At 40.1% G+C, this 60073-nt stretch overlaps 1 protein-coding gene across 2 annotated transcripts; it reads right to left on the bottom strand.

The window, feature by feature from the left end:
- Nucleotides 1-10526: 10526 nt before the first annotated feature.
- On the bottom strand, nt 10527-32919 carry MSANTD1 (Myb/SANT DNA binding domain containing 1). 2 transcript variants are annotated; one of them, XM_026846916.1, is made up of 4 exons: nt 32869-32919; nt 31316-31580; nt 22472-22756; nt 10527-11587 (listed from the first exon to the last, which is right to left on the bottom strand). In XM_026846916.1, the coding sequence occupies exons 2-4, from the start codon at nt 31567-31569 to the stop codon at nt 11347-11349; spliced, it is 780 nt and encodes a 259-aa protein (XP_026702717.1). In that variant the 5' UTR covers nt 31570-31580; nt 32869-32919; the 3' UTR covers nt 10527-11346. The 2 variants fall into 2 exon arrangements, with proteins under 2 accessions (XP_026702717.1, XP_026702719.1); XM_026846918.1 differs by lacking the exon at nt 32869-32919 and adding an exon at nt 32001-32033.
- Nucleotides 32920-60073: the final 27154 nt, after the last annotated feature.

The raw sequence follows: 60073 nt of genomic DNA, 5'->3' as shown, positions 1-60073 counted from the left end.
TGGCAGTGCGCAGGCGCGGGCTGCCGGCGCCCTTTCGAACGGGGTGCGCCTGCACCCCCTGAGGGGGGTGTGGCCCCGCCGCCGAAACCGGTGCGAGGGGGGGCACTGAACGGTCAGTGTCGCGCAGCAGCCACAGCTCTGCCCGCTCTGGTCGGGGCGGTCCCCGTACGAACAGCTCAGCGACCTTCGCCGCTGCCCCGTCGCAACTCCCCGCGGCTCTGATGCGGCGCGGAGGAGAAAGGGCCGGTTGGTCAGGGGGGACAGGCCCGGAGGCGATCAGAGGTGCGACAGACAGGTGTGCTGTGCCTCTGAAACCCAGGGAGACAGACCTTACAAGGTAGAGGTACAGGTGGCACTAGGTTCAACCATTAAGCCATCCTGTGAGAGTGGGGAGGTAGGTGAGGCACTTCAGAGCCATTAAGCATCCAAAGGGCAAGAGCGTGTGTAAAGGGAAAGTTTGCCACCCAGATGGAGCAGGGCACAGGCAACAAGTTCCCAAAATACATTGGGGACAGCTCTGTATTTCAAAATGCAATACTAGAAAACATTTTAAATAGGAGAAACAGAAAGAGGGGAAGATAGGACACGTAAAAGTGAACATCAGTGAAGAGATTCCTGAGGAATATAAGGTCCAGAAAAAGAGAAGAATTAACCAAATCCATCTGACTTACCTACTGAATGTGAAAAGATTTTGTGATCTTCGCAGAAGATTGTGACCTTTAACTGTTAACAAGGACTTGCAGAAATTCTTTGTATGTGAGGAAATTCTTCATTTCAGTGTCTGTGCACTGGAAACCTGAACTTAACAGTCTCGAGGTGAAGGAGAATGTTTACCTTTTCTTTCTGGGTTTTGTGGGAGTTTTTTTTCAGTTTCCAGAGCAGGATGTCCATCCCACAACTCACTGCTGCCGTTATGTCTGTAAGAGAACTTTGAAATTTTAAAACTGTGGCTTAATGGTTCAACTTCAGTACTTGGTCTATTTTATTTTTTTTTTACCCAATTTAGGAAATTATTTCTTAATATTGCCTTCCCTTTCTGAAATGCTTATGGTATACTGCAGTCTTCAGGAAAACAAAAACACAAGTTGAAAGAAAAAGCTCTTTGGAAAAATAGAGAATCCTGCTCCTCTACCCTGACCTCCACCTTCTCATTCTGCTGTTTTTTCCTTTGTCAGTTTATCCCATGGAGATTCTACCAACACGTAGATCCCAGTTTTGTTACCTCTCTCACCAGGTTTTATGGGAAAAGCTTCCGAAGGGGAAAATAACTGAATAAAATAAGCATGATTTCTTTCCCTCATCCTCATGGAAGACATCTTGGCAGATCAGTGTAAAATTACAAGATGATGGACCTCCAAACTTCTCCAGACATAGTGTCCCATAAAATTAATTATTGATCCTTCAGGGAGGCTAAAAATTCAGAATGTAAAGAAAATTGACTGATTTTAAACCTCACATGAGTGATTCTTTCAGGTGGTACAGTAATTTTTAAAAATACTCTGGAGATCTAAATTTGCCCAAAGAAATGATAACTCTATCCCTTTGACAGGTGAGATGTCACAGGGACAAGAATTGCATTCTGCAAACAAAAGGTGTTGGTTTGGGTGGCCATCCCTTAATAGCCCTATTATTTCCAGCTTCCCTACGAGGTTGTCAAGAATATATGTCTTTTGTCACTATTTCTGTTGCCTGTGCTACCTCAACAGACAGTGTTAGCGTGCATTGATTTGTACAACCTCCCTGCCTATAGAAGGGATGATCGATCAGCCATGTATTTCAAAAAGTCTGACCTTGTAAACAGCTGTAACAGAAGAAAATCTCTTTGAAAGTAGTAAAGAAGGAATTGTAATTAATTGTAATTCTCTACCTGAGTAGTCGTCACGTGGAACTGTAACTGTTCCACGGAGGTACCTGCAGGTCTTCTATTGAGTATGGATTTAATACAAAGTGATTATGCTTTGCTAACAAGTGGCATCAGCATCTTAACTCTAAAATAATTACTCCATGGCAGTGTCAGATTACCTCTTCCACAGATACTGAACCTGTTAGATTTGTGATAGCCAACAGAATTGATTGGACTTTTGTAATAGCACAGGAGTATGTAATTAGTCTGACTTCACAGAGACTTTTCTGTAGAAGAGCAGAATTTTCAGCATGAGTTCTTCAGCAAGGAAGAAGCGAAGACTGACATGGGAACAGGTGTGCTCACACAGCCTACTTGCAGTCAGAAATATCTAACTCCTCGTGCATGAATTTAGTGCTTCAATGTTTTTGGAAATGGTGATTAAGACTATATGTTAGAATCTGGAACAAGGTGATAAATGGTGCCTCAATAATCCACATAAAGTCTCAGCTGTAACTTTTCTTACCGTTTTCACCACTGTTGGAGACAATAAGGGAAGAAAGGATGTGAAACAAAGTGATAAGGATTTGTGGCTTTGGGGCTGTAAAAGCTTTGGCTTGTAAGCCTAAGTAGCTTAACTGGGTCTACAGACATCTCAATCACACCGAGGGTGGTTGCCACAAAACAGCCTGTCAGATTTGATCTGGAGGGGTTTACAATACATCCTGTAATGAAGTGCGACTCTTGCTGTCACAAACACCAGATGAGACGTCAGAAAATAAACTTAGTTCAGCATCTGATGCAAAGTCTATGGTTTTAATTATCATTGTTTAATTACCTTGGTTAAAGGAATCGAAGTGTTGGTTGCTCCAAAACTTTGGTTTTATTTTAGACATACAGAAATATCCTCACATAAATGTCAGTTTTCTCATGTAATGTTTTCAACATGTTCAGAACAATAAAATTGTATATAATTGTAAACATTAAATGCTTCTTCAGTGTACAAATGTCATTCCAATTTTCCTAGCGTAATTTTGTTCTGAACATCAGGGAAGATTATATATCGTAGTTAGCTTTGTGCTGGCTAGTTAATAAGAAGTTGGAAGTAAAATCCTCATTAAAGAACTTAATTATTAATTTCCAAAAGCTTGTCCTCCTTCAGTTAACCATCAGAGTCCAATCCAAAGGATCGGTGAAGATCACATTTTCCACACCGAGGACTGCAAGATGAACACATAGCCATCAATATCTACCCCATTTTACTAGTTAATCTCATATTTAGAAGTACCTTTTCCTTTTTTTTAAACATAGTCTTCTCCTTAGTGGGAGACATTCTTGAGAGTGGGAAAAGGAAGAAAACATTTTTATATAAATGCATTGTCATTTGGATGATGGTGTTTCCCACCCCAGCATACCAAGAAAAAGATTTTTACAAGGAGCTGTGAAGTAGCGGAACTAAACAGGGATACTGATCTTGTTAAATCTTGACTGTCCAGTAGAGGATGTATTCCCTCAAATCCTATTTAGACATAAAAGCATCGATCTACATAACTTGCACAGCTACTTGGCTCTGTAATTGTGTCCTGACCTACTACGTTATTTAATTAAACATTAAAATATAGTTAAATAGTGTTTGTGTTGAAAGATCCTTGTGTGCACTTAAATATGTGAGTGGTACCATTTGTAAAATTGAAGGTTTACAAGGTAAACAGTCTGGAACATCTTTCTCTGTGTGAAAACAGGCACAACTAGGCCATGTCCTGACTGCTCCTTTGGATAGCACTGCAATATAAGTAAAATTATTGAATATCTTAAGAATATTTATTTCCCTACAATAGAACGCGCTATACTTATTTTCCCAAATTCATGAACATAAATCAAATTAAGCATTTTGTTGTACACAAAATTTGAAAACACAAATTATTGCTTGTTGATCTCCATTTTTCTTCCCCTAGCTATGACTACATGTGGTTAAAGTTGGTGCCACGTTAAACCTCCCATGCTGATGAGCAATGCTAATATCTATAACCAAAACATCTACTTCAAGTACACAAGCATAGCTAATATACTTCTGCCAAGAACTGGAGACCCAGGAATGGGGTTTGGCCTTTACTAGTGTCAGTGGAAACAGAAACCTGCATCCCACCCTTTCTTGTGGGCAAATAGCATATAGCCTAAATTCTTAAGTTCCTGAGGAATATCTTGCTAAGACGGAATGATTTTAAACTTTTAAGTTCATTTTGTGAAATGTACACTTTCTAATATTGTTAAAACATATATAATAAAAAAGAATTTTCTAGTGTGTTTTTTTTTGCCCCTGAAGGGATGGGGGGGGGGGGTCTGTAAGCTTTGGAGCTTTAATCTTATAATTCAAAATTGCCTGACTAATTAGCCTGCTATGACCTTGCTGCTCCATTTAAGCTGTGTCTTCTGTCCCACTGGGCTTAAAAATGTGTATCGTCTAGCAGCCAAATTTAGATGTTCTGAAGAAGCACTGTATATTTTTGGTGTTGTAAGGAAAGGGGATATCTCAGGGAGGTATTCGTTGTGGCTCTAAGTACCATGGCAAAAAAAAAGTCATTATCATCGTATTCAGCAACAGCTTCTCACAGAGTGAGCAAGCTCTATCCTTGCATCTAAACAGCAAGCTGAATCACGGTCACCCATGACATCTCCCAGTGCTATACTCCTGTCTCCCTTTTTTTCCTCTTTGAAGCTATTTTCAGTGTGGCTCTCAGGTTCACACACCACACAAGGGCAACATATCAGGACTCTGCTGGCTAAGTTTATTGCTAAGCACATTTCCTCAGTGAGGAGGCACAAATGTCAGCCTAAAAGTGTCACTCGTATCCCTAAACCTCAGGGAAAACATACTTCTTCAAGTTCACAAGTTCACATCTGATTCCATGAAAAGAAACTGCATGGAAATGAGAGCCTGAGGCACTGAAGGGGTGACATCAGTAATAGACAGAGAATGTGACTTTGCATATTCCCCTTTAACTTAATTCCCCTGATAAAAGACCCTGGCTTCAGGACAAACTATGCAGCACTTAAGTGAGGAGGAGGGATCCTCTAATTCCCATAGTTAACCCTGGAATCAGAGAACACAGTCAAGTCCAAGCATTTTCCCATTTCCTTGTCCCATCTCCAAAGTTTGGAGAAAACAGAAGGTCCTTTTGGATTAAACTCAGCCTGTCTTTAGGATCCCTGCCAGAGGCACTGCTCTGCTTGTGGTGATCTGTCCTGAAGTTCAGCTGAAAAGGCATGACATGACCACACTGAATCTTGGGTCCACCTTGGCAAGAGGTGGTTTTGAGCTAATGGTTTCCATGCCTAATAACACAGAACAGGATTCTGCCCTGGCTCTCAAACCTGACTTAACTCAGGCTGACTTCATCTTCCTCAACCTCACAACTAGATTCTGAATGGCTTTTAAGATCAGAAGATACCTGATCATTCTGGGTAAAAATCATCATGATTATTAGTTTAAAAACTCATTAAGATATACCCACCTGAAGTAGAATAATTTCTTTGTGCTCCACCAAAACTTTGGTTTCATTTAAGGCTAGGAATTCCAAGATGTATAAACGTGCAGACAGAAATTTTCTACATAAATTAAGACATGAAGGGAGCTTCATGTTTTACAGGTATTACTGAGACAAAGAATTACCTGATCTCTAGAACATATATAGCATGACTGTATGTACAGACAGCACATCTTTACAGATTCCAGCAATTTTCCAGCTATATCATTTTAAATGAATGCATCTAAATAAAGGTCATGGTTTATTCACATGACAATGCATAAACCAAATCACAAGAAGTTGCTGCCAGCAAGTAGACATGAAGCAAGTACACAGTTTCTGGTGCAACCTGAATGATGTGATTTCAACTGTGGTGAAATTCATAGCTTTTACTGAATGTTAACCAATGTGAACCAACTCTAAAGAGGCTGAAATCCTTGAATACAGATGAGATGTAGATTTAAACCTTATGTGGACAGGTTTGTTTATGTGAAAGATTTAACACTGGTGTATTTCATCTTCATCTAGTGAAGTTCCAAGTTAAGCTAACTGAAAAAGAAGCGTATAAAATCTATTCATATATATGAATTCTAAATTCATACAAGTTTAAAGAAAGTAAAACATTAAAGTTAACACCACACAAGTTTATGTGGGCAAGATTTTATGCATCCACAAATGAGACTGCATTTGATCTAATTATATTGAATTAAAGATAAATTACAGTTAAACCTGTGGGAGGAAGAATGAGCATCATGGAGAGTTTTAAAGTAGTTTTAATTAATTTTCTAAATGTGTTTACTTTGCAGTTCACAGAAAATTGATATTCCTATAGCTTCCCTCAGTGAAACAAGCCTTCCTCAAGCTGTGATAAGTACTTCTCAACATTTAAGTATGGAGCAAGTTTTATACCTTTAATAGTATGCACCAATTCATTTTTTTTCTTGCAATGCACAGCAACCCAGAACTTACCCCTAAGAGAGCAACATACAGTCAGGAAGTCAGGCTTTCATTGAAAACGTTACAAACACATTTTAAAATTCGAATTCATATATACATATTTTTAACATCTTAACATTTTAAGAATTATTTGCCAAATTCTTGGGACCTGATGGGAGACGCCCCGTTCAAGAAAACAGAATTATAAAAGGATTCATTTTCAGAGGACTGAAGGCAGCTACTTTGAAATATATTTTTATAAGAGCTACTTTCTTTAGAAAAATATTTTAGTACTAAACGAGAGATTTAGAATACAAGCAACACCCTTCACTACACTGCAAATATTTTTACAAAGACATAACTTTCAACTAGGATCAAACTGAGACCTTATCTGTAGTAATTAGTCAGCTCTAGATAACTGGATGTTGCTCACTGCAGATGACTGCTCTGTTTTCCAAAGAACACACCTGAAATTGTTCATCTTTAGTAGAAATGTGTTTCAATAAAACACCTTAAAAATAAGCTGTAGCGGAATGAAAAATTTCCAGCCAGAAAAATTATGCGTAAAGTTTCACCCCAAAAAGGCAAAGTAATTTAAATGTTTCTGCTAAAACACTAAAAAAGATCAATCCAAAAGTTTAATGATGTAGTCTCCAGCTTGCACACATAGGAAGTATGCTACCCATAAAATCAGGGGAAATAGATTAGCAATCTAGAGACCAGATGGTTAGTATTTACTTGCTGACATAACACCACCAAATGTTCCTAAATTTGTTTTTCAAATTTGCTTTTCACATTACATTATCAGCACAGGAACCGATCCTGCAAACATATACATACACAGTTCAATAAATTTACTCATCATTTGAGTAGTCCCACTGACTTTAGTACAAGAGACTATTCACAGAACCAGGCTATCAATTTAGGATAAATCTACAGAGTTGTAAACTCTTTTTGCCTACACTGAATTAGGCAGACTAAGTCTGGAAAAATAATTCTAACATTCTGTATGTGTGTTTTTCTGCTGGTTTTATACTTTGCAGAAGAGATAGCTGTTTACAGAGAAAATTACAAAAGACATTCCATGTCCATAAATATATTGCCGAGTTTTGTGGATAACTGTTAAATTTGGCAAGGCCTGAAATAAACTGAAATCTTAAAATTCTTTTCCAAGTTGAAGTCAAGGAGAAAAAGAAATAATTGCAAACTATTTTAACCAACAAATTGTTACTACCAACATGAAAAAATGTTGTTTAATTATAATGGAATCTTCTTACAAATTACTTAACCTCTGGGGGCTGTGAAAAATATTTTTGCTTACAAGCAAGTATTTGCCCAGAGACTTATTTTTCTGTGGTGGGAAAAAACCTCACTGTACGCTGTACAGTATTTATAACATGTCTGTTATCTGTAGGACCTGTCTACTCAAAATGCACAGAAATACACTAGTGTTAGCTCTTCATACCATAACTTTTCCCTTTAACATTATGTTTTTTCTTCCATTTTCACTTTCTTGTCTTCCAAAATGTTGTGTTCCTTCTCATCCCTGTCATTACTAGCTTTGTTCAGAGGCATTTACTTCGCCCCATTGCCCAATATATTTTTTTCCCATTTTTTTCCTTTCATCACAATCCACTTCTCCTCAATTGCCTGCATGTTTCTCAATGTCTCGTTTTCTCATCTGCCTCCTCAGGTTTCTTTTTCATTCTATTTTTACATCACTTACAAAGTCACCTGCCTCCAGGCAGTGTATTTCCTCCCCTATTTATTTTTTCCATTTGCACCATCTGTGTGTGTATATGTAATACAGGCACTTCATTTAGTGAAAGTGATAATCATACTGTGTTGACCCCGTTACTGCCCTGAAAATAAGAAATTTGTTTTCCTGTGCTACAGTTTATTTGTTGATCACACTTCCAGAAGCCATGAGGGAGTTCCTTTAATGTCATAGTTTCAATGATAAACTTGAGTAACCCCTCAAAGTAAATGTTCAGTCTTTACTAAAACAAACAAAACAGGAAAAAAAAAAAAAAAAGGTGGGTAAGGAATTTTCAACCTTTTGTCAAAAGGAGCATTAGAAAAATTCTGTCATACATGAAACTACTTACATTTGTCTACAGCAGTGCTGTGTTCTCTTTGAACAAAACCAGGGCTAGAACACAAATAATCTGGAAGAATAGGAATAAAGCCTTTTGTTATAGAAATGGGGTTTAAAAATTGAACTTTAAATTTAACTACTAAACAAATGATGGTTTATATAGAAATAAAATCTCACAACCTCCAGAAAACACCACTTCTTTTAATGCAGCTATGTAAGACAACGTTCAGAGTTTCATCTAGAATGCTGTATATCATTCTGGTCATTCAACTTTAAAAAGGATGAACTCAAAGAGCAAAATTAGCAAAACGGTCATCAGAATAATCCCTACCTTATAAAAGAGTGTTATTCTTCTGAAGAAGGGCTGCATGGGACACGACCTCTGGCTCTCAAGAGTAAACACTACAGAAAGCAGCAAAATCACAGTGTTGATACAAGAAGAAATTGGTATAAATTGACCAGGAAAAATCCTAGAAGCAATCTTCTAAATTGCAGCTGACCCATCTGTACCCAATTGCAGCTCTTCATATAATTCTGGTGACAAAACACCTCGTTCATTTTAAGATACAGGTCCAAACATTTACAAAAGGGATTATGTGACATAGTTGCCTGTGGCAGCAGGCAAGGAATCAGTGGATTTCTTTCATTCCTGTGTTCCTACAGCTCTGGAGTTATAATTCACAGAGCATGCAAGGAGAGGGGCTATCTACTGTATGGTACAAGGTTCAAATATGCTGCCACTGTTATTGCTCATTAACTGGATTTAATTGCTATAAGGTTCAAGTAGATAAATCAGTAAATATTATTAATACCCATGGAGTCAGGGGACAGTTTCTTTATATCGTAAACAAGTTAAAGAGCCAGGAAGCACTACAACATGGATACATCAGCCTACCTGAATCTGTGACAGAGCTACATGTGGAATGTGCAAAACCATGACAAAGCACACAACATACATTCCGTCTCTCTTGCATGCCTGTAGGACAGTGCTATTGCAAGCATTCTGATCACCTGTATGACATTAGGAACGGTCCTGCTTTTAAAGGTAGTTCTGCAAGCAGACATACAATAATAATGTTTCACGATTCTCTTTCAGATATGACTAAATCAATTTATGTACACAAAAGTATTTGGAATTTCACTTTTGCTAAATGTCAGCTATCACCCTACCTTTGAAAAATCAGACCGGACATTTGCTCTTTTTCCAGTCACAGTAGTAAAGGTGGAGAGGAGGGAAGGAAAGTTATTTCATTTATACTTCAGCAGCCACCATTTTCTGCGGGTTTGGCCTTCTACTACATTTGCATTATCCTGTTATCATGAATTAAACTCTGTAGGAATGGGTCACATTTACATACTTAAGCATTCTTAATCTTCATACCTGCATGATCTTCTAAGAAATACTTCCATATATTCTGTGGTGAGTGTAACCTTTACCCGGCTCACCAAGCATAATTACAGATTAATTGGTTGGGTCTGGGTTTTAAAACAGTTTAGGTAACACTAGCTTAGGCAACAATACATTAAATTATATAGGAAAATGAAAACACCTTCAAAAACAAAGTTTCAGGAGAGGACGTTATTTAACAGTGAGAAGGGAAAATGGCCTGCGTTCCTAGTAATAACATTAATTCTATACTTTCTATACTTCTATATCTGAATCTAACCTTCAGTCTTGCAAATACAATAAAACCAGCAGAAATATGTTTTTCAAGAAGAAATAAAAAATAAATGGTATATAGGAAATTCAGCTGATGGAATTCTGAGTTTATGTTAAAGGTTATTTCAATGTCATATTTCACTGAAGAACCAAGCACTTGCTGGTATTTCATCTTAACGACTTCAGTCCAGTCCTTTATGCCTCCAGCTCCCTCTTGTGGTGTATCAGCGTTGATCTGCCTTACAGACCACACCTTAAAACATCCAATTGCACACCGAAGCTGTGTGCCAACAAATACTACTGTACAGGTGTTGAATGTTCTTCATGACTTCCATCTCTATATTTTAGGCATCAGTATAGGAGATCTTTACACTGCAATTAAGAATTTAAATCCTTTGACCGTGGTTATCTCTCCCAGTATTTTCACTGTCCCAAAGCATACTATCTGCCCAGAATAATAAATAAGTTTCTTCTTTTTCTTTATTTCACTTGATAGATATTTTTTATATATATATATATATGTATATACACACAGTACAATATTTTTCTTTTGTGATAGAGAATAAATGAGACTTTTCATTGCTGGTTGTTCATTAAAGTCAACAGATTCCAGTTAATAATGAAAAAAATTAAACATTTAATATCAAAAGCAACTTCAAGTATCTTCTATACATTTTAGTATTCGGTATATAGTAAGGTGGTTTGAGGGGTTTCTTTTTATATCAAAAGTGTATTTGAATAGGTTTATTTTTAGCCTAATACTTTAGAGTACTATTCATATCAGGCATGGAGTTTAAAATTATGTATCTCATGGTCCCAACTAGCTCTTCACAAGAACCATAGGTCACTTGTACAATCACGGTGTATGTTTCAAAACAGGGTTCGATCATTAGCAAAGTCAAGATGCAATTACCACGTTTAGAAATGCACTATTTTGTTCTCCTACAACAGGTCAAGCTATAGTCCTTGATGTGAAGTAATATACACCACCACTGTTTGTAAAACAATACCTGACATAGGCATAAATAGTACTGAAGTTCCCAAAGCTATTCATCCCTTTACCTTTCCGTACAAAAATAATTCAACTTAGGCATATATTGCACTAATGTTATCATACTGGATAGCTCTCATCCTGCATTATCTGTTCTCTTTGCTTAACTAAAATTACACTAAAGTTTTAATTTCCATGGAAAACCTGGGAATAGGGCAACAGACACACATATGGTGTGCAATAAAGGGATATCTATCATATCAATAGTAATCTCAGAGGCATTCATAAAGGAAACTACACATTAGATTTGGAGATCATTTTCTCCAGTAGATTCATCATTCTCTCCTGTAACTGTAAGCTTTGAACTTGAATGATGTTTTGCTGATCCAGAATCCTGCGCACTTCTCTACAGGTTTCTTCCATAGCTCTACTCAACTTCTTTTGTTCTTCTAACATGGCCTCCATTAATTTTAGCTTCTTCTTTTGGAAGCTGCAGCTTTGCATTTTTCTTTTCTTAACTGGTCTTTCTTCAGCTCTGAAATGTGAATATTTGTTAACAATTAAAATCACAGTTGTAAAAAAAAACTGCATTAGAAACTAAAATTCTATACTACATTCTTGGCCAAGCTACAACCTAATCTATTTTTTAACCCATCTTCTCCAATAAATTCCCACTCAATTGCATGCCAAAACATAAGTATTTACTGTATTATTGCATAGTGTTACAGACTGTAAAAAAAAAAAAAAAAAAAAAAAAAAAAGTTTTAAAATCTCATTGTTTTTAATAACCGTTTTCCCTACAGAATACCAGGCGTTTGTTTTGGTTTTGTTTTGTTTTTTTTTAACACATTGAATTTATAAACTGTATTGGGAGAGACATTGTGCTCATCTGGCCACTAAAACTCCAATTTTAAAGCTGCAATAACCATCCCATCCAGAAAAATCTCTGCATTGTTATGTGTGGTGTTAAATTACATCTTGTTTTTTAAAGCATCACATCAGTAAGGCTACTGCCACTACAGAATACTAGTCTGACAATTTCCCTTGCACTGAGATACAGCAGTTGCTCATTTATATATTCCATCACAAAACATTATAAACAACATAAAAGTTTAGCAGGATACAGGTTAGAAGATTCCCTTTTTTCTTAGTGGATGAGGGAAAGGCTGTAGATGTTGTTTACCGTGACACTAGTAAGGCCTTTGACACCGTTTCCCACAGCATTCTCCTGGCAAAACTGGCTGCTCACGGCTTGGATGGGCACACGCTTTGCTGGGTAAAAAACTGTCTGGATGGCCGGGCCCAAAGAGTTGTGGTGAACGGAGTTAAATCCAGTTGGTGGCTGGTCACAAGTGGGATTCCCCAGGGATCAGTATTGGGGCCACTCCTGTTTAACATCTTTATCAATGATCTGGACAAGGGGATTGAGTTCACCATCAGTAAATTTGAAGATGACACCAAGATGGGTAGAGTGTTGATCTCCTTGAGAGCAGAAAGGCTCTACAGAAGGATCTGGACAGGCTGAGTTGATGGGCTGAGGCCAACTGTATGAGATTCAACAAGGCCAAGTGCCAGGTCCTGCACTTGGGTCACAACAACCCCCATGCAACACTACAGGCCTGGGGAGGAGTGGCTGGAGAGCCGCTGGTGGAAAAGGACCTGGGAGTGCTGGTCAACAGCTGAATATGAGCCAGCAGTGTGCCCAGGTGGCCAAGGCCAATGGCATCCTGGCCTGTGTCAGCAATAGCGTGGCCAGCAGGGACAGGGAAGGGATCTGACCCCTGTGCTCGGCCCTGGTGAGGCCGCACCTCGATTCCTGTGTTCAGTTTTGGGCCCCTCACTACAAGACAGACACTGAGGCACTGGAGCGTGTCCAGAGAAGAGCAACAGAACTGGTGAAGGGTCCAGAGCACAAGTCCTGTGAGAAGCAGCTGAGGGAACTGAGGGTGTTTAGTCTGGAGAAGAGGAGGCTGAGGGGAGACCTCATCGCCCTCTACAGCTGCCTGGAAGGAGGTTGTAGCAAGGTGGGTGTTGGTCTCTTCTCCCAAGTAACAAGTGACAGGACAGGAGGAAATGGCCGCAAGTTGTGCCAGGGGAAGTTTAAATTAGATATCAGGAAAAATTGCTTCACCAAAAGGGTTATCAAGCCCTGGAACAGGCTGCCCAGGGAAGCGGTTGAGTCACCATCCCTGGAGGCATGTGTAGATGTGGCGCTTAAAGAGGTGGTTCTGTGGTGAACCTGGCAGTATTAGGTTTATGGTTGGGCTCTTTTTCCAACCTAAATGATTCTATAATTCTGTGATTGACCACATTTCATATCTGCTTTTAGAGGCATTTGCCAACTGCACTTTTTTTTAAAAAAATTAAATGTATTTCTCAGAAACACGGGATACTATGGCTACCTTCTCATATTTAGTTTAACATCAAGTTTTATCAAGTAGGATAGCTAATAAAAAACAAACCATTATTCCCTCTAAACTCCTAACATTTTAACAGACATTTCAAGCCCACTACAACCCCCCGCCTATAGTTTTGTTTTCACCATAATATAAAGGCAAGACTCTGTATTCAATATAGTAATCAATTGGTATTTGGATTAAAAAACAAGTTCTTCTGACATTCAAAAAGAGTATTTGTAGCCCTTGGAGAACACCAGATTGCTCAATCTAAGTCTGTCTATGTATCCAGTCATGTTGATGTTTCTCTAGCAGAATGTCTCTAAGCTCTGGCAGGGTATAAAAGTTAGACAAGCATGTATCAAATTGTACATCCTCATCTGAATCTGTAGAACTGCCATGTGCAATTTGGGTAATATTTTAAGAATTTCCTCTGTGCTACATCATGCTGAATTTCTGTTTTGGAAGAAAGAGATAAATCTAGCTATAAAGAGAGTGCTCTCGAGGTATATAGTTCTCATGGTTGTCCTAACTTGGGGTGACAGTGCAACACATTAATTCAAAACCAGCCTGCACAGCATGTAAGCCAGAACACACACACATTGATCTGTTGCTCTTAACCTGTGATCTAAGAAAGAAGCATGCTGAATTGTGAAGGCGGAAAAAAGGCAAATGTTTAAGTGTACTACACATCTTAAAAACCTCCAGTTACAGCTGGATAACTTCTTTTCTAACTTAAAGTGATAGTCCACATGTTCATTCACACTTCTTGTAACTTCAGACTGGAGTTACAGCATCAAAGTTATCTGATGATGGGTCTTGCAATCCCTTCACACAAACAGCAATCTCAGTCGTGTTCTGCCAAACGCAGTACCCTTTCTAGGTGAAATGCAGTAATGAGATAGCACAGTCGTGAGTAGTATGCTGTGTCAACACCTTGCAGATTTCAAGACATCCTTGAATAAGGATGACTTGAACTCTTGACGAATGTGTTTTTATTAACATGAAGAAGGGGAGTGGAGAGGGAGGTCACCCAGCTGTGGCAGATTTGTATCATAATTTCATTCATGTTCTTATCCTACTTGACAGGCTTTGTGCAACAGTGACTGTGATACTCAGATCTCTCAGCAAGAGAAAGAAACAGTCCTAAGCACCTGAAAGACTTCAAGCAAATATAACAAAAAGACACAAGCCCCTTGACATTTAAGAGCGCAATGACCCAAAAATGGTGAGGTCTATGAAAACAAGCAAGTGTATTAAATTAAATGCTATTAAATTCTCGGGAAAAAAAGAAATTTAGCATTGGTCTTGAGAGAAACTGTTTGAGTACTGTTTAGTCATTTCAATGTGCTGTCCCCCTGCATACAGGTAAAAAAGAACAATCTTCCTTTATAAATATACACTAAGATGGCAAACAAAGACCACTAGCTTTCAGATTATCCAATAATTTAAAGTTACTTGGACAATTCAAAAGGCTTTATCACCATTACACCACTATGATGATGCTAAGGGAAAGAAGTAGTCGTCATCTTTACATTAAACAAAACTTTGGAAGGTATACAAAATAAACTCATCTTTGCAGATTCTGTATATAATTTTTTATTTTGGGCATCAATTAAATGTGCATAAAATAAATACATGCTGCTCTGCTCAAACTGTGGGTCAAGCTTGCAGCTGATCACAGAGGTTATCACAGCCAGACACTGCTGCAAGAATGGGTCTTGACTGACAGTAAATTTGATTTGCCCCCATTAACTCTAAGGGCCAGAATGATTTGAAATGTGGTTCTCAAAGAGGTCAAGCAAGTAGAAGAGGTCTATAGCAGTCTAAGGACAACACTGAACCTGTTATTCAAAGGTTCACATCACTGCACTCACATTCACAAAGAATACATGCTTTCTGGTAGGCAGAGCAAGAAACTTTCTGAAATTATGGTATTATTTTAGTCAAAGACACCTTTTGAATTTAAACTTGTTTTCACAGAGAATTTGAATATTGGAAACTCGATGGATCTCTATCTTCTTCCCTGTACAATAATAGAAAGTACCTAAAGTAAGACCTCTCATCTGAAACAAGAACAGGCTCCTAGAGCCACAAGAGGGCTTGTGTCTTGTCAAAGTAAGTGCTAGTGAGAATAGTCCTTAGTAAGGAATGAGAGAGAAAATCTGAGGCATGTCAATGGTATTGAGCTGTACTGAGTACTGCATGACTTCCTTGGTAATTGTGGTTGCCATTTGGTTTTTAATTTCAATTGAGACAAAAAATAAAAAGGAGATGGAGTGATTCGGATTGAAAGATCTAAAATAAGCTTTAATTTTGAGAGAAGAAAAAAAATCTTTGAAGAGTTTTCATAGAGTTTGTATAGCATTTTACCTGTTTTTCAGTTAAACAATTGTGGTCCATCAAAAGCCTGTAAGATGTATAACCATATGTCTGAGACAGTAACTGTCTTGTGCAGCTTCTGAGAGGAAAAGGAGGCAAAATGTCTGCTGGTGATGGCAGCTACTAAGGGAACTGTATCAGCAGTATCTGCAGTCTGCTAATAACTGAGAAAGTATTCACTGGCGAGTACTTGCTCAAAATCAGGTTTCAGCACAGAGAAGTCTCCCCAAAAGCCAGGGCACAAGGATTCTTCAAGGTCTCCAAAGTACTCTCTGTGTTTGCTTACAATTAACAAACACAACTTGGTAATTAGACAGTCTTCATTGAAAATAAATATTTATTTCAGCCACCCCTAGCTTTGGTGGTGCTCCCAACTTCCTTTTGTCTCCAGCCATAGTGACTATCAATGAGAGGGCTTTATGATCACTCACAAGTCCATGGTAAGCACTTGGAATTCACAATAATCTCTTCTCGTAGAATAGCTCTTGTGAAGGAGAGCTCTTGAGAAGGGGTCTACAAAAGAAGGATCTAAAGAATCTAATTTATGAGTAAATAACCCTCATTAACATGAAACAATGTAAAATGTCCAGTAATGCCTGAAGGAGTTATTTGAATACTGAAGTGTTTCTTCAGATCCTAAGCCATCTTTCTCAAGAAGTTCTAGGTCTCCTAGGTAGCCAGAGAGACCTCTCCAGTGTCACTAACTTTTTACAACAGAAAGACAAGAGGGAAGCAGGGATAGAAATACGGGTTCAGCACTGAGTAACCCACCAGCATCAGTATCATCAAATAGTTTCAACTAGGAGTATGTCTAGTTTGGCAATCTATAGGCACAAGCATAAGAAATAATCAATGTTTGCTGTAGCAAATACCAATCAGTTCCCATTGCTGATTCTCCATGTTGCGTTCCTGGGCAGCCAACATCTCTGTGACAATAGGGGTGCAACAGATTCTGACAGCATCCACAGCCTCTGCCAGAGCAGCTTCTCCACTCTTTGCCAAGCCTAGTCTTGAAAGTAGATTTTGAGTCTAGAGGGAAGAGGTGTCAAGGAAATCCAGGACCTCAGATACAATCTGCTGATACTCTTGGGTCTCCAGTGTCTATAGCAGGCAGCCTCCAAGAGAACTGGCACTGGTATCCCCCTGACCACCCAAATGAAATGTGGAAGAGCTCTGGCATTGCGACCATGTTCCAAGCAGAACCTTGCACACTGTAAAACAGACAGGTAGGGTTCAAAGGAAGCAAACCAAGGGAAAGAAAATGTTCCCTCTCATCTAGGAGCCTGAGCAGAAATGACAGTGTGTATTGCTGACCAGGAGGAACAAAGCAAAACTTCCAGATAAAATTAGGCAAGATATTAGGCAAGTCTCAAATGCATTTTCTGTCTACCTATCTAAGATCAATGTAATTCACAGTACAATTAAAAGTTTCTTGACTGATTGCCTACACTCACCCAATAAGGTTCATATCAGGGATGTGTGTGGATAATTAATGAAGCAGCAGTTGAATACAAAGAGTAATCTGTCTACTAAAATGCATTGCCTTCACAAAACCTTAAAAACAAGTCTTCTCTTCCAACTACTTCATGTAAAATGGGTCTCCAGTATCATCAGTTTCTGGAATTTATGGCTTTCTGACTTGTTTGTGCTTTTTTAGATATGTACAGATCTGAGCAGAACTCTATAACCCATATCTTTATGGAAAACAATTAACAATTATCTCTAAATAAGTAATATTAGCAATGGCACAAAGATCTTCAGAGTCTGAGTACTGAGGATCAGGCAACCGGATCTTCTGGTAAACTAGGCTCATTCAAATACAGCCAGACGCATTCAGGAATTAATGAGGCTCATCACTGAAGTGAAGTGTAGAAAAGAACCACAAAAATGGCTTAGAGCCTGGGCACAGCATCTTGCTCTGATAACAAATCTGCATAATGAGTTAAAATGCACTACATAATGTGCATAGCCTAAAGCTCAAACTTCTTTGTAGATGCTGCCCATTCAGATTTTAAATAGCCATGGCATAATTTTAGAAAGTTTAAAGGCTTTGCCAAAACTGTTACTTCCTGAATTAGCATCCTAACCAAGTTTTAATGCACTTGTATTAAACAATTCATATCTTGGTTAATTCATGCTACCAATTCCTACTCTTTCTCCATGTGTAAACCTTCCGTACCAGATTATTTAATCTACATTTTAAAATTAAAGGATACCAAAGATCACGGTACACAACTACGTTGAGGCAAAAAAGTGAAAAATACTGAAAGGGTCTCCAATACAGTGAAAAGAAAGATAAATATAAGTAATATCTAAAAGTTTAAGTCACTGTATTCACATTAGAAACAGATCCCTGTAGGAAGGAGTGAATTCTCCATCTTCTGAATATATCAGATATAGACTGGATATCTAGTAAAAAATTTCCAAAAGTCGAACGAATCATAGAAACAAAGAAGTGGAGGACAAGAGAGACATGGGGCTCCTGACTGCAGTAGTCCTCTGCTGAAGGGAAGCGTGTCACAGAACCCTCTCCATAACGTTTCCGGACTCCACACTAGAATAACTGAATTCAAATACAAGAAGTATATTTAGTAACAAGAAGTCAGGCTAGATGATATGGTGGTATTATTATGGCCTATTAATCTACGAATGTAACTCACCCCCATTTTCAGTACAATAGAAAAGGCAGAGCAGATGAAGTCTGAACCACATTCGCAGTCTGTATAATTATGTTCTGTCATTATTTTAACAATGAAAATAAAGACTATAAATTACCCACAGGGTGAAAAAACACTGTTTTCAATTAGATAAAAAGTCATTTATAGTGGTGTCAGGAATTTTGGTTTTAAAAGTTTAAGCTGCAGTATAAGACTCCACCACATTGCATTATATTATCTGACCATAATAGAATATGGTCAGATGTTTTATGGACATTGCAGTATAATGTAAGATTTGTGGAAGCCCAAGAGAAGTGTTAGAACAATACCAAACCAATACTAGGCATCCTATTAACGGGAAACGGGCATTCCAAATGTTTTCCTCATTGGCAAATTGCAACAAAAATTAAAATTAATTTTATCCCACATTAATTCTATTATCACTAACTAGCAAAATTTAGTTTATGTAAGAAGGTCCTAAAATCAAAGAATTTCAAATAAAATGCAAAGGAACCCAGTATCAACTATTTTTAAGTGGAGAATATGTAGGTATTGACTGAAGTATAAATCTCAACATTTTTCTCTATCATGAAAGCTAAGTATTAAATTCAATAATTTGTTTTAAATTGTAATTTATATAACCAAGTAGCCTCCTGCTATGTTCAAGGATACTGCAGAAAATGCAAAGCTGACACTCAAAAGCTGTGTTTGAGCATGTGAGGGAATAACAGTAAATTTTTCAGAAGTTTAAAAGTTGACTTAAAAAAAAAAGTACTGTTTGAGGGTTTTTTCACTATCCATTGTTGCCGTAACATTACGCTTTTTATTACTGAAGAATCCCATAGCATAAGCTTACTTTGCTCAATTGACTCATCTGTGTATCATCTGCTTCACAGAAAAAATATATACAGTTGTATGTAACAAAATATATATAGTTGTAAAGTATACAGCTGTAAAATGCATCTACATTTTACAAAGAGATATGTGTGTATATTTTTCAAAATATGTTTCAAAAGAATTGTTTTGCATAGCCATAAACTAGACAAATTGATCAGGAAATTGAGGACCTGAAATTTTCTTTTAATTTCAAATCCCAGGACTGTCTTTAGTTCCTTTTTTTGAATCTGTTAGATCAGCTGTGTACAGTTTAGAGGCAAGGGCATTTACAAAAAAGCCAAAATGGACCCAAATTTTGTATGCTAATTCTTTTCTCTCTTGTTGGCTCTTTCAAAGTGTTTTTCAAATACAGGATGACACACTAATTGCTTAAGCTGAAAATTGCTTCTCAGTTCATAATTTTCCATTAGTAACTATAAAAGAATTATCTTCCTTGTCTTACAGGAAGCTCTAAATTATTTTAACCCATCTAATATCATTAGCAAGCGCTGTATTTCCTTCTGGCCAAGAAAGGGTTCCCTATTCTGCTTTCATTCATCAGGCTGAACTAAGCAGGTCAAAGCTGTACAAGGTTTTCAAAACCCCCTATGACTATTGGAATACCACTTTTCCTCCTTCCAAATACAGGCGCCATTAATATCTTTCTGATTTTTAATCTGATCACAAAGCTCATCTGAACTGTCTTATCAATCTCTCAAGTAGTATCTACTGCTCAACTTTTTCTTTTTTTAAACGCAGCAGAACTGTATTTTAACAGTAATGTTAAATGTTTTAATATGTTGTTAAATGACAGGCACAATACTATATTGCACAAAATTCTTTTACAGTAGAGATTATGAGAGCTTGGCTGCATCTGTAATCTAGGGAGCAATGTATTATGGAGGTCCTACCACACTGCCAGCACCTACCCCTCCCTCCAGCTCCCAAACCCTGTTGCACAGCCATCCTTAGCAGGCAAGAGCAGCACTGCAGCCTGACCTACTGCAAGGACAAAGCCTCACTACCCGACAAACAGACTTGCAGGCATTTGAAAGCCAGCCTGTATCATTAAAGGCTAGATTTAAATGTTCTGCAGTTTCTAAACTAACCAAGTGAAGTAAAACAAATTAGGTAATTACCTTGGATAGAGTAAAAAACCCACTGAACCTGAAGATGGTTAAAATGCATTCTAGCCTAAATTTTCCAGATCTTATCACTATGGAAATAATTGTTAGAGTGGCTTAAGCCCACTTTAGCTGTAAATGAAAGTATCTACATGAGAGTGAGAGTCTACATGCAAGATACCCATTTGTGGTTGATTAGCTTGACTTCTGTGATGGCTTGTCTACACTTTGCAGTCAAACCTAGTGTGGTGATCTCTGTCCTCCCCTACCAGTCGCCTAGGGTGAAAAAATCTCTGTTGTCTTGCAACTGTCCCTAAACTGAAGAAACTTAACATCTGGCATTTTTAAAAAGTCTGATGTTATCGAATAGTCTAGTGAATAAACTATACCTCGTGTTTGTGGAAAAGTGACCTTCTAATTAAATATTAAATAATATTATTGGAAATCAAATTGTGAATTGGGAAAAAAGTTATTGCATCAGAAACATGATCTTAAAGTTTGCAAATCCTAAAATCAAGAGATATATGACGACTGCGGGGCTGGAGCATCTCCCTTATGAGGACAGGCTGAGAGAGTTGGGGTTGTTCAGCCTGGAGAAGAGAAGGATCCAGGGAGACCTTACAGCAGCCTTCCAGTACATAAAGGGGCTGCAGGAAAGGTGGGGAGGGACTCGTTATCAGGGAGCAAAGTGATAGGATGGGGGTTAACAGTTTAAAACTGAAAGAAGGTAGATTTAGATCCGATGTAAGGAAGAAATTCTTCACTATGAGGGTGGTGAGACACTGGCACAGGTTGCCCAGAGAAGCTGTGGCTGCCCCCTCCCTGGCAGTGCTCAAGGCCAGGTTGGACGGGGCTTTGGGCAACCTGGGCTGGTGGAAGGTGTCCCTGCCCGTGGCAGGGGGTTGGGACTAGATGATCTTTAAGGTCCCTTCCAACCCAAACCATTCTAGGATTCTATGAACTAGGATGAAAAAAATTGTTGCTTGTGAACAAAAAGGTTGCTACAATTCAAGAATTATACACCCTAATATATATTCACTTGCCAAAAAAAACCCTTTTAAAAAATAATCAGCTACTTAAGGGGTATTTGCTTGAATTGATTGAATGAATTTACCCTAGCTTTATTCATCCAAGAGTAGGCCTGGAAACAATAATCCAAACTTGTTAGGTTGGTTCTTCTTCCAGCTCAACACCTTCTCAGTTTCATGACTGACAGATTATTTTACTGTAATAGTTAAAGCCTCACAGACTCATGATAAGGATCTCTAGGATCAACTTTTTTCCTGCCAGAAAACTGTAATCAACTCTTATTTCATACCACTCTGGATGAAAAATGAGACCAGTAAAGTCTCAAATTTGTATCAAGTGTACAACCCTGCCTTTTGTTAAAATGCTGCCTTCCAGAGAACTCAAATCTTATCAAAAAAGGAAACACATGTTTGCATTCTCAAACTAGCATTTACTTTGAAAAAGTGACATTCTCAATTGTATTTAAAATGTTGCAATGTACTTTCAAACTGCATGAGTAGCATTTCAGTGTCCACGGAAATATTTAGTTTGCATCTTTTCACCATTTTAATAATAGCTGAAGCCAGAGAAATTTCATACTCGTACCAAAAGCAAAACTAGAGCAAGCCAAAAATCATCTAAGCAGTATGTTATATCTCTGATAGCACTGCAGGACTCTCTTGAACATGCCTATATTTCTATTATAAACACTCTACCTCATGTGAGCAGTGACATGCATGCTGAGTTTTGGCATTATACAACTTTTTTCCCAGTTCTCCTACGCCCTTCCAGTCTCTCACAAAGGAATAAAGAAAATGCCCTAATTCAGCAAAGCAGCTGAGACGGGGAAACAGATCTCATTTGTGATTTACAGAAAAGATACAACATCTATTAGAGAAAAATGTGCCAGGGCATCCTCTTTACATAGCAGACCCAACTCATTCTGTGAAATGCAAGGGGGAAAAATAGATGCTACCTCAGCTTGTAAGAAAGTAAGCTGGATGAGCTCTCTGAATGTTCATCTTCAAAGCACTCTTCCCTTCCTTCATATGTAAACTGGTTATATGGCAAATAGAGAGGTGTCGACTTAGCTGATGGAGATTGCGAGGCCTCTGTCTGTGATGTAGAAGGACCTGGTTGCTGATTTTCATGCATTTTCACATCGCTGTGGTCTGTCACTTTGGATAAGATCCTATCAATGGTTTTGTAGTAAGGCCAGTCAGGTGCAACAGTTTCACTGTCAGTCATGCATTTTAATTTCCTGTAAGAAAAGGCATACAACATTAAAGCTTGTTTTCCTACAAAAGTACTTTTCATACAGATCATCTATCTCAAAGCATTTGTTCTGGTCACATTTAGGGGTCGAACCGAATACTTTTTACAAGAATAAAATTAGACACTTTTTTCTTCTAATCTCCAATGAAGCCTTTCAGTTTCTTTCCCTAGTTTTGACCCTGTGATTAAAAGTTGCATGTAAACCCCAAATGAAACTCAATACAAATAAAAAACATTACAACTTCTAAGGGAAACAGTACTATGTTGGTTTCAGAATTTTTCTTCCCCTTAGAGAGTGCCAGGCTAACCAAACTGACAACTAGAGTAGTCAACACACCACAGCCTTTACCAAAGTATGGGCAGCCCTGTCCCCTCCATGTATTGAAGAATATTTATTTTCCATGATGAATGCAATAGGCTATAAATGTAATTCATATCCTTTTCCTAATATTGTCCAAAAGCTCTGAATTGCCTAGGTAAACACCCTAATGGGAACCATGAGATGTAGATGCCTGTTCATCTGTTACAGTATTAAGATCAGTGTAGGAAGAAGTATAGAATTTCATTAATTTACAAAAAAAAAAAAAAACAATGAAAACAGTTAATAATGCATTATAAACAGCATGCACAAAAACATTACAGTGAAAGGACTATCAACCATGACCTTGTCTTTCCCATGCATCTTATTATGAGAACTATTCCTCGGTCCTAACAAAGTTCAGGGCTATTCCACTTGGTACCCATTGTAACTTTTACTGAGAAATATAAACCCGAGGTGTATAGATGAATTATACATCTCAAAGAAACGCCAGTGCCCAGCTAAAGTCCCAATCTTTCTTTCCATTTGCCTTTCCCATTTGGGATCTTGTTACTCTAAATCAAAATGTAGCAAAGGAACACAAAAAAGGCAAGACCAATGACAAATTCTCCATTTTCATAAGCCAGATTTCATTCAAATTAACAAAAGGCTGAACAAAATCTGATTCTCACAGCTAGCAAGAGGTTTCCATTTGCAGAAAAAGGGATAAAAACTATTCCTGGACACCTGGCCCACCCCCTTCTCTTGAAGTCTTTCAGGTTTTTCCTCCTCAGAATCCATCCTGCCCACACTGGTCCTGCAAAGGATAGAATTAAATAACATGTAAACATGATAAAAATGGTGCCAAACTTAAAAGTGAGAACCTGAAGTTCTTCCTTTTAAACAGCGCTCAGCCTAGGGTAAGGGGAAATCCACCAGTGAGGAAAGAAGGCAGAAAGATTTGCTTAGATTTTAAAGCCATTTAAGGATTCTTCTTTTTTTCCTCATCCTTGCAAGGTCTGATGAGCTTTTCCAGCTATTTAGAAATGCACATCATAGTCCTGCATAGCAAAGCCTCCACAGTCATCTGTATTTTTATGCCCTCTATGCATTCAAAATTTTAATTTCATACATGTTTCACAACCTACTGCTGCAATTTCATAGTCAGAGAATATCTAGCACAACCTACAAATACATGTATATCCATCCAGCACAGATGCAAAACAGCTAAATACAGGGCTGACAGCAACCATCACTTGGTATTGATTCTTTTTAGTTCAATTTTTTAGGCTATTTGCATGAAAAACCTAACAATTAAACCACTATAAGATACTAGCCAAGTCTACATCCCACATTTGCCCATGTTGAAGCCCCCAGTATATTCAAGCAACAGGGTTTAAAATATTATCATCCTCAGCTGCTCACTGAAATGCATTCAGTGGCGCCTGGAGAGCAGAGGGCTCCAGGGAGCCCTTATTGTGGCCTTTCATTACTTAATATTATAAGGAAGATGGGGAGGGACTTTTTAAGAGGGCCTGTTGCAACAGAACAAGGGGAAATGGTTTTAAACTAAAAGAGGGTAGATTCAGACTAGATATAAGGAAGAAATTTTTGCAGTGAGGGTGGTGAGACACAGGCACAGGTTGCCCAGAGAAGCTGTGGCTGCCCCCTCCCTGGCAGTGCTCAAGGCCAGGTTGGACGGGGCTTTGAGCAACCTGGGCTAGAGGAAGGTGTCCCTGCCCGTGGCAGGGGGGTTGGGACTAGATGGCCTTTAAGGTCCCTTCCAACCCAAACCATTCTAGAATTCTGTGAAAAGTTTTCAAGAGTAGGTATTTTGCCCAAAGTAGGTCAGTACCTTGGTTTTTATGTTTGAGGACACCTGTGTATCCTGATCCCATTCTTTTACAAAACTATCATGATTTTGAAAGAAAAGCTGTTGTTTATTTTTTGCCCACACAAGTGTAGCGTTGCAGCTATATAAACCCAGGCATTTCTTTGGCTCTGGATGCCTTGAATGGATACTAATTCTTCCACTTCTGACTGCTTACCATATCTCTGGGCTAAAAAAAAAGGGATTGCTACCAGGAGGTAGGCAAGAGAACTTTGTTAGTTTAAAAGCAGCACCACCAGCAACCATCTACCTGCATGGAGCCTGGCTCATACATAAAGAAAAAAGGATGAAACAGGAGAGATGAGAAGATAAGGGGGAAGGGAGTGTCAGTCCTTTGGAAAAAAAAAGTAGGAATGCTGCAGGTGGAGGTAAATAGGGAGAATATTCACTGGAATAGTAGTGATGCATTAGCTTTCTGGTAAAAACAGCCTAATAACTAATTTTGTAATATAAACGTCAAGTTTCAGGATTCACTGATTTTTAAGTATTTTTTTCTACAACCACGAGAAAACCTAATGAGACAGCTGAAAGTTTTTGCTTGCATTAGGGTAAGCATACTTCTGGCAGAACTGTAGTCTAAAGCAAAGCTGAATTTACTGCTGTCAGTCAGTCGTTACCATAACTCATCTCAGCAGGTCCTAGTTGCATCCGAACTGTAAAGTTGGAGCTTTTTGTTTGTTTTGTTTCTCTGTGTTTTGGTTTGTTAGTCTGTTTTAACAAAAAATGAAGATGTTAAAAAGAAACAGGACAATAGTAAGGCTGAGATGCAATAGTCCAGAAATGAGAGAGGAAGATGAGCCAAACATTCAACATTCTGGAATTGGGAAAATCACTCCCTGAGTGAGCAAGCCAGGCAGAAAATTTAGGTAAGAAACAGAGGTAAGTGAGAAAGTCAGCAGAGCTTGCAAAATAAATTCATGCTGAGTTTATCTAGACCTGTTGCTGTTTCATGAGGCTCTATTAAAATCCAGCTGAGAGCAAAGGCAACTGAGAACTCTCTCCAAAAACTCAGGGATCAAAATCAAGTTTCCAGTGGACAAATATCTGACGTATGAAAAACATTGCCAACCCAGTTAATCTGAAAGGTGGTTGCTTGTCTTATTGTAGAGAAATGAATAAATTAATGGGTTTTGAGATCCTACTGCCAAAACACTCCACTGAATGGACTGAGACAAGAGTTGAGTAATTTGTGCTGCCATTGACCTTTCTTCATACTTTATTCTCCGTGCCTATTAAGCCACCTTCTAAAATAAAATTATTACAATATCATGTTCTAAAGAGTTTTTTTTAAATCATCATTATTTAGTCGGTAAAAAGCAAGCAATCTCTAACTTGCCTTTTTTCAGGCTTTGCTCAAAACACTATTGCTTTTTTATTATTATTACAGTATTTGATATTACTGCTTGCCTTAAGGAATGGATACAAGATCCATCTCCTGGGGTTTCTGAGAAAAGCTTTCGAAATAAATAATAAATAGCAACTGTTCATGAACCAATCAATGGTGAGGAAAAGAAAGATGTATGAAAGTAAATACTAAGTTGTGCATCTGCTTTAAATTATTGAAATTAAAGAGAAAGATGGTAAAATATTCAAATTCAACTTTCTGCAGTAATTTGGCTGCACTTATATTTTATCATTTGCTGTAGCAGAGGTCAAATATTCCAGTTGCTTAATGTCACAGAGTATAGCAACGGATTACACAATCAACAATGTTTAATTGCTATCATGTACACATGAAAATAAAAAATTAGACTAATCTTTTATTCAAATCATGAGACTGATTAAAATTTACCAATCATTAACATTAATTGACTGCGATTCAAATCAAAAAGCAACAGCTGCATCCTGTTTTCTCGGCTTTGGGGAGGGTGATGTTTTTGAAAATAATAAATTTGCATACACAGTTCTTATTTTTAAACATCAGAAGGCATCAGTCAAAACTGTGGACCACTGCAAGCTTTAAAAACCCTGCTTTCTTTTTATGAGTCAGTGTGTATTATGTCAGTGGAAATATTACAACAACAGATACAGTGTGCTGTTACACATTAAGATCAGCACATTAGCGGTGACAGGACAGTGCTTTCTTTTAGAAGAATTAATTACAGGTTCGTATGTGCTGAATGTCCCAAGTAGTCTACATAATAGAAAGAATTCAGCACATACCGTAAGTGATGCTAAACTGCAAGAGCTGGCATGCTAATCTCAGAAAAACTTTTGATGGCCAGCACATCAGAAAGCTTAACTTTGAATTCCAGCAGGCTTGACTCAGCCCTTCTTCCTGCCCAGATGGATAAATAGGGAGGTTCATGCAGCTTACCACACAGGTGTCTTTAAAACTGAACATGAAAAACCTGGTAGCTGATCTATCCACAGCAGATATTTCAGATTCTACAGCAATTCCTAAAAGCAGAGTTTTACTCAAATGCACCCACAAAAAAAAGTATTCCTTATACCTATTGTGCTGCGTGGAATCTTCCACCCAGCCAATTTCCATGATGGATGAAATGGTCCTTTAATATACTGAGACTCCAGTATACCCCAGTATACTATATATTACTTCAGGTCATGGTACATTTTTCCCTGAATAATTTCCTCCACATGCACTTGGACCACAGTAGTACAGAGGAATACAGGAACTGCTCCCGTGTAGCCCATCGTCCCACTGCTTCGCTTCTGAAAAAGGTCAGTGCTAAATACTTCAAGAATCATTTTGATGGACAGGTTTTAGGGGCACATTCACCCACAGAGATACTTGCCTAGTTTTCCATTGACAGCTAGTAATATCCTGAAATCCGTTGTCTTTTATAACTCTATCTAATCTGAAGACAAACAGTGTCTGTATTTTTATTCAATAAATCTAATCTTTAGTAAAAAAAAACAAAAAAAACAAAACCAACCTAGCGCTCTCTTGGTGTCAATGATTTTCAGTGCTAATGAGCTCCACATGCTTATTAAGTAGTGTAATACAAATTTATATGACTTTAACTAGTTTTACATTTCTTGCCTTGCAATTCCACTAAATAACTTATTGTATTACGGCAAAAGAATTATCTCCTTTATGCTCTGAAAAATTGTACTGTATATTTTTATGCACCTCTAGACCTCCTTTATATGTCTTTGCCTTCTTTCCCAGTGAGTCACAAACTTTTCCATTTCTTTTAATAAAGCAAGCTTTCCACATCTCAGCCTAACTGTGTTTTTTAAACATCTTCTCATTCTCTTGTCACCTCGCTGAAATATAGGGCAGTTGGAAATAAACACAAGAATTCAACGAGTAAACAATGACATAGATTACATAATGGCGCTTTAACATCTGAATCATGTTTTTACCTCAGATGTGGAGGAATGGGATAAGACCACCCTAAAATGGCTTTTGTGGCAGATGCTCACATGCACCAAACTACACGTGAACTGAGTTTATCTAGCAGCACAGAATTCCACATAGGATCCACACATACCCGGAATGAGGTGAACACCTGGGCTGTGAGCCCGTACTGAGCTCTGTGCCCCCGTAAGCACGCACGTGGTTGCATTAGCTTCAGCAACTGCAATTGCTGGCTAAGAAACGCTGTTCCCCTCTATATGTGTTTGTCTGACTTTAACTCCTGCACAACGATTTAACGGCTTTCACTGAGCAAAATAAGCAAAACAGTGTTTATAGAACTGCAACTTAAAATGCTATGGGATCCTCGAACTGGAAAGCACCATTATAAACATGTTAACTGCTTTCTAGTTTAGATCCTTTAATGTTTCCGATCATTAATATCTGTATCAAGAGATGTCCCAAGATAAGGCTTGCCAGCGATAACACTTCTAACGCTGACCTTGGTTAAAAGGACTAGTAAAAATATTCAAGCACTGCTTTTCCTTTCATAGAAAAAGACACACACATATGTGTACCTGCATAAACATATGTATAGCAATTTGTAGGACAGAAATTTTATTTACTTTTATGACCTTCTGGCACATAGCTAAATAATAATGTGATCTGATTAAATATTCTAATCTAGTTCATTTCTGACTATTAAAGTAAGACTAGAGACCATAGCACCTTTGCAACACGGTACACAGTGGGGTAAAAAAGGTAAAGGATCCTGAAGTGGTGGGAAGAAATAACCGCTCAGGTGCAAAACACACCCACACACCCCCCCCAATTCCTGCTGGTGCTACATTCGATCATGTCATGCTTACTAACCCTACATAACCATTACAAATTATTATCAAAAATAGATCATTTTCCCTCTCTCAGGATATTCTTTTTCAGTTTATGCCACAGTGCAGCAATGATGCCCAGAAATACAGTGAGGTAAAACATCTTCCTCAAGTATCCTGCAGGCACCAAAACGTGGAGTAAAACTCAGCTGCCTCACAGCAAAGCCAGCCGTCAGTGGCAACTCACATCATTTAGTTTGATCACAACGTTTCCTATCTTCACACACCAACAAAAAGTACTCAGAAAACTAGAAATCCCAAGTCATAGCTTTTGTTTGTGCCCGTTCTCTCTACCAGCTCGCCTTGAAAGTAAAGCGCATAGGCGTGCTTTGGATAAGAACAAACAATAAGAAAGATGCATTTCATATTCAACAGTACAAACTGAAACAGCACCGTGACAGTGCAAGGCAGTTTTCTAACTCTCCTAAATTAGCATCTTAATCAATAAGCAGGGAGCTGCAATGCACCGCAAAATAGAAAAGCAGCACGACAACATGCAGCAGAAGCAACCTTAGAAGTTCACCGAAACATAAGAATTATTTTTTAAAAGTGCTGTTTCCCACACATACACACACAGTGCATGTATGCGAGTGATTTTATTTCTTCCCTTCCCCCGATGCAACTTTAAAGTAAAAACATTAATTAGTAAAACTGAGACGATCTGATTGATGACAACGCTGAAAATTTAGAACAAAGGCTGACAGAAATAACCTATTCCACTTGGCAATTACGGCACTTAAATATCATGCAGTGTTGCTAGACACCTGTAAAATCTCAGTGCTGCGAGATGTATTTCTCAGCAGGGAGGACTGCAGATTTAGCAGACTAAGCAAAGGCCTGGTAGCCAACAACTCCCGACTTCTAAATCTGCATCTGAGTGTGAATTGCTGGGTGATGCTGGGCAAAAATTGATCTTACTTCCAGCTTTCACATCTACAGTCTGGGTGAAGAAAATTGTAAGGATTACAGCAGGGTTAGTAAAACATTTTGGAGACATTAGCATTTGCTACAAAACACCAAGTTTAATATTATGAGGAAAGATGTTAAAAATTATGCTTGTAGATCAGACAAATGTAGAAGGACGTTCAAAGTTAAGGGGTTTACAGGATTTTCCCTAGTTTTCTATTTGATGAGTAGTCTCTGCATTAACCACAGTAAGGGTGCCTTACAGAAAAGCGAGCAGTTTTAACATGGTTGCCTGCTGTAATAACCTTTTTTATTATTAATACAAGCTTTGAGGAGAGATTAAATAAAAGAGTCACATATTTGATTTTCTTGCATTACAAGCACATAGCTAAAATCACCACTCAGGATTTCCAGTATGAGGCAGTTTGTGCCTCACAGAGATAAGAATTTTTCTAAAAAGGGGGAAAAGAATATATGCAAATATTTCTGTTAAGTTCTAATTATTTTTCCCCCTGCAAACAACAAATGCACAAATGCCTCGCATTTTCTAAAGCCAACTTCCCCTCCTGACTGACACTGCCTGTTCTTTATCATCCCCTTGTAGACACCTCCACCCTCCCCCCGACTCCCTTGGAGCAGTATTGACGGTGCACATTGATTCTCTCTCTGCAGATATAATAGTTCTTTCGCTGCTGCTGCTTATAATTATAGCAATGTGTGTCACTCAGTAATAAGACAATCAATTATTCCTGGCCCCGTGAAATGTAACCCTTCAACTCACAAGACCAAAATCTAGGAGCTTCAGCCCCCCAAAACATTATTCTGTGGTTTGTTTTTTTTTTAAACTTTGCCTTACAATAACGATTCTCACTGGCCACTTCAAACTGCAGGAGTTTCACTGCAAGGAACTGCTGCCAAGCTAACACAATCAGTCTCCTCAGCAAAGAGAAAAAAAAAATAAATCTTCTTCCCCACTAAATACATTTCCATCCCTCTGCATCATAACAATGCTAGCTAATTATAAAGAAACAAAGTTGTCCCAGAGTTTGACATGAAATGGGGGAAAAAATTAACAATGACGTAACAGTACTGGCAAGAGAGAATTTTAAAAGCGATATGAACAATCTTTAATCTTTTATCGACAGATTTCCTCTAGGAGACTTATTTCTGAAAGGCAAAAATCACTGCGTTGTCCCTGTTAAAATCTCTTAAAATAAAAAGAATTAACTGAAGCTTACCTGTACTGGAATGTCATATTTGTAATTTTTATCTTTATTTCCTCTCCGTGGCGAATTTCTCCAGTCATTTCAAAGAGTTTGTTAGCCATTTTCTCATAAACTTTGGCATTCCTTTTAGTTTGTTTCAGCTCATCAAAAAATTCTTCCCAAACCAGCATTAAACCTCTCATTTCTGCATCAGTCCAGTTTCTGGCCCTCCTGTGTTTCTCAGTCTGAGAAGAGACAATGTAACTGGGAATTTCTGCTGCAGCCATTGCTGACTGACCTAAAAGGGTTTTAAAAGAGGACACTTAATATAGATTGAGTTTTTAGTTTAGGTTTTTTGTAGTGCAAGACATGCATATGTGGATAAAGAATTTGAATGACAACAGAACATATGAAACCTTTTTGCAACAGCTTGAAGCTTGAGTGCACAAAATGGGGCCTACATCTGACAGGCAGGAATTTAGTTAAAAGCTTTTAAACAGAGAAACGTCATTTTGATGTCACGTTTCCATAGCAACAGAGCAACTGCATAAGCTACAACAACAAAAACCTTTTAACTGAAAGCCAAAGAATCAGGACAAAGTTGACAGGCCATCAATATTAAAGCTTTTAAACACTTTAGGTTTAACAAAAAAAAAGATCTATGCAGCCTTTGAGAAGCTACTTTTAAGTTTCTACTTCTTTTTTAGCTTTCCCTTACCTTTTAGGCAGACAATCTGCTAGCAGGGGGTCATGGTCGCCTGAACGAGCTTTTAAGTTGCGCCTTGACAGACTCTCTAGGAGGTTGCAAGGACTGAGGCCATGTACACAAAAAAAAAAGCTTTTTTTCGCAAAGATATTCTGCAAAAAGCTTCAGCCAGCTTTATGAAAACTATACATCTCTAAGCTAATAAATGTTTAAGCAGGCAGGCTCATTAAAAAGGAGCCTGCATCTGGGTTTAAGAACATGCACAAAATAGTATTTAAGTGTTTAAATATAGAGAGAAATGTATACAAAATTTCAATATAAAGCCACTTTTTTTTTTTTTCCCTGAGATGTTTTGCTGCTGATAAGCACACACTGCAGTCCTGTCAGTATGAATTTGCCTTTGTAGGTATGTATTACTGTATGTGTATTTTGTATTCCTAGTAATTTAGATGCTATTTATGCAGCCTGTGTTCTGCCTTAGGACTGCAGCAGAAGCATTTCACCTGCTTTATAGGGAACCTAAAAGGATTATTCAATGAGTTAAAAAAAGGCTGCAAGATGCTTAGAACTGTGAATAAATTGCTTTGCTGTAAAACAAGCATTTTGAGCTGGTTTCTATATAGGGCTAAAATCTGCCAGCAGTTATACCAGAGAAGCACTGCTTATTCATTCTATTAAATATTGTGCAACACAAGCAGTGGGCCAAATTCTGCCTCCGTTTACACTCGTGCACTCTGACAATAATCTGTCACAAAACAGGGAGATGCATGAACTGCATTAATTCAAGCAGTACGACCAGCTGAAGAGAAAGATGTTTATTTCCTACAGCTCCGATACAACTGTGTTATGTAAAATATAAATAAATAAACAAACCACGGACCTTTCTTATTATTATTTTCTGTTTCAGCATATAACAACAATAACGACCTCACTGCAGGGCATTTCCTGAAGATTAATGACAGGCAGGGGTTAATGGCCTGAGGCTCACCCAGTCAGTCGTTAATCCCCAGGAAATGTTCTGTGCCTCAATCCTTAATGCTTAAGTATCCTATAAATTGTAAGTCTTCTCATAACCACATCCTTGATCTTAACAATAGTTTAAAAATGCACAGCTTGGTTTGCATGCTGGAGCCTGGAGATGGCAAAGAGGGCACATGATGTTCCTAAAAGGTACACCAGTAAAATTTGTAGTATCGTTGCCTTCTTTCTATTTTATTTATTCTATTGTTTATTACAAAAGGCACAACAGCATACCATAGAACAAGGGGGGGGCAGAATCACACATACTGTACATAGGAACTTCCACTGATCCAACCCTGAAGATGTCTGTCAGAAATATACCTGCTGAGTCATGGGCTTCCTCAAAAAAAAAAAAAGAAAAATTCCCCTCACTTACAAGTAACTACTTTTAACTACTAATATGACAGCCTAGCAACTATTACCTTTAAAAAATGTGTAAATAGCAGCATATGTTGTGATGATGATCTTGCATGGTTTGTCTCTTGGGTGGCCAGCTGGGAGACATCACATGATCAGGGGACAGATGGTGGTCAGAAGAGGATCAGCTGGTGACACGTTCCATTTTATTAATTTATTGTTTTGTTTTGTTTTGAAATTCTCATCACTTAACCTTGGGCTCCATGCAGCTATGTTAATAAAACTGTACCAAACTCAGCTGGCTGCAGACAGAGCCGGTGGCTCAGGATCACCAGGACGGGTTTAAGGAAGTGATGAAGTGTCCGAGAGGAAAACACCACGGGTCTCTTGTTACAGCGCTGGGTCTGACTGGGGACCACTGCTGGCTACTGCAAAGCCAGGCTTGCTTTTCAACCTCTAATCACACATTAGAAGTTTGTTTTTCCCCTCCAGTCTTTAATCCACCCAGGTTCTGAAAATGCTGATTAACACCACTCAAACCTATAGCAAGATGTATACACGTTGTAAAAATAACAAATATACATATGGTCTCTGCTTTAAAGATTTTTTTTCTTTTTTTTTTTAATCTGCTTTCAAAAGCACGACAACCAGGACAGGGTGGAAGAAAACCTGTCCAGCTGCAACATCTTTCTGTGATGGTCCACAACTATTCCTTCCCCTTTTTATCCACATGTGCCTGGCAGATGTGAGGCTGCTCCTTGTGCTCCGTACCGTCTGCTGGGGCCATGCCCAGCCCCCGGCCCCAAATGCAGGATCCTGCAGAAGGGGGGCGGTTGTTTCCCTGTGCAATTCGCATCTCTTAACTTTTCTATACCCTGTTTCCTATTAGTGTAATTGACAGATTGATATAGTGGTATACTGCTATTTAACATCTGTTAAATAAAAGAAATGCTTTCTAATAATACCTCCCTTATTCCCCTCCCCTCAGCACCAGAAGGGAAGCTAAGTTTCCTGGACTCAGGTTTTATCCCCTCCTCTGAAAAAGTCATTGATATTAATTCTGGAGCCTCGGCATGCCTCCTCTGCCTTGCTGAAGCACACGTGCCAAGTGATTGATAAAGTGACTGTTTTGCTATGTGGAGCTGAAAGCAATGAAAGCTTTTTTACCCCCAAATAATCCCTACAGTTCTCACCAGAGCCAGGGAAGGCAAAAACCCCCTCTCCAGGCTGTGCCTCTCTCTGATGATGTTCTGCAGATCTGTGCAGTCCCTGGGAGTCGTGAACCCTTTGTCCTGGCCCCTGAATCAGGAAAAACAGCTAAGACAGGATCAGCAAACCTTTAGGGGAAGAGCAGCCCTTCAGCAGCAAGAGCCATCCCTCCCCAGGACAGGGGCCTTAGGAGGAGAAGCCCCATTAGCTCTTGTCTGCTTCTTGCCCCTCTCAAGCTAGAGGCCAGTCGAGATTCATCATCTACCTCAATGACTGGCTGGTGACCAAACCCCCAATAACTGCTGGCATGACAAGCTGTAGCTCTGCCAGACCCAAGGTATGGATGCACCTGGCACTGACATCCCTCACATGTCCCACTCCGACGTCTCTACTGAAGGCGGAGTCCTCCAGCATTGGCCTCCTTCAGGCTGAGGACAAGCCTGGCACCAAGTACCACACAAGCAACTGAAGCTGTAATGGTTCTCATCAATAAAATAAGGATGTTAACATCTCTTGGAAACCACTGAATGACATAATGGAGCTTCTGAGGACACCTTTGAAGATGACTTCCCTCTGTAGTAGCTGTTTTCCTCCACTCTCCTGCTCACCCCAATCCCTCCTCTGATGGGCACTGCAATGACAAGTCTAGAAAATACTCTTACGAACCCTCAGTGGGCTTGAGGATCTCACTCATGCCCTTCCTCTTAATGCACACCTGCTCCTAAGAGCTCAGAGGAACATGAATGTAATGATCCTCTTGTAAATCTGTTCTTCATATCATCTGTCTAAACACCCTTACCTTTTGTTGCAATCATTATATATCAGCTTGAATAATAGCTCTCACAGCTGTTCCACCTTTCATGGTGATTTCTAAAGATAACAAACCCCAAACAGGGTAGAAAGGTTTCTAATTTGCAGATGTGGATCGAATGAAGTTGCCTAGAGATGTTTCTGTCAAAGAGTTCAGACAACTCCATTAATTCTAACATATCTGTTGACTGTACTTCAGGTGATCTGTGCTAACTGACTGGATATACAGCCTTCAGCTTTGCAAGTGTGGGCTAACACATGCCAAATAAAACTTCCTTTAGCCAAGTTTTAGGGAAAGGTGTTTCCCTCGCATTTGCAGGGAGATAACAGCTCTAGTCAGTCAATTACCAGAGCTCAACCCACAAACTATAAGCCATTAAACCGTGATTACAGAAGAGCGTGTCCAATCCTGCTGATGGGGATTGCGGTAGAAGTCAGACAGCACCTTCTTGACAATCAGAATTTATTCCATTAGGATGCAAGAAATTTCTGCAACTTCTCCTAAATGTATTTCTGTGTCTGAAATCCAAATGGGCAGCTGCCTATAGAGGTGCTGACACCCAGGTCACTGCTTATTTGGATTTCAGAAATGGAAGTACATTAGTGTTGGTTCAGGTGAGTCATGAGACCAATTGGTCTAGTCCTAGTTTTAGCACTACTGGCGACAAACACCCTTTTAGGCAGCGACTCTGAGCAGTGACACTGTGAGGAAGTTCCCACTGGAGGGCCATCAGAAGTATGCATCACCCGTCAAAGACACAGGTCTCTTTAAAGCACATGGGTATTTCAGCAGACCATCCTATAATGTCCTGGCTACACCTAACTCCAAAAAAAGCTGCCTGCACCCTTTCGTGTTCAGGGCAAGATGTTGAAAATGAGGTTGTGCAAAGTACAGGCTTGTCACTGATCCTTGCAAGCCGCCACTCTGGCCCACCAGGAGCGTAACACATGTGGGCAATAACAAATCCTGAAACTGGATAGTGGCTGCAGAGCACGTGTTCATCCTCTGGTTATTTCAGTGCAGGCACACCTTGATCACTTTGTCTGAAAGAGCGTAAAAGTATGTATGTGTCTGTTTAAAAACAAAGAGTTTCACACTGCAGTGGGATGCTCTATTTTAAGTTCAAAAAAGTCGTCTGCGCGTGTTGGGAGGCTGCCCCACACTTTGCCATCCACCGGGCTAGAATGGCCACTTTCTAAAGTCTTACTGAAACCCGTCTCTGATCACTGCACGCTGCAATTTGTAAAGAGGGATAAATGCAATGAGAGAAGAAATAACCCTCTCACTGCTTCTGAAAATTTGGCCAGAGTAGATAGGCAGGGACAGGCGATCACAGGGGAGAAGCTGCTGCCTTCTCTCCTCCATTAAACCAATGGGTCCATGACAGTAAAACTTGTGCTCAGGAGAGTGCTTGGAAAACAGGAGCTCACCCTAAGGTAGGGAAGTGCCTTGCAGACTGCAGATCTGGGCTTGGGAGCTCTGGTAAGGTCTATGCACCCTTCAGTCTGCTGGTCTCCTTGAGTGATGAAGTCATGCAGGTTTGTAACGGCTCAGGAGCTATAGAAAACCCTAAGGGTCGTGAACAAGAGCCATCAGGTCAGTGCTGTAAAACTACACACAAACCACAGCTCGTGCTGTCCTAGTACCTGTGAGGGAAGTTTAACAATGCAGCATCATTTGTAAAGGAAGCAAAAAGCAAACTGCAGGAGGTCCTATTACAAAGACAAAAAGAAAAAAAAAATATTCAGGCTGAGGAAGTACAGTAGGTGTCCCAAGGTGTATAAAAAAAGGACAGTCCCTTTTGTCAGAGGGTCTGCAATCTAACCGCGGCATGCCACAAGGGAAACAAACAGGATTGACCAGGAGGGACAAGTGACAGCAATACATTATTGAGCAAAGGCTGAATAGCTTTTATGTAAATCTAGAATAAATAATACCTGCAAAGAAGTCTGACAACAGAAATGGGTTCTCTGGAGGAAGCTGGCTGAGGGGAAGGGATCCTGGCTGACATGGGACAGAAGATTTTGATAAGTCAATGCTTAGAACAAAGAGAACAAGAAAAAAAAAAAAACCAAAAACGTTTCCACACAAATGCCCTGCCACAGGGCTGTCCCTAACAGGTTTCCCTGATGGTGGAGCGGGGCACTGAGCACTGTGCAGCCCAGGAAGACGGTGGTCTAAGAAGGTGCAGGTGAACCGGAGGAAGCTGGTGAGGTTTTTGATTTCATTTTGCTAGATCACGTCCTGCTTGAATCTCACTGTAATCAGAACATTTCCCAAAAGCATTTTGATCTTGCTGAACTGGCAGATTCTGACCAAAAATATCTGCTTTGCCTATTTTAGTAGTAACCATGGAAGCCAGCTTTGCACAGGCATTCAGTTGGAGAGAGAAGGATAGCGAGAGACAGAGAGGTGAATGCAGACAAGCTGGGAAATGGGGCTTTAGCAGTTTTTGTGGTCAGAGCAGGAAGCATTAGCACAGACAAGGGGGAGAACTGGAATTATAGGGGGCTTTAGAAGGAAGAGCTCATGGACTTCAGGGAACCAAAGGAATTCACTGCTTGGAAAAACCAGGTATAGACTGGTATGTTGGCAGTAATTAGATTTAAAAAAACTCTTAGCACTGTGATTTTTAATTACTCTGTATTTTTTTAAGTTTAGCAGAAACACACACACTCTCACTGTACAAACCCTAGCTGAGCATATTGGGTGGAAAAAAAAAAAAATCCCTTATGTCCAGAAGTTACAAATAACCACTCCCAAAACGTCTGGCACTTACAATATGTGGAGGCAGGATGCCAGAGTAGATGGACTTTCAGTTACATATGTTCCTGAATTTTCAGGGATACAGGAAGAAACAGGCAATATTCTTAAATTTTAGTTATATTGTACAGAGAAGACAGACATCGGTTCTACATGTGGCACACTCCCGGTTCATTTTGTAGCAAACAGAGCATTTCTAAGATTTGCTTACTCTTAAGAAATCATTTGCAGGTCTTTAGGATACAGAGCAACCCTGCAGTATGTAGTATCAGACATACTCCTTTTCTGGTAAACAAGAAACAAATCAGATTACAATGAAAATCGCTCAGTTGCCAATAAATGGCTTCCCAAATCCCACTTGAAAGAAATTATTCTGGTCCTGCTTACTTACGGGGGAAGTCAATAAGTCCTCCTGCCCATGTTTGGTTTTTAGCACATTTTATCAAGCTACATGCTGGAAAGTGCCTAGTTCATTAAAAACTGCTCCTAAAACGCTATACAAATATTTCTCTTTCAGAAGTAAATTCCTCCAGGAACCTGTTCTAAACAGTTCGCGTTAGACAGAGACCACGATTTAATCCAGTCTGGATTTGAGATTTATCACAAAAGAAGAAAAATAATCCCTGTTGCACAGAAGTCTGCCCTGTGCCTTGTGCCGAGTGACGTTCCCACAACTCAGCAGGGCAGGAGAAAAATGCCGTGTCACGAAAAACCAGATGACGGCAGCTGGTTTGATCATGGTGGTGCTGCTGCACATGCGGCATCGTTTCTGCCCCAGCAAGAATTAATGCTGCTGGTGTCGCCCGTTGCTAACAGCAGCGTAAAAGGTAGTGATATTTAAATAAATGTTTGAAGGAGGTTATCGATTCATTGATCCATTAGCAAGAAGCCATCCCCAGGATTCAGATGAGAACGAGCCAAGCGCAGGGACCTTGGCACAGGCGCAGGACTCCAGCTAAGCAAGTTTTTGCACCGTTGTGGTAGCAAGTATTAGAGCTGCGTTGAATAAATGGGTTCTAGCTTGCTGTTCTTCCAGAAAGGAGAGCGGTTTGGGCCCTCTTCCAGCAACCTCAGAGAAACTGCAGTGCAAGTTGCTGGCAATTCCCTGCCAGAAGCCCAGCCTCTCTGCTCAGAGCTTGCTACTAGCTTGGCAGCCTGCTGCATCCACCTAGCAGCTGTTTGCATCCCCACGCTGCCTCTCCCTGACTCCCTGCCAAGGCCCAGGATGGATGTGGGGAGGCTCGGGTCTCCTGCCATACCCTGCCCTCCGCCTACAGCCACGCTCCAGGCAAGCCCAGTAATTACCCCAAGGTGGCCAGGGAACGCCTCCAACCTGCTCGTCTAGGTGGGAGGCAGCGGTGGGATTAGGTCCTGCTGTTCTGTAGTTTAATCAGCCACAGGTTTTGGAAATAAAGAGCATTGTAAAAAATCAAAGATGTCTGCCAAATTAAGAAAGGCAGGAGCTTCTCTGACTCACCTTCTGTGCTGCTGCTCCGAGACCTCAGACTAACCCCAACTGTAGGCCTTTACCCTCACAAGCGTTTGCTCAGCTCTCCAGCCCCACAGAGGAAAATTTACAAGATTTAAAAAAAAAATGTATTTCAGATAAAATATTTAGAGCACAGGAGATTTTCCTATCAGTTTGTTAAAGATTAAAATACTAAAATGTAAATGGTGTTTTGGGTATTATTGCAAGGCAGCCTCAGGAATGGAAATCTGAGAAGTGATGCAACCTATAAAGTTCAGAGGGTACTTGTAAAAGACTGCCAAAAGAGAAGTAAAACCAAATTCACTGCCACTGTTTTGATAGCCAAAGAGCTTATCTGCTTAAGTGGTTGCTAATGGAAGTCGGGACCATACAAGAAGTAGCTGCCCTTTCTGGGACAGGCTGCCAGCAATGTCAGCCATCCCACAGCATCTGCATGTCCTTGTGTGGGAAACACGTACGGCTTTCAAGGGACTGAACCGACAGTATCACACAGCCGGTCACGGATGGTCTTGACTTTATTCTCAATGCTATGCTCAAAGTGTTTCAGGGAGTTTAGTACCTCATCAGAGAGCTATATGGAAAAGCTGCTATCTCCAGTGAAAGTACATGGGGTTTCCAGTAGAAGCACAGGTTTCCCTGTCGTCCCATGATGACTGTGCAGCCATATGGCCTGTGAAGTCCTCCTGTACGATCTGTGTTTGCAAATGCTTCCCCTGCAAGGATGACTTCTGCATTTGTGCAGATGATCCACACAAATTCTTCAGCTGCTAGGACACTGAGTTGCAGCTCCAAAACAAACACACTATTGGGAACTTAAGTGCTAGCGCTCATGTCTCGTGACAGGCAGGAGGATGACCCATCTCAGTGTAGAAGGGTTTATTGCGATATGCATGTAACATGGCAACAACAAAACACAAAGTGGTTTGCCAGAATTTGGGACCTTAGGATTCCTCTTGGTTTACAGGATGCAGAGTCTGGTTCCCTGGACATCCCAGGCACAGCCAAGAGGGGTCATCTCCCCCTCTCACATCCAAGCGTGTCCCTTTAGTCGGCCTTCTGCCCTGGGATGCCGTGTCTTCTCTCACTGCCTCACTGCTTTCCCCATAAGCCTGTACTGCAATTGCTTTTATGCTCCTTGCCGACTCCTGGCTTTATCCAGCTGGTTTTTCCCTCTCCATGGCTCTCTCCTGTTTATCAGATGCAGCTCTGCTCCAACCACTCTCCAACCACCAGGGTTCAGTTTATATTTCAGCCTTAGTGCACTCCTCCAATCTAGGCATTTACCTCTATTGTTTTGGCTATCACTAAACCAAGAAGTTGTATTTGCTTCCTCTTTTGGCCTCAGTGAAATGCTGCCAGCAAACCCATCAGCCCGCGGATCAAAGAAATGTTTTTGAGCCATCACACACAGGATTATTCTGGCCAGCCTGAGGAAGTCCATCTGGCTCCTTTCGTGAGTTCTCCTGAACTAATGCACACCCACAAGCCACTTCTAGATACAAACTTTTCCACATCCAACACCAGTTGTCTAATACCACCAGTGATTTTAAAATCTTCCCTGGTGCTTTCCATTGTAAACCAGAGGATGTGCCCCAGAAGTGTAGGTCTGTGCAGGGAAAAGCAGCATGATATGCTTGCCTATAAATACCCACTGCGATGTGCGTATTCATAGAATATCTCAAGTTGGAAGGGACCCATAAGGATCATCAAGTCCAACTCCCTGCTCCTCGCAGGACTACCTAGAACTAATGATATGACTAAGAGCACTGTCCAGGCACTCCTTGAACTCTGACGGGCTTGGTGCCACGACCACTTCCCCGGGAAGCCTGTTCCAGTGACTCACCACCCTCACAGGGAAGAACCTTTTCCTAATGCACAATCTGAACTTCCCCTGATGTAGATTTGGAGGCAAGCAAAGCTAATACTACCAAAAGGAGTGACGGAGTACCTGCCACCATCCATTTCTCTGCTGAGTAGATCACGTGAGTGCAATCAACAAGATTAGTTTAAATTATGGATTAACTGGACTCTGTTTGCTTGTGGCAGATTAGCAAGCACTCAAATGACTCTTTTTTTTTTTGGCAGCAAAGCTGCCTCCAGTAGGTGAGCAAAGATTATTATGAATAGTAAGAAAACTGAAGAGCTACAGGCCAGATTTTCAGTAGTGCAGAACCTACCTATTTCTAGGCAAACTCCATAGGGGCCCGGGCATACCCATCATAAATAAGAAACCTCACCCAGATGTTTGAGAGGGGAGTGCAGACTGAAAACGTAAAAGCACACATATGCAGGAGACACCCAGCGTGAAGACGCAAGCTGTCAGAAAGGAGTCCATGGCAGATGTGAATGGGACTAGGGAATTCTTTTTTTTTTTTCCCATCCCTAAACGTTCAATTGACAGATTTCCGCATAGCCAGAAGGAGCACTTTTGGATCCCCACGTTCTAAGCAAATCTCCAATTGCTCAGAAGGTCAGGATTTTTGGTTAACAGCTTTAATGACTGTAGGACCAGAGGCCTTGTAAACAAAGCAACAAGGAACCACCATCTGACTGCAGAGAAACACAAGACTAAACAATTTACAAAAACCCAGGCCAGTTCACAACAGAGTGTCTCATTCTCTTTAATAAGAGCGGCCAGTGTTTTTCATCTGCTGCGCAAACAGGAAGGCATAGTGCATTTCCCAAGGGAGGCACTCTTGTGCAACTTGTTTAATACAGGCAATGGGCCAACTCCAAAGGACTTAGGAAGTCAGTCCTCTTCTCCCTCCACCTCACCCACCTTACTGTAAAAGGGTATTGTACAAACTGCTTGGACTGGCTTTAGCTCCCATTTTGCTGTGGATTTAAAAAGAGCTCGACAGTCCAACCCACAAACCTATCCAACCAAGGGCAGGACAAGTATGACTGTTTCTTGTCAGCATCTCGCTAGCCATATAAATGAAAATATGCTTCTCTGCTAATGTACTGCAACTTTAACCCAAGTGATGGCTGGCATGCTTGAACATACTGTTTGTACTGACTCTTCCCCCACACTGTCTTTAATGCCCCATAGCAATATCCCAGTGGCTGAAGCCACTCAAGAAGACCAAAAATGCATCACAGGCAGCAGTCTAAAATGTTCAGTGCTAGTGTTGTGGTTTTCTCCATTTGCAACATCCTTCCTCTCTGCACACTATGCTTCATGATAACTGGACAGGCAGATTACATTAAAGTTCATGCATATCTTTTCAAATTATTTCTCATCAAGTCTCAGCGGGAACTAATTGAAGATTAAACTAATCATTCCTTGAGGCCTCTTATGGAGTGTTTTATCACTTTTTGTGAATACATTACAGAGAACTTCAGTGAAGTGCTGATCTGGCAGGACCATTGAACGCACAAGCTGGAGTGGCTGGACAACCCAACACACATCTGAGAAATGAAGACTTGGGACATCCTCGATAAACGGGACAAGACAAAACCTTATCCATTTCTTGTAAAACCACAATAGTAAACGTTTTCCAAAATATCATCCTCCCTTTCTGAAAAAACAAAGGAGCAAGTCTGACAAGAGCTGTTTGACGTTACATGAAACATTCCTGATGTACTCTCTGATCTTCTCTACCTCCTGAAATCTGTAGAACACCACAACATCCAGCCAAACCCAGCTACTGTAACTTGTCTTGATCCCCACTTTAACCTGCTTCCACAATAACCAAATTCTTTCATCGACCGATCTGCAGCTCTGTCCCTGACCTCTGATCTGCACAGTGCCTCTCTGGGTATTGTACATGGCTATCAGATAACCACAACTGACATCCAGACTTCCAACAGCCTCTGGGTAAAAGCTGTAATGCTGGGTCATGGCAGACCCCCAGACGAAAAAATTAATGTGCTTTTTCTGCAATGCCTTGCAGGGTTAAGGAGTCATTTAACCAGAGATGAAAGCTGAAAGAAAGGTCCAAAAGGTTTTGAAGCAACAGAAAAAACGCTGCCTGGAATGTCAGAACCAGACACTTCACTCAGTAATAAAATTCACGGTCCCAAAAGCAGGATCAGATAAATTCTTACTAGTGTTTTCTTTGACAGAAATACACATATTCAGGTTTCTTCTGCTGCAAAGGCAGAAGAGAATCCTGAGCACTAGTCACAACTATCAGGAATATTTGGGGAGTATTTTATACATCTCATTACTGTAAAAGTTTTAGAAACATTATTGTGCTCTATTCTACTCTGCCTCCCTATGTCGTTTTTGTCTTACCAATGAGAACTCTTTCAGGCAGGCATCACATGCAAGTTCCCAGCTAAGCATTTAAAATCTTACAGGTGAGTTATCAGTCAAAGTTTCTGGAATCATTGTGACTTTTAAGACAATGTAGATGCTTCCCACTACTTTCAACATGCTACAATATGGGAAAGCAAGATCAGCTTTGTTTTAGATTATTAATGTGATATGACTGGAGTGCACTCAGAAATGGTCAAAAATAAACTCTCTCTTTCATTCCCAACTGTTCAGTTCTGTATGAAAGTACAGTAAAACATTAAGTAAATCTTGTGAATAAGGTTTTTGTTTACATTTGACTATTAATTATTGTCAGAGAGCCAACATCTGTGCCGCTGCTTATTTTATTTATACACACACACATGCTTTTTATATATTTTAAAATATATATATATATACACACACAGAGGCATTATTTTACTTGGTTGATTTCTAATAGCAGCTATTCCAAAATAAGTATTGGAAGAGGAGAGGAAGGGACAGCTGTAGGAAGCTCAGACCATCACCTCACCATAGAGCCCAGGGAAACCTCTCTATGTGCAGATTAACCCTCAGGAAGTGGAAAAGCATTGTATATTTCCTCAAAAAATTCAGAAATGTATTGCATGTCCCTACAGACTCTGCACCATCTCATGACAAATCCAAGACTGCTAAAAATCAACAACACGCTTGGATGCCATAAATTGTTTTTCTTTTACATAAAAATCATCAAATAGAAATTAATTTTTCTGTCTTTAAGCAATATGCCATCAGAAAATTCTGCATGTAAAAGCTTGGAGAGACAATGAGACCAACTGCCAGTCAAGTATGGGACTGCAAGAAGGCACGTCCACCACGAGACACAAAAAGTTGTTAGACTCTCAAAACTGTGAAGAAATATTAAAAGTCAAAGTTAGCCTGTCTACTGGCTAACGTCTCTGAAATAGTCCCATCACACAGCAATCTCAGAGCCAGTGCATCAGAAGAAAGCAAATGGGTTCAGGGATGAAGTACCGATCAGTTAAACCCAAATCAGCAGTCACCACAGAAAGTGGCTATTACAACGTGGACTCCTCTGTCCACAAGGTACAAAACTGTGAAGCAACTCCTTAAAGGGACTGAAACAGTGACCAGCTTGACCTCCTCTGGCTGAAGAGAAGACAACACAGCAACTTCTAAACACTCAGACATTGCAGCCCTGAAACACTCAGCCCTGTTCCATTGCCTGGCTTTTCAGAGACGAAGCAGAAGAGAGGTACAGGCTCAGTACACAAACCCGCACTTTTATAGCTTTGGGGTTTTATGGTGTGGAAGAAAAACTTCAGTACCTGCTGTCCTAGGAACAGAAGATCCTCCATGAGCCTTGAAGTCAACACAGGAGTCTTCGCAGCAGATCACTGACCCGGAGCAGAACTTCGTATCTGGGGGAAAGAGAGTTTGGCAAACAAGACACTGTGCAGGGAGGGGAGCAAGGAAACATTTCATAGAGATTGAGGAGAAGGTCAGATGTGCTTAGCCAACATTATCTTGTAAAGGTCTAGTGTGGTAGGTTTAGATTAGTTTGTAAACTCTAGACTTTCAAACGGCATGGACAAATATATTCCCCATGCTATATAGTCCCATCATAAATTACTTTAATTGGCCCATAAACTTCCAACAACCTCATTCCCATGTGCTGAAAGCTACTCACTTTAAGCTAAAAAAATATGACTAACATCATCATCTACACATCTCAGCACTGCCAGCAAAAGGTGTCTCTTAGACATGTCATCCTCACCCAGGCCTCCCAACTTCTCTCTCATCTGCCAAACTCTTCCATGAGTGAGTTAACGCTCAATGCTCAGCATGCTGTCCTTCAGAGGACCGCAAATCGTTTTTTAAAATATGGTGGGTCCCAAGAGTATTGTTATCTGTATTTTATACAAAGATATAGCCAGAGACAGCAAGAGGAACAGTTTCAAAAGCTTCTAAATGACTGTGAAACTAAAGTAATTTTCAAAAGAGAATTGGACACTCCACAGCACAACCTTGCACATCCTTCAGTCACATCTCAAAATGAAGCACACTCTCAGTTCACTTAAGGTTAGGTCCTAAAAGCCACAGAGGTACCTAAAGACTATCACACAAACGGAAATGATTTTCAAGTCTAAGACACAGAGCTAAATTAGCCATGATTTATGCCCTCCTCCAAGAAAATAACTGATTAGGTCCCTAACAGTCCACATTTTTTCACAAAAGAAGGTATTTGGGTACCTCAAGTTTTTCCTCCGTTCCAAGATCCCACCATTTTGGCCAAGCTGAACTTCTTAGTGCTTATGCCCGTGAAAGCCCACTTGGGATTGGGAAGTCATGAGCACGGTTAACACTCCTCAACACGGCTCTGGCGTTGGTATGAGGGAGCAGCTGCTCTGACTTTCATTTAAAGACGGGGCTGGAGGAAGAGGGTGTGTTTGGGGTGGCATGAAAATAGCACCCGCCGCCAGGGCAAGGTGATTGCAACCTCTCCCTGTGGAGAGAGGTGCTGGGTTTGGACTCTGCCTCCAGGGCCAGTTTTGATTGTTATCCAGTGATGTTGTAATGCAAAGCAGCAAGCAGCCTTGGGAATGCTGCCAGATACCTGCTCCCCACCTCCCTTCAGGGGAGGTCCCAGCCGGTAGGCCACAGTCAGGCTCCCACTTGCTTCTCCTCTCCAGCTCTGCGAATCCTTCCCCACACCATGGCACAACTTCAATAGGAAGGGCTGAGAGGTTGCCTACAGCCTGGGAAGGGACAGGTGGATTTGAATATCCCTTGGGAGAAGGAGGACCCAAACCCAAGTTCGACCACTTCTGAGACAAGTATTCTAACCACTAAGTTATTATATGAAAACCACCACACCAATCATTTGTATCTTAAGCAGCGAGCGCAAGGCTGTGAGCTGAGGCCTCAGCAACAGGGGCAGGTTTGACTCACCTGGCCAGGTTTGGAGCTTGCAGAGTGTGGGAGCCGCTCACGGGATGTGGCATGAGAGCTGGCACGGGGACTCGGGTGGGAAAAGTGTACCCAGGAGCCTAAGCAGATGAGTATTGGGGAGGGAACGAGATCCTGCAAACAAGCCCTCTTGAAATCACCAGAGATACATCAGTTCCCACCATTTGAAATCCTAACCTATTACTTTAGGGTTAAAATGTCAAACTGAAATCTCTTTTATGACCACCAAAGTGCTTTTACCTTAAATTTTTAAGTGTTTAAGCTGAGGTTAAAAATAGTCTGGGCTCCTTGACTGCTAAGCAGATCATAAAACTCTGTAGTCCAATAGGCTATAGAAAGTTTCTATAGTTTCACTATAGTATGCCAAGTTAGCTTCCTGCACCACCTTCTTCCTCAAACTAAAAGAGTTTAGTTGCAAAAATTTAACGAAAGGGATTTCTTAAAGGAATTTTTAAAGTAGCTGTTAGCCAGTGTGTTATCACCACAAACACACACAATAAAGTAACAGCTAGCTCTATGTTTAATTGTTAGAAAAGAGTGTGTAATTAAAGAGCAAGTCTATACATGTGCTTGTAAATACTGCGAGCCTGATTTTCTTCAAATTTTTGTTTCTTCCAATTCTTTAAATATTCATTTGAAAAAAGTGGAAGGACAGGTAGCACTATTTGGAAGTTGCAAATAAGTCTTTTGAGAAAATAAGTACATTTTAATCCCACTGAAATATACTAACCATAAAAATAGGAGGTATATGGTAGAAAAGTGGCACTTTCTGACAAAACAGGACGTATTTAGAGAAGATGTACCTCTAAATAGGGATGGATGAGTAGATTGAGTAAATGGAAATATTTGCAATTCATTTTAGACATTTGACAAGATAATTTTGTAGGCAGATGTGTGCAAGAGCTCCAGAATTTGTTTCATGCTCATTTGGAAATAGAGTCTGGCATGAGATTTTGATTTAGATTTCAGACTCATCTCAGTGACACAGTCATTAGTTTATCCAACAGCGTTAAAAGTGAACAGCAAGTGTCCCTAAACCTCCTCCCACAAAATAAGAACATGAGAGCTAAAATTCTGCATCATTCCACACTGATGATTTTTAGACAGAATTTCCTACTCACCTTAACAAGGTGATAACTTAAAAAAATCTCTGCTAAGGAATACACCTACTCACTGGACCCCCACAGCTCTGAAGACATCTGCTGGTGGAATTTGATTTCCTGTACTAGAACATCAGAAAGCATTTGGGAAACTTGTATTAGGAAAAAATACACAGTTGCACAGAGATTATGTTCCTTGGAGTTCTTTTTTATTCTAAGAAGGAAAAAAAAAAAAAAAAGAGGATCCTACATTTTGATAAATCTGAGCATAAGAACACAATGGTCCTCCCAGCCAAGCACCTGTTTGCTATAGAGGAGATACCATATACAGTTGTGTCTCCACTGACTTTTGTCAGCATTTGCAGTGGTGTAGGAGCATTACAAAGTTTAATATTGCTTTTGGAAACCAATACTGTCATTATCATCTTAATTAAATATCCAAAAAAAATTAATTATACCACATGCCAATACAAAGTGCAGTCTTTACCAATGCTATATCAGGGTCAGGTTTATATTTCTGTAACTAGTACCCTCTCTAAATAAGCTCAACTTAAATGAGCTGTACCCTCTGCCTGTTTGAGAACGATTGCCCACATGATCTCGTGGGATGAATGCACACCCCATAGTGTCTATCTGAGCTCAGGCTTTTTTTGCCCACAGAACACCAAGGTGCAGACCAGAGCACACCTGACACCTGTATCTGAGCTGTGATATCTGTCAGTTTATGTTCTGCACCATGAAGAAAGAGAATCCAGACTTCAGAAATATGTACTGCACAGTGCACACACCACCCCCTTCCTCTGAATCCCACGAAGAGGGAAGCCATTGCTCCCGCAGGAGCAGACCAACTGTATCGCTCCTCCAGCGCATGGCCCGCTATCCAAACTTAGAGCGGGTATTACCACCCCTCATCCCACCCCCTTGCCTTATTCAGGGGCAAGCAAGCTATTGTTGCCCTATATCCTTCCTCCTCTTTCAGATCTCGGTCATGAATTTTTGCCCTTGGCACTGGAACTCAGCACTGATTTAACTCTCTACAATTTGGCATAATTTGTTTTATCAGACCCACCACCGTCATTTTTCTAAAAGTGCCAAAACAAAGAAAGAAGCAAAGATCACATAAGAAAATCCTACACTCCTACATGACACTATATAGTGCTCCTGCAACACCTACTAGCCTGTACCTTCATGCCAGCCTACATCACCTTTAAATCCTTGAGCTCTTGGGGATATATTCTTGGGGATATATTCAGCAGTGAAAGCTTCAGCAGTGAGACAATCAATTTCCATGGTGGCAAAATACAGCCAAAATTTTAAAAAATATCGTCTCTAGTTCACACTTCTGTCTAGATCAGTCATCAAAGATGCTCCACACAAGGTAAAGATTGGGTGTTGGTTGCAGAGTTCAATAGCCCTAAGAAGCAGAAATTCCCAATTAATGCTAAAAAAGACAGCTTCTAGTCAGATTTAAGATCTGTCCCCAGACAAAAATAGGGTGCTTCATCAGGAAGTGAGTCTGACCTCTGAAATGAATAAATCAAATTCCAAATTTATTTGATTTGATCCAAATGGATGCCTTTTCTGGGCCTGGCACTAACCAAGATAAACCTTCATGCTTCAAACAAGGAGAAACACCAGAACTACTAATGTCTTCTCCATGGACCAGGACAATATCTCAACTCTCCTCTGAAACATTTCAGTCTCACAGTTGGAGACTGACCAGATCCTTCCCAACAGTTTGTGTGACTCCCAGAGAACGCTTTAAGATGTGTTTATTGTAGTAGTATAGATGTAAAGTGGTTAGGTGAGTCACTGACAGCATCTACCACTGATTTGTGATGTATTTCAAGAAGCTTGCAAGCAAGCAAATAACATGCATCAGAGAGTGAAAATGAAGAAACTTCTTTCTCTCTTTTTTTTCTTCAGAGATTATAAAAAATTTTTGTCTCACTTAAAAGGGACATCCTCAATTAAAATTTTATCTGGCTACAAAATGGTAGTGTTCTTGATATGATCAAGTTGTCATTGTACAGACTTGATTTATACTGTGGAAAAAGGGTGTTTACTGGTATGGAATCGTTTCTCAAATAAAACAAGATATTCTGTAAGGAAAACTAATACAACAAAAGGAAAGAGCATATTTAACTATAGCTATATGAGGTATTTTGTCAGCATAGTTATTCTGTAACAGAACCTAACCACAGACTCCTCTCTCCCAATGATAACCACATAACCATCTCTCCGAACTGGATGAGCAAAAATTTGCTACACACCTTCCTTCCTCTAATGAGGACTACGGGAAACAGCAGGGACGTTAGGCGCTTTGCATGCTTACCTCTCCCCATATATGCCACAGATGCCAAAACTCTCAAAATTTCCCTTCCCTGATGTCAAAACAAATATGAAAAAGGATTTTCACAAACATAAAAGAAAGAGGGAAAGGAAAGTGGAGCTGCTTTTCAGGTGGATACAATTGATAATTCAGATTAAAAAAAAAAAAAAAAACCACACAAACAAAAAATTTTTCCAGAATCTAGCTCAGTTTTCAGCATGAATTGCACTGCTGAACAGGCAGGGGGGCGGGAAGACACAGTAAGTGGTGTGAACAAGAGTAGGACAGCTATCTACTGACACATAAGCAGAACTGAACAAGTTTTTAATGATTCAAATCGGAGACCAGACAATTCTCTGACCGCATTTGAGAAATACGGGAAAAATCTCTATGCCAGTGTGCCAGCAGTAGCAGAGGACTGGACACAGTGACCCCAGGAGTTCCAAGCCCGTGTTTAAGTTCTCTTGGTACAGAAACCCTTCTGTATCTCTGATCATTCTTGCACCTTTTCTGTATATTACTTCTACTGTATTCAAGATACAGTTATCACACTGTGCAACACCTGGGCACATGGTGGATTTACACACAGATCTAATTTATTTTATTTTAAGTTTTCTTTAAAGTCTTCAACACCCTATTTAGCTTCTTGATCACTGTTAAGGATTGAACTGATATTTCCCAGAGCTATTCACAATGACACCAAGATATTTTTCCTGAATGGTTACATTTCTGTGGATGCATAGGTATGATCTTTTCCCTTTATGCATTATATGCAGTTATCTAGATTGGGTGAGAAAATGAAGAAGAATATTCATAGCCTGTTTTAATTTTAACGCCCTTGAAAATTTATCATAGGTAAAGTTAGTCATCTATCGTTTTTTTCTAAAGCTTTAGTAGATAATTTAACAGTAGAGACACCAACAGAGATTCTTGTAGCCTGGTGACTTTCCTGCAATTGGAAAACGAATTATTCAATTCCTACCTTCTGTTTTATTATCTTTAATTAATTAGAACCTTCACTGGTTCAAAACTACACAAGCACTTTCCTTTTTATTTCTTGATAATTTAAGGGGTTTGATGGCTACTGGTAAGGGAATTTGGAAGTCCACCTATACCTTATCAGCTGAATCACCTCTACCCGAGGGCTGCTAGGCTTCAGAGTACACAGATTTGTAACAGCTCCTTCTACATAATCTATTTTGACATTTAACCAATATATCACATTTATGACTGCAAGTCTTTATTTTAATTTCCATAAATCTAACCAAGGAAGGCTAGATTTATCAGTGTACAAAGCTCCTTAAACATTGATCACATATGCCACCTTTACTTGCCACAGCAATTATTTAATTCCTATCAATCAAACCCATTATTTTTGATGACTCCACATTTGGGATCCTTGGGTGGCTACCATGGCTACCACCTATTTTTATCAACAGTATTATGCATTTTATCCAATTGTTCTAAACCTGATCTGCTGACACTTCAATTTAAAACATGCATTTAGATGCTTTCAGATACCAAAATGCTCCAGAAGAGAAAACTCCCCGAGATCTCTTACAATGAACAGCAAAGCAAAGATTTATTTAGTCTCACTATAACAGCCTGATGTACTTCGAGTGTTCTTATTAAATTGCAATCACCTATCTAGCCTGCTGATAGACAGGCTTTCTACTTTTCATGTGTTTGAAGGGGTTTCCTCATTGTTTCTGTGAGTTTAGCAAGTTGTTCCTCAAAATTAATTTTACCTGCCTGGTTTAACTTGCCTTATTTAACTTGAATGTATGCTCTTTTCTATATTCCCTGTTCAAACATGACCTCCACTTTCTGAAAGATGTCTTTTTACTTCTAACATCCCTTTGCTCTTCCACTGAACAACACCAGCTTTTCAGAGTTCTGCTCAAGCCTTTTGATAGAAGAGCAGTACACACTTCCTTAAGCTCATATTTAAATGTCTTCTCACAGGCTGCATGCTCTCTGCAAGTATCTTACTCTTTTAACTGTTCCTTTCAACCACAGAATTGTAAGAATCATTCTTATATGTATGTATTCCGCATTTTAGAGATTTTTTTTGTTTGCACGGGGACAAAAAAAAACTGAGTTTGTTCTAGTCATTGCACTGGGTGAAATCCCATTACTTTGGGATAAATCCCGTGTTGTCTTTTTCCTACTACATGAAGTCATTTCACATCCATACATTGCTTTCCCTGTCTGTCACATCAGGGTCTTTCTCATTCTTCTCTGATCCTATATGTTCAGTATCATTGGTATTTCTCCACTTCTGCAGAGAAAGGCCCTTTCTTCCCTTGTACTTCACTGAATACTCTCTTGATAATAAGTGTCTCAAGGAAATACAAATCTCTCCTCCAAATGAAATCTCTCCATTTGACAAGACAAGAAGAGCTCATATTTTCAAAAGAGAGTCCTCTGATTTTCACAGTCAGTATTTTGATGAGGAGAATTTTCCAGTTTCAGGACCATGTTTCAGTCAGCACTGTGAAATAGTACTAATTACACAGTCAACACCAACATCAGCACTGCCACCTCCACAGCTTTCGGAGATAAGAAACGGATTCCTCTAGCCATGTTCTTTGTTTCCTGCAAGAACACTGATGTTTCCTGGAAAGGCAGTTTCTTCACATCTCCGGGATAGTTTGGATGACAAGTCTAAGAAGATTAGCTTCCGCAATGTTTTCTAAAAACCAGTGTAAAGAGGATCACTGACACAGATGACTGATTTTCATCCAGGAGATTCTAGCACTGTTCCACTCTCTCATGCATTTATTAGGATTTCATTTCCTTCTGAAGCCTCAAGGGAAATTTCATAATCAGCACACCTGGTATGTGTAGTATAAATAATTAAGAGGATGCCCTCTCTAACGATCTATGCAGAAAGGCTGTTCTGCTGTAAGAAATGGTCTGGATCAGTCTTATTGGGAGAAAGAATTAGGGTTATAGGATTGCCTCCATTTTCAGACTCAAAAAAACCTCATGAACATTTACTGAACCAGATGGAGCCAAGGCTCTACCTGATCTGTAGAGGAACCTACTCAATCAGTATATTTATGAGTAATTTCAACATTATTCTTGCTATGCTATCAGCATAGATGGCACTTTATCACCATTTTTCTATACCAGAATATAATTTATTACTTGCCTTAACAAAAAGATCATGACACCAATTTAACTTACAATCACATAAAGAAAAATACTTTATGTGATAAATTGGGCAATAAGCCAGCACTATATAACCTGGTTTGATGACAAAAATACTCAGGGCAAACCACGTTAAAGAGGACAGAGATCATGAGAAGCCCTCCATGCTTAGCTTTATCTGTTCAACAATTTGCAAGGGCAGTATAGTTGTTACAGCCCAAGCTCCAGTCATCTTTGGAGGTCTTCCCCCCAGACACTAAGAGCACTAAAGTCCTCATAAATTGGACATTATAAGAAGAAAGAAATATATTATTATCACAAATGGATAGGACAGTAAACATGTTCCTTGCATTGCAGGACATGCAAATTCATGTCTGATGGCTCACACTAACATGTTGGCAGCATCTGCACAATTTTCATCTGAATGGGTTATTTTTTTTTTTTTCCTGAGGGCAAAGCCCCTTAGTAACTGGACAAGGATTGTGTATCTACATCCACTTAAGTGCTTTGTGCTTTCTCTGCTTTACCAATAGAACTCTTTGTTCCGAATTCTTCTTTCTGCTATCTCTGTTTAATTCCCTGCCTTAATCTGTTTAATACTTACACGATCCCTCACTTAAAATTATTTTTTTTTCCCCAAACTCTGACTCAAGTTTTACATTAAAGCTTCTGAAAAAGTTTTGAGTGTGCTTCACTTTACACTGCCATCTGTAGCTAAAGTACAGCACAGTAAATGGAATATTTGTGATCTGGAATCCAGTTTTGCTGATAAAAGAGGTTAAACAGTTCATTTAAATAAGCCTCTTTGATACGTAACTGAAATAGATTCAAACACTGAGATATGCTCACCATCATTGCACCTATTTTCCAACACATTAATTGGATATAGGCAGTAAAATCAAGGAAATCAGCTTTTCATCAAGGGCTGTGTTCTAATTTTATTTTTTTTTTTACAGCTAAAAATGCTAATGAATAATTTATGACCAAAAGATTAAATCCAATATGAACAAAATTAGACATATACACAACATTGTGTAAACATATTCCCACCCTTTCAACTTGGTCAGTTACCTTAGGTCCATCTAAGTGCTTATGCATTTTTCTAAAGCAATGAGATTTGAAAGATCTATGACTTAATTAAATCTATTTCTATTAGTGTGAGCAGGCCATATTTTAATTCAATTTTTTCAGGGGGTTATGAACCAAAGCATATTCATTACCAGAATTTCTGCCTTTCTAGAAGCCTGATACTACAATTGGATCTGATTGGGCATCTCCTTACACCTACTATATGTTGCTTTAAAGGACTCTGCTCGGTGCATGGGTCCTCTAGAAGCAGAGCCTTCGGTCATAGAATGATAAAGCATCACATGATTACAGTAGTTTTCCTAAAACAAAAAAGACTCATCTTTATCTTCTGAGTTTGTTTGTATTGGTAACATCAAGACTTTACCCCTCAATTTGGAAAAAGAAAAGCAGGAAGCAGTTATCAAGGTAGATGGATCCAGGCATCCTACAATATCCTATGATAAAATTCAGCATTCACTTTCAGTCCTGTCCTCCTCTTATCCTACCCAAAGCAGTAGGATGCTTGGGATCTGATTAACCTAACCGATTTCAGAACCCTCAGCAAAAAGTGCATTTCAGTTTAGAAAGCTGTAACTGGAGGACTCTGGGCACGTCTGGAGTGAGAAGTCAGTGTAAAGTTTCACAAGCTGAGCAATATTTTTCCCCTCTTTGAGAAGTAAATGTGAGATTTGAAAGTCTGAACAGAATGGATTTATTTCCATGGGATGAGCGCTTGACAACTTCAGGTATTTTGTGAAACTTGTAAGACTTACCTTTCTCCACCTGCATGCTTCATTCTGCTCTAGCGGGAACTCACACAACCACACACCCTGCTCCACTGAAGCCATTAGCCTGTTCTACACAGCCACAGCTGTTTGAGCCCCCTAATACCAAATATGCTGGAAGAAATTCCAAGCTGTAGGGACTAAGGGGTTAATCCAACTCACAGGCATACATTAAACCATGCTGAGAGCATTCCACAGAAATACCATCCTGAGCCCAGAAGGAATAGCTAACCTGACACATGCTCTGTCCAGGCAACATACAAATACACTTGCTTTTTAAACTCAGCATCAATAGGGCACTTTGTGGAGCACTCACAAACCCTTAGAAACCCGTGGACATAGAAAATCAGCCGTTGTATGGACAGCTGCATGAAAAAAAAACAACCCAAACCTGGAAAGCAGTTTATGCAGCAGCATTAGCTGTGAAAGTTGTACTTGCTTTAAGCAGACTTGAGATCGTACCACCTGTTTAAAAGGCAAAACATTTCCTCATTCATTTTAAAAGCTGCAGCTCTAACCCCCTCTTTTTCTTTGCATAAAGATGCCATATAGTCACACACTTACAGGAGAATAAAAACCCCACAGTTGTAAGTATCCCAGATATTGATCTCTATCAGGCTATATAAACCAGCAGTTTTAGCAGTCTCTCAGGAGTTTTCTGTAAAAGCAATTGGAACTGCAATTAACAACAGCACATCTTAGGATAGGGAAAGACTTCTAACTAGAGCTAATTAGGAGGGCAAACACTGAAGCTTGTTAGCTGAGATGCTAATGAGAATTATACTTGAGTGGCAGCAGACTAGCTATTCAGAGTTAATTAGAAACCTCAGCTGATAGTATATTGCTCTTAAGAGCTTTCAAAACAAACAACTGGAAAAACTGTCCTGCAGCTAAGGATCCAGCATGCCGTGTTGAGTAATTCATGGGCACAGGGAACAGCCAGAAAATTACTCAGGCATCAGGGTAATTTAACAGCATGTGAAAAAGGTAGAGAGGAGGTTTTTAGGAGGTGCCTCCTGGATTTTCTGCGACAGTTCTGTTCATCAGATGCTGCATTATTCACTGCCATTTACACTGCCCAGCAAAAAGTGTCCAGCTGCACACGAGGATGAGCTGGAGGGCTGCTGCACGCCCCGCACATCCACACCAGTCTGGTGCAGAAGCGGGACAAGGACCTGGGCTGGTTCAACAGTCCCTGACAGCCTTCCTATCCCACCCACCAGCCTCTCCCATCCCAGCCTGGGAAAGCTGCTGGTGTCAGCTGTGCCAGGGCGAAGCAGAGCTGTGTGCAAGTTGCTCTCACCATGCCTCTGCCTTCCCAGGGCACGGGAGGGTTTTACTCTCTCCCCCTCTTTGTGCAGTGAGGAGGCAAAGAGTAAAGCGAGGCGCTTCGAGGGGAAAATCTGTTAAACGTAACATCGCCGCAATGGGGGTTGTGAAGTGTGGCCTTACCTGGGCTGAGTTGCATGGCTGATTCCTGCTCTGAGCAGAGCCAGGGAGGCAAAGCAGAGGGGCTGCGTGTTTAAATGTTTCCTCTGTGCCTGATTGGAAGCACAAGAGCCAGTCAGGGGCAGGGGAGAGGCTGCTAAACTCAAAGTAGGTTGCTTGTTTCAGGAAAAGATTGGATACTGGAGAACCTGCAGACTGGTTCACAGCACATTTGAACACATGAAAACGTTTGGGTGTCACAGGGGAGAGAAATGCTCCAGAAGAATCAAGGGGATTTTCAGTTTTGCCGAGGCTGTGTTTGCATTAAAACTTAAAGCGATTTAAGCACAACCTGGTTTTAATTCTATTTATTGAAACCAATTGCAAACCCATGTGGATACTCTTAAACAGATTCAGCTTTCCAAAAGAAAAACCAATGCGATGCACATTTCAATTAAAGCACACAGAAGAGCACCCACAAATGGTTTTACACCAAGTGTAATTAAATAGATTTCAAAGTTTAACTTTGGCTAAACAAATGTGACTTTTAATGCAGATGTGACGTAGGAGTCACTGGCTGATGGAGTGTGAGGGGATGGGGAACTTTGCCTAGTGAAACCTCCCTGCAAGAGTCCTGGGAGTGAATATGAGTAAATAGACTCTTCACACAAGCTTTTCAGTATCCGCAGTGGAAAGCGTGTGAAAGTACAAAGAATTAAGAGTAGAGAATAACACTGGCAACTATAATCCATAAATCCATCTGTTTCTTAAAGCAAAAAAAAATTCCCAGCACGTAAGCAGTATTCTGAAGAAACAAATTTCTTTCACTAAAGCTTTGGGAACCATCATTTTCACCTGATGTTTTTGAAGCAAGAGTCCCGGATTGTGGTTATTCAGGTTTAACAGGACTTGGAAATGCTGACTGAAGCTAGAGGCAAAATTCCCCGAACACCAAAGTGACGTAGCTCTGGGCTTGACCAAGCTTCAGCTCACTGGAGAATTGTCCCAGCCACGAGCCATATGCCTTGGCTCAACAGATGGCTGCCCACTGGTGACCAGGACAGGATCGTGAGTTTGGCAAAGCCATTTCACAAATCCGAACTCACCTGTGGCTAGTGCCTGTGATCCCCAAGCTGGCTGGGAGCTCCGGCTGGGGGTCCCCTCGCTCAGCAGCTTGCACAGCTACTCACTGCAGTGTAATAAGCCACTTGGCAAATCAAACCAAGCTACATAAAAGAAACAGAAAAGATTTAAATGCAAGTAACTTGTATTAATGCTGCAGGGAACATTTACTAGTGGGGAACTAAGGGTATAGATAGCAGTAACTCTCAGACAGTCCTAGCAAAATGTTCTCAAGCTGGCACAGGTCCTACACACAATCTAGCCAGCACAGCACAGAAATGAGAGCTTAGTACTTCTGGTAGATTTTCCGCATATCAAAGACTTTCATAGAAGCAACCTTCCCAGAACTGCAGCCCCATTGGAAGCAAACTGGGGCAAGGCTCTAGATGTTTCCAGAGTTTGCACCGCAGACAGCAAGCAGGTACAGACATAGGCCCAGGTGGGCAGATCTGGCCATAGCCACGTTTGTGTCTGTCCTCCCTCCATGACTGTCCCAGTGCCTGGAGCGGAAGGCTGTGGGACACCAGAGTCGGACACAGCATCGTCTGCAGGATGTGGTATCTCCCAGGAGTGCTGGGCAGTAATTCCAGTGCCTGAATTGACAATGAAAAGTATGTACCTGCACTTAAAAGCTCAGTTTAGCTGAGACTAAGCCTTTCTGACATTTAGCAGGCCATATTGTTTTTTCTCAAGCTAAGGCTTGATTTGCACCAGTGATAGTGCCTTTACTGATAGCAGAGGACCACAGCAGTGCCTGCCTTTTCAGTGCAGCAACTGGGCAAACGTACCCCGACCCCAAAGCCTTATCAGCCTGGGCATAAGTCAGCCCTAAAGCCCAGATCAAAAGGCACCCCTCCATGCTGCTAGGGGCTGCATTCATCCATCTCGAGTGCCACTCAAGCCTTTCTATCTACCACTGCATGTTGGCTCATGTATGCAGTCAGAGTCTGTAAGGGAACACAAGGGTCACATGCTTCTGTGAAACAAAAGGTACCTGAAAATGCTCATTAAACTTGGCTTTCACCAGATTACCTTTGGCCTGTGGTTTGTGCACATTCCTCAAGCTCTTCTTTAGTTTCTCCAGCTTTTTATCAGGTTTGATGCCTCATGCCCAATAGACATACTTGGCCAGCAGAGCTCTGCAGTTGGCCACAGCACAAGTTAAACTAGGCAAGCAATTCCCAACATAGCTCAGCATGCCAGTTTCCCTATCCCTTCTGTCTCCCAGACAGGCACTTTGGTGAGGCATTGTGGTAAGCACCTTTAATATGCTGTGCTGACACTTCAATTTAAAACATGCATTTAGATGCTTTCAGATACCAAAATGCTCCAGAAGAGAAAACTCCCCGAGATCTCTTACAATGAACAGCAAAGCAAAGATTTATTTAGTCTCACTATAACAGCCTGATGTACTTCGAGTGTTCTTATTAAATTGCAATCACCTATCTAGCCTGCTGATAGACAGGCTTTCTACTTTTCATGTGTTTGAAGGGGTTTCCTCATTGTTTCTGTGAGTTTAGCAAGTTGTTCCTCAAAATTAATTTTACCTGCCTGGTTTAACTTGCCTTATTTAACTTGAATGTATGCTCTTTTCTATATTCCCTGTTCAAACATGACCTCCACTTTCTGAAAGATGTCTTTTTACTTCTAACATCCCTTTGCTCTTCCACTGAACAACACCAGCTTTTCAGAGTTCTGCTCAAGCCTTTTGATAGAAGAGCAGTACACACTTCCTTAAGCTCATATTTAAATGTCTTCTCACAGGCTGCATGCTCTCTGCAAGTATCTTACTCTTTTAACTGTTCCTTTCAACCACAGAATTGTAAGAATCATTCTTATATGTATGTATTCCGCATTTTAGAGATTTTTTTTGTTTGCACGGGGACAAAAAAAAACTGAGTTTGTTCTAGTCATTGCACTGGGTGAAATCCCATTACTTTGGGATAAATCCCGTGTTGTCTTTTTCCTACTACATGAAGTCATTTCACATCCATACATTGCTTTCCCTGTCTGTCACATCAGGGTCTTTCTCATTCTTCTCTGATCCTATATGTTCAGTATCATTGGTATTTCTCCACTTCTGCAGAGAAAGGCCCTTTCTTCCCTTGTACTTCACTGAATACTCTCTTGATAATAAGTGTCTCAAGGAAATACAAATCTCTCCTCCAAATGAAATCTCTCCATTTGACAAGACAAGAAGAGCTCATATTTTCAAAAGAGAGTCCTCTGATTTTC

The sequence above is a fragment of the Athene cunicularia genome (genome assembly GCF_003259725.1).
Source record: "Athene cunicularia isolate RWA chromosome 4 unlocalized genomic scaffold, athCun1 chr4_part1, whole genome shotgun sequence".
NCBI lineage: Eukaryota > Metazoa > Chordata > Aves > Strigiformes > Strigidae > Athene > Athene cunicularia.
The sequence above is the reverse complement of the archived record's forward strand: the minus strand, read 5'-3'. Positions and strand labels throughout refer to the sequence as shown.

What these genes read in the sequence shown, in the direction of transcription:
- MSANTD1 (XM_026846916.1), bottom strand. Translation starts at nt 31,569, where the DNA reads ATGGCTGCAGCAGAAATTCCCAGTTACATTGTCTCTTCTCAGACTGAG. An exon ending in AATATGACATTCCAGTACAG is followed by an intron (nt 22,757 to 31,315) that starts GTAAGCTTCAGT and finishes CTTTTCTTACAG; the next exon opens with GAAATTAAAATGCATGACTG. An exon ending in TTACTTTCTTACAAGCTGAG is followed by an intron (nt 11,588 to 22,471) that starts GTAGCATCTATT and finishes TTCACATTTCAG; the next exon opens with AGCTGAAGAAAGACCAGTTA.